Genomic DNA, 72,089 nt, shown 5'->3' on the forward strand with positions numbered 1-72,089 from the left:
TTCAGTAAGTTCTAAATCTTCCTCTTATCTGTATTTCTAATACAGCCTTTTACCTTATAGTAAAAAATTCTCTGAACTATGTAAATAGTATTGTGTAACTACATATAAGCAATTGTTCACTGTGCTCTACATCTCCAAAAGGCCTTTTTAGTTCTCATTTTAATAAGTTCAGTGTATGCTCAGGTGTTTGGTTGTAACTCATATTTTATTTAAATCTGAAGTGGGTAAATGGTCTGGAAGTTATCACAGGAGTCTGCCAGACCATGGAAACTCCCCAAGTTTGTAATTTGCAAAGCTCCATCCACCTTTTAATTGCTGAAAAAAAGTAGATTAGATATTCTACCACTGCAAACAGTACTTGGGAACAATGTGGGTTTTCCTTAGAGGGAATTCACTGCATTTTTGTTCTTGAGGATATTATAGGTCTCTAATGATCTCCAAAAAGTAATACAGGGCAACTAATTATCTCCTTGAAATAGGCTCGTTTCAGCTTTGTTCAAGTGCATGGAGTTCTTACTATTACCAGGAGAGGCCAGGGAAAAGATGTGTGAGATCTTATCCCTAGCAAATGCATATTTACTGGTGTTCATCAGTCAATGGCTTTGATTACGTGAGGACATTTTCCCTGCAGGTGAATAATGTATTATTACAGAGGAAGAAATGACTTTTTGTAGTATCCTGTAAATCAGGAGAGAGGTCTTTTGTCTGATTTTATGATGACCATTTCACTGTGTGTATTGGATTGATTGCTGGGTACTGAATACTTACCAAAACCCCAAACAAAAACGAGGTTGAAAATCTAAGAGAAAGGTGTACTCATGGAACTCATTCACTCTTTCCTGCCTCTAGCTCCTTACCTTACCTAACTCTGTGTGTTAAAAGCAGGAATCTGCCACTTCTCTGCTCCATTCTGAAATCCCACACAAATCAACCAAATTACTTTCAGAAGCCAAACCTTTCCTTGATCTTGTCCAACAGAAGCCCATCAAGTACCACGTAAAATACTTTTACCCAGGATGAGTTTTTTACTTTCCGGACTTTATCTCACACCTTCAGCATTAATATATTTCCTTTGCTTTATTGCCTCAGTTTGGACAAAAATCCCCAGCAGAGCTGCCCTGGACAGGTGTTTGACACACGAGAGCTGAATGAGTCGAAGGCAGTAAAGTGAAGGCTGTTGGGAGTTGGCTCTGGTGGCACCTTTCAGGATCTCGCCAAGCCACCAGCACACAGTGCACAGAAAATGAAGACAGATTTCCCTTCAGTTTCTCTGCCATTTTTCATTCCCTGTGTCTTTAGGAAAAGACAGGGAGAGAAAGCGAGAGGACAGTTCTCCTGACAAAGAAGAATTTAGGAGAGCACCACCAAGAAGCAATTTTTTGTTCTACTCTTTGAGTAAAGTTGGTTGCTTTATAAGTAAAACTTTGGGATTCTCTGGCTCTTTGCAGCTGTTGACTGCAGCATCAGGTAACAAATTTATTCTGAGGCTTTTTTTCTTTAAAACAAGAATCTGACATCTTTTTACTCGCAGTAGAGTCATAATGAACCAAAGCTTATTCTATACATGACGGTAACAGCTAATATTGCTGTTACATTAAAATTTACCCAGATTTAACACCTAATATCTGATACTACCTGATTATTATAGAACCAGAAGTATGTTACTTAACGTGAATAAATTAATGTTATTATTATTAGAATCTTTCTGGCATTATGCAAAGTAGCTGCATGAAGTCTTTAGTCACCACAGATAGGAGCAGAAACTATTCTAATAAATGTAATTGCCAAGAACACGATTTTTCTTTTATTCTTTTCCTTTTTCTCAAGCTGAATCTCATTATAATAAGCTGGAGTTTGATAACGCTCTTGGAGATGCCATCAGGAATACATCCCAATTTGTCCGGTAAAACTGGCTAATATACATTTGTATGTGAAATGCAGCGGCAGATCTTACAAGATGCACACATCCAAGCACAGGGTAGTTAGTGTTACATGCATTATTTATGGCCTCATTTGGCTTTTAATGTGTGTAGATTGTGTGAATTGTCTGGACCGATATCTCTGGAGCATCCACTTCGCTCCACATGCAGAAAACAGAAGCTGCAGAGCAGCTGTGTGCGTGTGGGGAGGGATGTTCTGAAGTGTTCCAGGATCAGGGGGAAAATAAGGAATGTAATGGAGCATTCGACCTCTGAGTAACAAGATGCAATTTGGGCCAAATCAAGTGGAAATTCCTCAGCAAGCAGAGAGTGTCTTTCTGCACAAAAATTAAGCTTTGTATATCAGAGACCTGATCCAGTCAGACTCCCCAGGGATTTATGGTGGGATTGGGATCTTAGACATGGTCCCTGGGGGTTTGTGTTTCTGTGGCATCTGGTGAGGTGTGGTCAGGCTCCAGAGCTGCTCTCAGCTGAGCTGTGCTGGGTTTTATCCCATCTGAGCTCTTACAGGTCATAAAGCCACAACCATTTCCTCACACCAAACATGTCTGTTCTTAGTCAAGTGTGTCCTCAGCAACCCAGTCTTGTAATTAAGCTATTTAACGACCCTAAAGACTATTTGAAAACTCAAAATAATAGGTATGCCCTTGATTTAACATAATTAAAAAATAAAAGTAAATTATTTTCCCTCAAAATCGCATGCCTTATTTTGAACCTGGCCTTAAATACTGTTTAGAGGTAAGGAAATGAAATGGAAAAGTCTGAAATCCTTTTTACTGTCTCTGGCAGCCTTCCAAACACAGAGCCCAAAGCCAAATACTCATTTTAACCATATTTTGTTTGGAAAAGATGCTTTAAGCAAATTAATTCAGTTTAAATCTGGAACACTTTAATAATGTGTGGCTGCTGATGTTGATTAGAATAAATACTGTGCATTTGAAACATAGTAGTCTTGTCTGTAGCAAGACTCTGTTACTACACACTTATAAAAGGATGGAGCAGACTGACTCCAGCACTAAGAAACTTTAATAACTGTTGGGATTACGGCATTAATGTGCAGCTCTCCATCTCTATCTGTGCCTGATTATTCTCCATTTTTTTTTTTTACTTCTGAGAAATTCGACAACAATTTATTGAGATTCTCCAAGGACCATGTCCAGAAGTTGAACTTAAGAAGCAAAACTACCCTGCCTTATCCCCTCTGCACAGATCTCTTTTATTTTTATTTTTTCTTGCAGAGCTGCCTCTGATACAGACATATATGGCACAAGCAATTAAGCACATCTAATGTCATCTGGTGGGAGAATCTCACACTGAGAGGACCCTTAATGTGATTTTGAGAAGAGTTTTAACACAAAAGGGGTTTCTGCAGTTGCAGGAAATCTTTGTTATCACTGGGCAACTCTATTCTGAAATCAAGCTGAAGCCTGGCTTTGCTGGTGGTGACCTTGGTGCCCCTCTCCCACTCGTACAGACAGAGGGGTGGATCAGCCAGACCTTCACCTAACTCAGGACCCACCTATAAAGTGAATTCCTCAGTTTTAAAGCTCAGTCTGTGACTCTCTCCTAAGCTTTTCTCCATCCATTTGGGTATGAAATCACCATTTGGATTTGCCTTAGACATCACTCTGTGTAAATTGTGCTGTAAAATATCAAATTACTCACTGAGGTCACCCTCTTTTGCCCCAGACAGGGTCAGACTCTTCCCTCCTCTGCAACTTAAACAGTAAAATGAAGACAGTAATGTGAATTCCACTTACCTCGAGCAGGTAATTTATACCCAGGTCCAAAAAACGTCTGAAAGGAAGGTTTCCTCTTTTTATTTTTTAGCTTCCATTAAATTTTCAGATATGAGTATCAGTAAGGTGTATTCCATTTCCAGCAGTAGATATCACAAACAAACCTGCAGCTGTAACTGGACAGCTGAAACCCTGGCAAATGCCCTTTCCTCTTCTCTGAAGAAGAGGGGGTGGTTATCTCATGTACCCAGGGCATCCTGGTGGATTTCCTGCCTGGTTAAGCTCTTTCTGAGGATCACTTAATGAACTCTTCCAATGCCCACACCATCAGATGACTTATAGGTACTTTTGTGGAAATTAATAATTGGTGTCTAAACAAAACGAGGACAACTTTCGTCCATTCCACAGGAACCTGTAACAGGAAAGGCAAACTAAAGAATCTGTTATGGTAGGTACAGAGCCCAGTTTTTCTTTGAATATTGTATCCAGACTTTATCTGTAAAGATTTCACTTTAAGATTTTTCCAGAAATTAGGTAATTTGTGATCTTTCCAAGCAGAAGATGCCAGAGTAATGTGAATAATTTGGAACAGACCGTTGTGTCAGGGCTTTAGTGCCTTCATGTAAATATGGTTATGAATAAAATCAGAGAGGTGAAAACCACTATTTGAACTTTTGAAGATGCCAACATACTGAAAATATTGGTTTTAAAAGGTTTTTCCACAGCTGACCAGCAGCTCTTTAAGGAAACAAAGTCAGTCAGCCGAGGATACCACAAACCCAGAAATGCTGTCAGGACAAAGTAGGGCTCTTATCTCCCAGGGATTGATTGATTGATAGTCATTTCATGGAAAAAGTTATTTTTAGAAATTCAAATTAGTTTCCATTAAAGCTACTGCTTTTAATTATTAAAAAAAAAAAAAATAGATTTACTGAAATTGAACTCTTAATGTGAGATTTAATAAGGTGAGTATTGAAACTCAGAGTTTGAAAACTTCCATTTGCTTCAAAACTTTTATGTTGTTCTGCTCTAAATAGACTCTTCCCATTGAAACTCAATATAATATTTTGACCAATAATAGTTTGTCTTTAAATTACCAAGATGGAAATATAATTTCAAAAATAATTCTAAAAGGTATTTACATGAATTTGTGGTTTGGAATTTTCTTAAATATTGTCTCTCTAAAATTCGGTCTTAGAAAAATGTGTGGAATGTTAAGATTATAAAATTCTTTCCTGAACCACTCAACACCCAATGCTAGAGCCTGAAAAAGGCAGAAATGAGTAATAAAATGGTTTGTATTGAGTAGTAAAACTGAGTAGTATAATGGTTTTTACTCCTGAAAACATTGAAGAACTAATTCATGCTGGTCTTGTGTATAAGTGTCTGAAACCCAGTTTATTCAAACAGTTCCCATCTATTTATATTTCTGTGTAAAATGAGAGCAAAATAAAGCACTTTGTTGCATTCTGGTCTTCCCACAGACGTTTGTGCAACAGCTTTTTAGCTTCTGCTGCCTTTCTACAAAAAGAAATGTCAAAGTTGTGTCTGTAGACAAATGAAGCACACAATTATACAAGATATCTAAAAGCTGATTCTATGCTTATCCAGAAATCACTTTTGGAATTGGTTAGCCAGTGCCAAGAAAGGCACACAGTGTGAAATTCGATACAATTTTATATTAAGGTTTCGGTTTTAAGATTTAGCGTATTAAATTTAAATTTTCATTCGTAACATAGATTTTCAAATCACCAAAAAAGCTTGTAAGAATATCCAGGGGACTTATACAACTGTGAGGTCTTTCAGACCTCAGCTAGGATTTTAGATGCTCAATATCACTAAAAAAACTTCTGGATTTTTGGGGAAGCTATAGATTCTGTTTGATTAAATTTTGGGTGGGGAAAATGAAAATCAGATTATAAAAAAGCTGTTCTAAATGTTTCTCTTCAGAGCATTGATTAAAAATCTGGGCCAAGCCCTAAATCTTTCAGAGCCCAGTTACATTTTATGTTGTCTTTGGCAGCAAAATTTAGTTTAGGAAGTTTTCACTTCCTTATACCTTTGCCTGCTTCAGTGGCTGCTCCCTGACCTATCATTATTTTATTAAACTTTTTTTTTTTCAAACAAGACTCCATCCAAGTGAGGGATATTACACATATCTATCTCATGTTCTAGAGACACTACCCCTTATAAAAATAGCTGAGTACTGCAAGAGAAAGGTAGAAGATAAGAATGATCCAATACAGCTGGCAACTACCTGTAAACCAATTGTGAATTCCTGTATTTGTATCAAACAAAATAAAATACAAAGACCAGTTGGATTTGATTTACATTTTTGCCCTAATATTGATAAATTGAGAAGCATGGGGGTTGGTTTGTTTTGTTCACAAGTACTTCCCAATTTCTAAGCTTGCAGCAAAGTAAAGTGTCATCTCTTCTGTTTCTTCAGGCATTAAACCTTCTGTCTCCCATCACCAAGCCCATAATCCAGGGGCATCTCAGCAAACTCCTGCAAGCATCTGAGTTCAGAATTTTATGGGTAAATATTCCCGTAAATGTGTGGGTAAATTTTATGGGTAAATATTACCATGAAAGCTGATTGTGGCTGATTTCTGGGAATTAACTCTGTGCTACTCCTGATTTACCAGGGGTAGGAGTGAGTGTAGACAGACTTTACTCCTGATTGCAGCGAGTGTTGACAGACTGGGAAGCAGCAGGTCAGAGCTTTTAGGCAGTGAAGATAATACAAACAGGGAAATTCTGTGTCCTAATGGCAGAAAATGCTGGAATCAAGGCCAATTAAATGGGAAATTACAAACTCCAAGGGTTGGTGATGCCCCGTGCTTGGTGAAACAGCAACCCCAAAGAGGAGGGGGGTGTGAGAAGCTGCAGCAGGCACTGGGTGAGTGCACACAGTGAGGAAAGGGCCTGGCTTCGGGCTGGGAGAGAACCACATCAAGCTGTGTGAAACTATTTCAGAGGAGAGGAAATTGTGTAGTAGGTGTAAAGAGCAGTTTATTTTAGCAACAGAGAAGGTGAGAAAATTCATTTAGTGAATCCCAAAAAGAATATTGTGCTGTCAAACAGGAAGAGCTGATAAACACTTCATACTTAGAGACTTTTTTAATTTATAAAAATGTCTGTATGCAGTGCCCCAGGCACGCTTACAATCCTCTTCTTTAGCACATATAAAAATATAAGTTGACCCAGTGTCACCATCTTCCAATCTGCTGGAAATGGGAGAAGAGATCAGCACTTCAGGCTTGGGGACTGCAGCATTTCTGTTTCCATGGGCTTTTCTGGTAGAAATCCATGGATAATGCCACTTTCTGGCACTCTGTACTGCCCTGATGTGTAGCCTCCCTTCCTGTAAAACTTCAGGTGAACCAGCAGCAGTTTTAAGAATGCCCTCAAATTGTCTTTTTTCATAGGATTGGAATTACTGAACACTGAAGAGAATTCCAGAAAAATAGTCATGGGAGAGTGTAAACTCCTCGTTTTTTATTCTCAACACAAGTTGTGGGCAAAAAACAACAATAACCATAGCTCAACTGGGGTGTCATAAATATTCTGGCAAAGCAGTTGGGAAGGATACACACTCCAGTTTAGGGAGATTTTAATGAAAAATGATATACCAAGAGCAATTCCTCTTCTGTAATGAGGGAACTCTCAATTTCCATTGATCTCAGCTATGGATGTATCACACAAAAATCTTGTAAGTAATGAGATTTAAAGCATTAAGCTTAAGTTGACATTTTGTCTCTTAAATTTAGCTGTAACCTGTCACCCTATTTATACACTTCTCAAAGCACTGGGCAACTTTGCATGGGGCTATTCCCAGTAGGAGATCACATAAAATTCCATCTTCCACACACTCTGTCTTACTCAAATCACAAAAAAATGCAGTGTTTAAAAATAATTTTGGCCATATTTTCTCCTCAAGCATCCTGCAGTTGCTTTTGGTTGCGGCTAAATTCACCCAAGCTGTGGCAGCTCTCTCTCATTTTGTGGAGTGATTCTTTTATGCCTGCCAGCTTTCTTCCAAGCCCTGCTTTCTACAAGATATATTAAAATATGTAATTAAATAAAAAACCCTTTTCCTAAGGTGCTGTGTGATGGCCATAAAAAAAAAAAATAGAAAGCAGAGAGCAAAAGGTTCTTGTCTCACTAGTAAATATTGCAAATATTTCTATCTTGATGCTTCTATTTAGTTTTTAATGGTTTATTGAAAGAGGTGATAGTGAAACTGCTCTCACTAATCAAGAGTTAGAAGGTGTGGAGTGACTAATCAGAGAAAAAGAACAGCTGGAAGCAAATCCCTTCCCACTGCTGGAAATATGGGAAAATGCTGGAAAAGACTCAAATACACTGTATACTAAAGAAACCTGGACAAACTGGAAAATGAGCTTTGCACCCATGATTGTGGCAATCACAAAGGATCTATTTGTATAATACCAAACTGATTTCCTAAAGATAGTGGGGGGAAGGAACCCCCTGAGAAAGAGTGAAAATGAGAAAGCTTAGGACAGAGTGAGAAAAGGAATTATCAAATGTATGCACATGAGAATAACAGAGAATGAAGCAGCAGCAAGGAGATTTGGTGCAGACTCTTAACTGGTGACTTGTGAGCATTCCTGAGGGAATTCTGTAGATAAAAAGTAATGTCAGAGATCTATGGAAACTGAAGGAAAAAAACCCAGTCAGATTTATTAAATTTGTAGTAAACACGGCCATTACACTAAAACTTTAAAGAATGCAAGAAAATATGGGGCATTTCTGTGTAAAATACATAATTTCTGGCACCTTGGACAAGAGTGATGAGGGGTTTATTTGGAGAGAGCAGCTCTGTTCTTGAACATCAGTGAAGATGGAGGAATTCAGTGCAGAATTAACAACCTCAGACTGAATAAGACAAATTGCAATTTTAGCATTTTATTTTGGAAATCCATTAACCTCAGGGATGTTAATGTACTGAAATCTAAACATAAGAACAAAGTTCAAAGGTGTTAGAAACACTGAACTCTGTCAGCAGGTCCTGTTGGTGTTGTAGTAAAATATGAATTTGCCTAAAACACTTCCAGACAGTTCACCCTTGTGACAGGGAAGCCAAAGAATGAAGTTCAGTGTTTTCAAACATATTCCTGCTGGTTCCATTGCTAACACTCTTTTAACCCACTGATGGCACTCATTTATACCCAACCTAACCAGGAGCCTCTGAAACAGAATATTGCAGAAATAGAGTATTACAGAACACATTATTTGCCATTTTTGTACATCAAGGATTCTGCCAACCACAGAGAAAAATAATGCAAAATAAGGATTAAAACATTAACAAGGATACAAATGAGCACAGTTTCAGAATTCCATTTTAAACCAGAAACTGATCACGTGTTGTCTTCTAATACTGGATAAATATTGGATTTTTTAGTGCCCTGTCTCTTGTGTGTTGTAGATTTCAGAGGCAGGATGAGAAGTTACTCCCTTTATTCCCTTCCTCCCTGTTCATACAGAGTAGGAATTTCAATTCTCATTAAATTGAAGCCAAAGAAAACTCTAATTTGCTTATGTGAGTGTAGGACCTGAGGTTTTATGTGTGTGCTCTTCCTCTGCCTCTGACCATGGAATAAAATGTGTGCTGAAGTCCAGAGATTTAATCTCTGTCATGTCAGATGCCAACCTTAGCTGGCTCTCTGATATGCACAGAGCCAGGATCTGCCTATAATAGCACCCAGGAGCTGGGGAATTAATCTAACCTGATGAAGTGTGTCTCCTCAGTGCATAAATCAGCTGGAATAATGGCACTGATATGGAAGGAGGATGTGGAGAAAAAGAAGTTTGAAATGAGCCACAGCTGAGAAACCTGCTAATGAATTGGGCTTTAATATTGGGTAACTGTGGGAGTCAGTTCTGACTATTTGATTTCCTCACGTTTCTGTAATATACATTTTTTATTTTAAAATAGTTACCATACACTGAAGTATAAGATTGTGTTCATCCTTGTTTTCCTTGTGTGTAATGTGCATATTTTTATACATCTTTCTGATATTTCAGTCTTTTGAATCCTACCCATCCTGACTTGCCACTTTGGTATAGTTTGACCTTGTCATAGAAGAACTGGAAGAATTCAAACTATGAGTAAGAAAAGAAAGGTTAAACTCTTGGGAAATCAAAGAAGTGCAAATTATGTAGCAAATCATTCTCAGTAATTTACACAAACCTGGTTAATCCAGAACCATAATATTCTTCCTATAGGATGGTTAGAAAATTTAGTCCATTTGTGTGGACTTTATGAAAAAGAGAGATTGCAGAAACCACCAGTCAGTTTTCTATTATGTTTTGATGCTTTAAATGGTTAATGCCTTCCAGCAAATTTACTGTACTACCAAGGCTGGATAATTTGGATAATTTTGTAATTCAGGCAATCATTAGGTGTTTATTAGTAAAAAGTCATTATTGCTAAGTATTACTTTAAGAATAAATGACTACATCAGATATGTGGTAATTTAATAAGTGTAAAAATTGAGACTACTCTATTCCCCACAGACAAAAATTGGTATTTTCTCTGTGGCTCACAACAAGTTTAATGGATACAGACAGAAGACAGTGTGCAATAAAGTATGAAGCAAGAAATTAACTGCAATTATTAAACAATAACATTTCTCCTCGGTTATTACAGTTTCAAGCTTTCAAATGGCATGGCATGCTGAATTTATATTATAACAGTTAAAGGTGCAAGGTTCTCCAAAACTCACCCTAAATCTGGGGTGTCAAACACATGTATTCACGATTTTCATAAGATTTAAATAGGAGATATTTGCTTCTTTATGTAGTGAGTGACAAAGCAGAATTAAGAGCCACGGTCCTGGGTTCTCTCTCAGCTTCAACAGGTAAAAGCTTCTCCTCATGGTCTGAGGATCTGCAAGCAATAAACAGCTGAAAATAAGAGTTCAATGGGATCTATCAAGTGAAAAATAAGGTTATGGTTTCGAAACAATGTGAATTTATCAAGATGGAGCAGTTTGCCAGGGCAGTAAAGAAAGGGAAGCTGTGGTAGGCTGGCCTTGGGCTGCTTCCAGTCTTCCTCCTCAACAGGATGGGGAGAAAAGGAAAAATCAGAAGATCGTGGGCTGAGGCAAAGACAGGGAGATTATTCACCAATTGCCAGCACAGGCAGAATAGACCCCATGGGCTGCAGGGAAATACCTGCTCCTCTGCGCTCTCTACACGGGCTGCAGGGGAAACTCTGCTCCAAAAACCAGGAAATAAGTTTAAAATTCTTCTATTACAATATCTCCTAGACCAGCATCTGTCATGCTGAAATGACTTGGAGAAGTTAAGTCTGTAAAGAGGCATAAAGTGTAAAACAGTTTCAAACCGACCAAAACTTTTCCGTAGTTAACAAAATCATTGTGCCTTTTCCATCCCAGCTCGGATGTTCCCCATCTGAAATAGTCAAGCTGCTGGCAGGCTTTCCTGTACAACATTAACAGAAACTAAGCTGACAATCAGGAGCAATAATTTACAGTGAGTGTAAGAGGAACAAGTGGGCAAATATGACACCATAATATCTGTTTGAAAGGCAAGATGAAAGGGGAAGTGTTGGATCCACTGGAACTTCCCCCATCTCTGCAGCCTTTGTAGTAGAGATTTCCCCAAGTATAAAGAGAAGCACAAGAAGTTGGAGGTTATCACGCTTCATCACTTCTTCTTTAATCTCCATATAAAGATGATTAATTTCAAGCTCTTTCAACTATAGAGCGTTCACCATGCAGGGGAGTAGAAAATCAAGACCATCTCGAGAAGCAGTTTCTCATATATTGCAGAACTTCGCTCTTTCTTTCCTTTCCCCCATAGGTTTGCAGCAAAATCAGCCAAATGACATTAGCTATGCTTTAAATTTCAATTTCCACACTTCTTTCGTTCTGTATCTCGCTCCTTTTTTCATCTCCCCACCTAACTTCCTCAGATTTCGAGTGTAACGAATCTCAAACTCTGTGCATAAAGGAAAATAGAAAAAAGAGGAAACTGTCAGGAACCTATGAATTTGTGCTTGGCAGGTTCAGAAAGTTTTCTGGGGTTTGATGATATCCAGCCATTTGTACAGTTATTAGTGCTTTTGGTACCCTGTACAATCTTTCTGGCTGTCCATCAGTAGTTACTGACCCTGGATGATTCAGCAGCAGCAAAGGAAAACCACAAACCCTGAAAAGTGATAACAAGTACAGGTTCTGCTTTCTCAAAAGGATTTGTAAAATTGTTGCTGCCACCAGGGTTCAAAGTGCTTTCACTCCACAGGGCTGGAATGAGATGATACCATTTGTATTTCTGTTTAATTTTAGCCCAAACTGTTGGCATAAATCTCATGGACCTTGTTTAGTGTCTTTAGGCTGAGACAGGCTTATTTTTGATTAATTGCTTGGAATGACCTTGAAACTTTAGTCTGTTCTAAGTGGCTGCCTGGGAAAGATGAGGTTTAGTGTCTCCGTGCCACACAAAAATACTGCTTATTTGTAAAAAAAGGATTGGAAAATTTTCTGGACACAAAGGATTTCCTCTTCCTGGACAACTTCTCCAAGATGTTATATTTGGAAGTCAGAAATTAAATTCTTTTATACCTATATTCATTTATTTTAACATGAAGTGCCTTTTTATCTTCATCTTAAAATAGAAAGACCCAACCTCCAAAAAATTTGGCTTCTCAATTTCACTAGAATGTTTTTCTATAGTGATTGAAAAAAGCATAGCCTGTAGTCTGGGTAATCAAATATTATATTTTTCTACCATGTGGGTTTTGTATGCATTCTTGAAGTCTATCAGTGAATATTAGCCAAAAATCTTCTTACAATTACATCATTTCAAATACTGGTTCAATTTAATGCCAGATCTTTTGTAGATTAACGTGGGGTTATTTGTGTTTTGCAACAATTGATATTAAATACTAATGAAAAAAGCATAAAATTATTTAAGATATTTAGAAAAGTTTAGTGGCAACGTTTATGGAGGATTGCACCTTTGTAAGGAATTAAAATAGCAGAAAGACTGTTTTTACTGTAAATAATCTGGTCTGATATGTAGTTTATATGGAATTGTGATGCCATTTGTGTACAGTAAGTTCCATTGGAAATGAGTTTACTTACACCAACCATTATCTGTGAGATATCAAATTATCTTTATAAGATTTAGGGAGAACAAGTGTTTTTTTTTTCTTCTTGGGTCACCTGAATGAACTGGTTTTACACATTGTATTTTGTTGTCCCAAAGATCTGTGTGGTTACTTTTGCAAATTTAGGGAGCACAATATAAATTTACAATCTTTCTTTGGACCAGAGGAACATCATAAAAATGATCTCCCTTTGTTTCATTACAACACCTGCTTGCAATAAGATGGGATCTTACCTATTTCTTTAATAAAATGCCATGGTAGAGCTGTGCTCTTAATTTTCCTGCTAAATAATGGGACACATTTAATGCCTTTCCACTCCATCTCCCAGCACTCATTAGTGTCATTTATAAGTTATTTGTCTGCCAGTTTTTGGTTTTTTACCAAAAAATAGTGTTAAATGCATATTCTGATGTAAAAAGAAATGCATAATTAATAGTCCCTCCTGTTTCAGAAATTAATAACAGAAGAAATGTCGAGTGTTTCCCTGAAAGCCAATCCACTGAGAAGTAACCAAAAACCAGTATTTCAGTGCTTCTTATTGTCGGGGAAAAAAGAGGTGCCTTGACACAGCAGTTTTAATAGATTAAACAATAACAATTAGAGAATGGTTTCATAAAGCTTCTTGTTCACCTGACAGGTTGAACAAATGAGGTATTTTTTAGTTATGATAGATTTGCATGTGCTCTGTCTGTCGGAGAGCAGATATGGACTGAATTCCTTATTGTGGAAATGTAGGAGAGGCGAATATTGGAGCTGTTAGTACGAATTCTTAAACCTGTAGTGGTTAGCGGGTAACAGGGGCAGTTCAAACCACGGAATATTTTCCTACTAAATACTTTTTATATTGAAGTAACTTATTTAACATCGGAAAAGTCTTTTGGAAGTGTTTTCAGTACTAAATATGAGTTGGGAGTGAGTGGTTAAAACTTTATGGGTAGAATGTTAATATCAAAAAAAAGTTTATAAACTGCCAGTAGAGAATAAATGATTAGAAGATCCTAATGTAAAAATATAAATCAATTTAGTTAGCACACTTGGACTGTCATGTTAAATGACGGGGGAAATTGTCAAATGGAATTCTGTTAAAGAAAATATTTAATTCCCTTTAGTATCTGCTTTCGGCATCAAGATTTGCTTAAGAATGAAAACTGCCTCTAGTGGCACTTTAACCAAGTGTTGTGATTGCCTGTTTGTGTGTATTTTATTAGAGCAGGAGGAAATTTGAAGTATTTATTCCTTCAGAAAGCATGAAGTGTAGAATTTCCCAAGAAATGGCTTTGACTTGCTCCCAGCTGCTGTCATGTCCAGAGGGGAAATGAACAGGAGCTTTGTCTGTTTGGGAGCCAGTGTTTGCTCAAAACACCAAAAATATTCCTCTGCCATCTCAGTGAAGGGCAGAAACTGTTCCCAGAGCAGGTGGAACCACTGGATCACAGCACAAATATGGGACACAAACCCCTTGGAAGCTGGTGAGAACCTGCCCATGGATAAAACCCACAAGTCCGAGAGCACCTGAGCTTGTGTTGGCTGTGAAGGGGCTAAAGAAAGTTCAAAGTAATCATTCAAAAATGGATTAAATGTGTTGTCACCACTTAATCCCAGTACATGTGACCCCGTTGTAGCCTTGCAAAAAGTGATAAAACCAACACTGTGAACACCCTTCTGAAACCACAAATTCTGTTCTGCTGTGGCCCTGTGACATTTCAGCTCTGCTTAGGATAAAAATGTTGAGTAATAAAAGCTTTCAACCCCATAATCTTTGCTGTGGAGGGAAGGAGGAAGAAAGTTAAGGGGGTTTCCCTGGTTTATCTAAATCAAGTGGATGGCAATCCTGGGATTAATTAATTAATTAATTAATTAATGACAGCAGTTAACAGGGAAGGAGAAAGGGAAGGAATAGCTATGTCCTTCTGGATTAGCATAAATGGGAATCTTTAGCTCATCAGTGACCTTATTAGTGTAATCAGAGAATCATTAAATTTGGAAAAGGCCTCTAAGACCATTGAGTCCAGCCTTTAACCCAGCACCTCTGTGGCTGTTGGGGGGCACAGAACAGACCTGGCTGGCAGGTCCTGGCTGCTGAACCCCCGTTTGTCCCACGTCAGTGAGGGACAGGCCCAGTCAGGACAGCAGCCCCTGTGTCCCCCTTGCCCAGCACATTCAGCCAGCAACGCTGCCCTTGCCGTGGGGAATGTGACTGACAGGACACCTGGGACACCCAACCAGGTGATGCCATTCCTGACGGAAAGGCTGGTGATGGATGTCTAAGGAGTGTCAAGTTTTAGGCTGTTCACTTCCTTGCTGTGGTTCAAACACGAGAGAAAAGCTGCAGCCTTTGCACCAACAGCACTGTTACAAAATTCAATTTCCTGTAAGGGCTCTGAGGGCTCTGTTACACAATATAATTTCTATGATTTATTCTGTGTAAAACATAGATTTGTATTTTACAGAAGCCAGAGATCTTTTGTATGAATATGTTGGGTTTTGTTTTGTTTTGTTTTTAACCCAAACAATGCACAGGAAAAGAGTTAAAAAAGCAAGAGAGGAAACCACACAAAAGAGCGAGCAGAGAGAAATAAGGAAGAGCAATAAATGATGGAATTGCCAGAGGGTGATTGGCCTTTAAGAATTAATGACTTTTTCTTCATCTCTGGTCATTCAGCCTTCTTCCAAAGGTGAGAAAAAATAATCCTTCGTGACATGCTAAATCAGTGCTGGTGGGAGGAAAATGGGAACCTTATCTCCTTTCTTTCTTTTTCCTTTTCTTCTTTTTTTTTTTAACAGGAAATTTGAATTTTGCAGACAGAAGACAAAGTGGTGTTTAAAAGAGTACAAAGCAAAAATGCAGCGTTGGAAGGCAGACTCCCAGAGTGAAATTTGACAAGTCGAGCCATAAATCTCAGACCCAGAGCAATGTGACCTGCCCATCATCTTCCTTTGCCTGCCTCTCCCCAAGAGGATGTGACAGAGGTCTTGAAAGATATCTGCACAAACCAAAACTGAAAGGAAAAGAGATTGGAACTTTGCAAACCAAGCAACTTTTCCAACAACCTCTATAGGTCTCAATGCACAAGGTTCCCTGAGACAAAGGAGAGGCTTTGGATCTATTTTTGACTTTTTGTTATCTTATACAAGGATATTCAGAAGGGGCCAAAGAGGTTTTAGCAGCACAGGGACAAATGTGGGGTGAGAAGGAAGAAATAAATATGCAAGTTCTCAATTTTCTGGAAAATACAAGTATTTGTATCATCCTTAGGGCTGGACTAGAATGAACTCGGTGGAACTTCATTTATGTGATCTAAGGGCTATTTCTGACATTTTCTGTGGCTCCCATGGAGTTTTTGCACCTGCATTTTTGGTTTGCAGCTTCCATCCACGGTGCTAAACCAACCCACCAGGCCAGGTTCAGCTGGCTGGAACCAACTGCCTGCTCTGTGCTGACCTGCACCAAGAGGAAGTCTCAAAAAAACCTCATGTGAACAATTGGGTGGATTAGCACAGGCCAGAGGTTGATCCCAAAGAGCAGTTTGAATATGATCATGCATAGAGGAGTGTTAGGGAGAAAGACTTTTCTGAACAGGCCATGCCACTTGACCTCAAGGCTGGGCAGCTTTTCCTGGCACTGGATAATTTACAGGAACAGACATCACAGAGGGGATCTTCTCCTGAACACACTGAAAGCTCATTAATTATACTCAGCATAACTAATATTGAACAACAAAGTGGGCAATGATGTTATTCCAAAACAGGAAAGATGATTTCACATCTCTTTAGTTCAAAGAAATATCTATAATTTTTTTTAAAATGTGGGAGTTGAGATAGTGATGTAGATTAAGCAATAAATTCCTGATCTTGGTCTCCTGAATTAATGCTGGGAACGTCAGTGATGCAACCTGGTGTAAAACTGACAAATGTTAGATTAGAATCAGGCTATGAATTCTTATAATTATCACTTGTCTACTTACTGAAAGTAAGATAACTGCAACTAATTAGGGGTATGAAAGAAAAGAAAGATAAATGTGTACAAACATCACAGCAGAGATTAAAATTCTATTTATATGCTGTTATTTTTAGGGTAGAATTTCTGTAGAAAACATTGATAAAGCTTTTTATTGTAACCAGCAGATCTGCCCTGATTATGTATCTAAAAAGATACAGTAAATAAAGGCAATCAGAAAACAAAATGCCACAGCCCTGGAGACACAAATTGATAGAGTAACAGAGTGCAGAAGCATTTGTGTGTTATTAGAATCTACCCCTCAGCTTTGTGCTCTCAGACTGTTAATTTAGTGAAGCACTAAGGTTTGAAAGAGGATATGATGTGGAGTTGCTTAAGAAATTGATTTAGATGCTTTAATATCTATCGTGATCTAGTAACACGTATGCCTAATGAAACAAATTGTTTATGTGACTTCATCCCATTAAGAAATACAGTTTTGAGGTGGCTTTGTTTTTTTTCTTTAATACCAAGTGATCTTTTTAATGGGAGAAATAAACTCACAAACACAACACAATCTTTTCACCTTAAAGCAATAAAAACAGAGATGCTGAAAACACTTGAGGAGTGATTTTTCTCTCATGCAAATGAGAAGCACATATCTGAAATCGGCCCTGGATGCATTAAATAATCCTTGCAATATTTATATATGCATTAATAATACAGAGTCTAATATTGATATGTGAGGAAGTAACACCATTGATGCCAATTAAATAAATCATACTAAAATTAGAGTAAGATGAATAAGAAATGAGCCCCCAACTTACTAATTATGCAATATACAAAAGCTACAAACAAATCTAGACCCATGGAAACATTAATTAGATGGCTCTATATAGCGCACAAAGGCTAAAATATGAGAATTATCCTGTATCTGACGCTTCAGAGTTTAGGGTCCACTCCAACACTGGAACTATGATGCCTTCTGAAAGAACAAAGAAATAATTAATAAATTATTCAATTTGACTAGTAAGGACTATAATCTGAAAGGCAGAAGTGATAACAGAACTGCAAAAATATAAAAATGTAGATTGGGATTAGACAAAGAACTGGTTAAAATCAGTGATCTAAGAACAGCATTGACTGCATTGCACCTGCAAACAAAGCCAGAAATAAGCAAACTAAATATTACAGTCACAATCTTGGAAGCCTCTAGATAATTTTCCCTCCACCTCTGTGGAAGAGAGGTCTCTCTGGAATTTGGCCCCTTCTTTAAACATTCTTATTCTACTGTAAGTGTCTTACCCTGGAAAATCATTGTGAAGCTTTCTTAGTTTTAAAACCTAAACAGGGCACTGAGCTGTAAAGTCTTAGGTAAATAAGTTACAAATTGCCACAGTGCAGGGTGATTTTCACTGCTGCTCCAAGAGCCCCAGTGACAGTGCAGGACTAAAAGGAACGAGTTTTTATCAGCACTTGGTTTTAGGCAGAAAATTCAGCTACAAGGGAAGTGATACCCTGCATTATGTAACACAGTCTGTCAGCTGTCTGTCCTCTCTGACCGTTCAATTCTTCACCAATGGTACCATTTCCCACAATATTTTTAATGCTCTGCACTGCATACCTGACTTAAGCACGAGGAATGAAGCTTTGGTTCCACTGGGGCTGAGTTCAGTGAGTGAGGACTTTGCCTCACTCATGTCAGTCATGTAAATAGTCCAGAAATTAGCCTGGAATAATTTATCCAAGTATCATATCAGAGTCAGCTATTTATTTTCTGCTGGCCCTGGATTATTTGATTTCCAGCCAAGTAGAAGTGCCCAGCTGTAACACATTTTCAGAATGAGGCACTTAATGAACACGTTTAGTGTTAATGTAATTATTTATGTGTTATCTCCCAGTGTTTTATTGCAGATGATAGGAAAATAGCACTGTATATTGTTGAAAGGGGGTAACTGGGACATGATTTTATGTTTCTAGAAAACAGTATTAAATTCAGCAAGTGGGAGTTACTGGTTCAGAAAAATGAACTCTATATGAAGTACAGAAAAACCAGAGGGAAAAAAGATGACAATTAAAGCTTCAAAGAGACATCAAGTACAGTTTGGTGTCAGATATACAGAATTATACACAGCAAAATAGCAACAAATAAAAGCAAAAAGCAATAAAAAGAAAACTCTGCAAGTCTGCTTGTTGATTTATTTCACATTTAGAATATATACATCAACTCGCCCAAGATACTGCAAAATAAAACATTAAGAACATCTGAATGTAAAATGAGAATAATCAACATCTTTAATTTCAAAGTGCTATTTTATGTGTAAACAAAAGCATATGAATATAACTATACAAAGAGGATAATTCAGTTCTAGATGAAAATGCCTCAATTTTGTAGGATGAGGATTTGTCCTGCTGCAGTACCATTCTGAGGGCCTAAGAAATGAGCAGCCAAATCCTCTTTGCTTTACTCAGGTGAGCAGACCTCTTTAAAAACCAAACATAATAAGTCCAAAATACCTTTTAGAAGCCACCAAAAGCATAAGCTATGTTTGAACACATAAGCAGCTGCCTGTTAGCTTTCCATTAGACTACAGTCAAAATAATTTCTGCACTGACACGCTTTGTTCCAGTTGTTAAAACAACTTCTAAAAATGAAATAAATCTACTCTTAGGGTCATTTTGCTGAGTGTTTTATCCAGCAGCTCAGCCTGGAGGTGTGAACAGTCCCTGCATGCTGTGGGTCTGACTGTGTCAGCCTGGGTTCAGCAGCTCTGGCCCAGGTTCTGTGGCCTGTTAGCCACATTTCCAGCTCAGGGTGGGCAGGAACATCCATCATTTACCTGCAGTGTGCTCTGATTGTATCCTGAATAATCCATTGCATTATTTATGGTGGGCACAACTCATCTGGCACCTTCTTTTGAACCTTACAAAAAAGCAAACTGAAGAAGGATGGGGTGTGGGAAATGGAAAAGATGAAAAGTGAGCTAGAAGGGCTGTGTATCACAGGGATAACAAAACTGAAAATAGATTTGGCTTTGGGGACATAGATCAGAGAATATCGAAAGCCACCAGAGGAAGTGATGGAGAGAGAATACTTGGGTTTCTAGAAGACTAATTTCAGTGCGATTTAGGGAGGGGATAATATTTGCTGACATCATGTGGTCGCTTTCATCTTGCAATTGTTTCAATTGAGATGTTACAGTGATGTTCTAAATTAAAAGATTTTTTTTTTTTTGTGAAGCAAGAGGAAATTCAATCAATATAGATTAATTTAGAGCAGCTGCTACTCACTAAGTAGAAACATTTTCATCTCTGAAGAATTTTAAATCCAGCTTTTATAACATAACCTGCAGTACATTTGAATATATTCCCCAGGTGTCTGCAGTGCTGTAATTCTGCTAAGCTCAATGAAATTTATCTCGTTCAAGACAATGTGCTGTAGATCTTCACTTGTTCATTTCTCAGAAGCTCCTTTTTTCCTATTGAAACATAGGCCATGTAAAACCATTAAGCCTTGGGGTGGGAGTAAGGGAGATGGAATGTGGAGAATGCTGCAGATGGATCAGGAGAGGGGCTCCTGTCCTTGGGAGTCACCAGGAGCACTCAGCATCCTTCACCTGCATCTGGCCCAGGTCACCCAAAGGCCCCCCCCCCAGTACACTTCCCAGAGATGTGAAATTTGAAATAATGCACCTTAGCTAAGGTGTGGGTATTGCTCACCAGCCAGTAAATTTTGCCAGACTGCTTTGATGTAGTTGGAAGCCCCCAACTTTGAAAGATGCCTCCAGCTGAGTTATACAAGGCATTTGGGCATCTTGTTTCCATTCAAAACATATTTTATACAGCTCCCCGAGTGCCTCTGTGCAAATGTGTCCAAGTGCACAGCTCCCATTTGATTCAGTGGCACCTGGGTGATTTCCAAAGCCAACCAAGCATCTTAGAATCCCTGAGACAGTATTTCAAACTCTGCTGCAGTCAAACCCAGAAAGAGGTAAACCTGAATGTAGTTTAATGTACGACAATGCTGGGCTTTCTCTGTAAATCCAAGGAGGATTTAAATAGCCCCGAGGCTAGAAATTATATCAGTGATGGTGGCTTAATTGCCACTGGAACAGACTAATTATGGAGATCTTAGGTCCATCCTGACAACAGTGGTTTGTCTCTCTGTCCCTCTGTATTTCATTTCCTGTCCATGATGGGTTTCTCCTGTGGCAGCACTTGTGCCAGGAGTGGCTTTTATCAGGATGGGTTTTTTTGGCTGTCAAGCAAAGTAATTTCTAAAAATATGGACTGTGATTAATTTCAATATAGGTATAAATGGGAAGCATAATGATAAAGAGTTGTAAATCAGGAGTAAGCTGGTTTTCATCTGAGAATTGATGCATCAGAAGAACTGTTCTGAGCAGCATCAGGATCCTACGATTTCACTGTGTACATGGAATTGTTGGTGCTGATGATCTCCAAGAGCCAAGGGGAGCAAAGGTGCGGCCTGATATTCCCTGTGTGCCCTCAGTCACACATCAAACAATGACAGTAGAAATGACAGCATCACTTTCAGAGGATGTTGAGAACTTACCACGTAACTTTTTTCTCCCTGTGTGGCTCTGTTCATGCTCCATTATTCTCTTTTGAACCTCATAACTCCAACTTCAGTTAAAGCAATAAATCTTTACTTTTCCTACTTGCTCATCTGCTCCAGACTTGTGCTTCTCCAGTACTGTCAGCTTTGGTACTGTTATGAAATGAGAGCACAATAAATTAAACCTTTATATTTTACCTATCCAGATGGGTATTCTGAAGATAGACAGAATTTGAATAACCTTTGAGACTTGAAAAATGAAGAACAAAAAGTCAAATTATTCAGACAAGGGTATTTGCTTGCCTTATACATACCCCAGTTGAGAATGTAAATTTTGGCTTACCTTTTAGGAGGTGCTGAGCTGACTGAATTCTTTAATAGAAGTACTTGATATAACCTGCAGATAAGGGTATTGCACTTATCTCAAACTGCAAATCTTAACTCAGAAGTTAATCTTGGTCACATGTAGTGTACCAAAATGATGGATCTCACTCTTGCAGCATCTTTCATTTTACAGCTGAAAATTTGCTTCTCCTGTAGGAAAAAAAAAATCAGATTTTAAGAATTAAAATTGCTATGCCAGGTTTTTGTGACACATGTAGAATTTCCTGCACAGAGAAGCCATGTGCTGGTGTTGAGGTGCTTATGTAAAGCTATCACAGATCATTGTCAGTGGTGGGTGCTGTAGGTAAAAAGCAATTTGTTTATTACACAGAATTTTCAAGATGTATGAAGGTGAACAATTTAATTATTTAGCAAATTAAGGATAATTGAGCTTAAAAGGAGGTCAGAGTTCCTGCACCCCACCCCTTATTACCTTGGATGTTTGTGGTTGCACAGGGGGACTCATTGCATTATGTTTGCTATGAGAAAGTTTAATGTAATACAGCCAAAGGCCATAAAATCTTTGTGTCCTTCAGAAATTTTATCCAATTATTTCTCTTTCAAGACATTTTTTAATGTCTTGTTTAATGTTAAGCTAAACTTCACAATTAAAAATGTAACAAAACTGGTATTGCAGCCTATTTACCCACTGCTATTTATGAAATAATCCAAAGACTCTTGCTATTAGAGCCATGTCTGACTTCCAAAGGCTGCACACAGAGCAGGAAGTTTTCAGTTGTCAAATAAGCACCTCCAGCTTGCCTTTAATCACTGGGCTATATTTATAAAAATTCTTTCTATATGCATGTTCTAAATATTTATTATTTTCATTAAAGTCTCATCGGCTGAGAAATACTTTCAGCCATCCAAGCTCCCTAGAAAATGCTGAGTATTCCACATTGACAGGGACAAGATGCCTGTGAAATCTGGTAGCTCAGCAGAAGTCCACTTGATATCTTACTAAACACCCACATTTTTTCTGTAGTGGCAATTTGAATATCAAAACAACCCTTCAAAGTAGATTAAGAAACAATTCAACTTCATAGTATTAATAGGCATGAAATTGGATAATTTGGATTTAATTACATTGCTAAGTTTTCTTTCACAGTTTATAATTCAAAAAACACCTGTTTAGATTAAAATTCAGTCCTTTTTTTAGTTCAAACTGTTACTCAGATCTTCTCTTTTTTCATTTTTTTAAATTGCAAAGGAAAACCACAGATGTAGTTGGTTGGGATGTTTAGGGAGAGTTTAAAGATATAGAAAATGGCTTGGACAAAACCAATTTATTGCAGCTGTGGAAATATAAGATCCACTTTACCACAAATGCAATCTGTGGGAGGATATTGGCTAGCAGTAGATTGGCATGAAATTCCCAGCTGAAGCAGATAGGGAAAAGTAATTTTATGTATCTTCCTTATATTTATGTGTAATGTTTTGACCATTTCAGACTTAGCTCTACACATGAGTTATTATAAAATAAAGAAGAAGCTGCACAAGTACGTGCTCACTCAGAAGAAAGTAATTTATGCCATGAAGATGGGGAAATGTCCCAGCTCCTTTTCTTGTGGTAATATATCTGCTAAAACCTGGTGATTTAACTGTATTTCAGTGTTATGAACCTACAGGCACTCAGGAATACACTAAATACAATCCCTAATTTCCTATTATGCTCAGACATTGGGATTATTCCAGTTCTAGTTCCAGCAGAACCTAAGGAGAGCTGAAGGGGAGTCAAAGCCCATCACGACCCCAGGAAAGAGAACTTGGTGGAATTATTCAAGCAGATGGACAAAATTTAGAGGGAAAAATAATGACAACATGAACTTTCAATAGAGCTGGATAGAAAATAAGAAGACAAGGGAAGTTTGTTAAAGCCTAAGTAGTGTCTGTACAAGGAACACCCTTGGCCAGTGTAACCACACTGAAAACTGGAGGGATCGGGGCGTGAACTGGGGGCGAGGAATGAGAGTTTCAGAAGATCTGAGCCCTGCCTTGCTCACTCTGGTCATGAGCAGGCTGGGCCGGCGCCCTGGGCCAGGAGAAGAGGCTGCAGCCATTCAGGAGGCAATCAGGCACCATCCTGGGGGAGCACGAGCATTATGAGCCAATTCTCTTTAGGCTCAATGGCCTTTTCTCATATTCAGGATGTTTTATTCACACTGTTGTTTTTTCCCCCAGAGCACATTCCATTGCTTTGCTCTGGCATACAAAAGGTATTAAACATGAGATAAAATTATACAGCCTTTTTTTGTTGTTTTAGAAAGGCTTTATTATATTAATTTTACTTTGTGTATGTTTTTTATTAACTTATCTGTTCGGATAAATGATTTGGAAATTGCAATTCTTGATAGAATTAAATTAAGGCAAGAAATATACAGAGAATAAATTTGTCAGCCCTTTGGGATGTGATACCGTGTTCTGGGTCTGTTTGTTCCTTGTCAGAAGGGATCCAGATTATTTCTCTCATAAGAAATTTTACCACGAGATCTGATGCTTGAAAACACAAACTCTAAAACTAAATATTTCAGTTTAGAGTGGGAAGCTCACTGCAGCTTCTGAGATATCTACTTACAGCAATTCAGAGATGGCTGGCAAGGCATTTTATTTTACTTTATTTATTTTATTTGTAGGATATTAATCTGTTTCATTTAGGTATATTGTCAGAGAAATGAAAAGCCTTCAACCATCTGAATTCATTCTTGGAGCTAGACAATTGTAGATTAAAAAAAAGAAAAAAAAAACAGAAAAGAGAAAGAAGACCTGTCTAAAGTGTTCTCTTTTCTTTTTTCTAATGATATTTCTCCACATCTGCTCCAACAATTAAGTTAACTAGGGAGGCTAGATGGCTTAGGGAAGTTTTTTGAGAAATCTCTTTTATTATTGACTTTATTCAAAGCAGCTCCATGCAGGTTTTCTTTTAATTTTGCTGGGTCACCTATTTGCCAGTGTAATATTATTTTTATGCTTTTAAATTTGGAATAATTATGTTAATTTCAAGAATTATTAGATTGCAGTTCCTGGGAGCTCCAGACTCTCACAATCTCTGTGATTGCACTTGTTTTACAACAGCACAACAACATTCCCCTCACCTGAGTGGCTCCAACCCAACCACAAACACCTGCTCAATCCCATAAAAAGCCCTCATGGAGGGGGGAACAGGGAGGAAGGTACATCCTACAGCTTTAGCACAAGTAAGTTTTAAGTGATCCTTTTTCAGGTTTTTTTTTTTTTTTTTTAATATATATATCTCTAGACAATGAGCTCTTATTGCCATTTAAAATTAATGAAAGTCTACCTTTCTGTAGAAACTCTGATTTATAAGAAGATGGGCATTTCCTCAGCTTTTAAGACTTTGATTTCATTAAACTGTGGTTTTTTTTCTAAGGACTTCGAGTCTGAGTGAGTGTTCTCTGCTAGAGCTGACTAAGCAGGACCAGAACCCTGCTGTGTTTATCCTATAATGTCACTGCTCAGGATAGACTAAATCCTACAGGAAAACAGAAAGTTAATATTTGGATTTGGTTTTTTGTCTTTTAAAGCTGACAATTTCCAGCTGGGTGCACTTGTAAGTTAGGGGGTAGGTTTTCCTTTGTGTGTTTTTCTGGATTAACAACTTTTAGGAAAAACTCACTAATTGGGACCATGAGGAATAAAGAAGTAGGTGAAGAAAGATAAATTAGAGGGGAAAAGGAATTGGGGTTCAAAATGGAATGAGCTTCTTTGTACTTATTGCTTTAGAAAATCTGTTTTAAAAGTTCTTGGCATTTGTTTGGAGAAAGATATTTTGAAGCTATGTGAGTTTTACACAAAGGATTTATACAGTAAATTTCAATTTTATTTTTGTTTCTAGAAGAATGAGTTAATATCTTACTTAGCTTCATGTTCTTAATGACATACTTCAGAAGTGGTCTGTGGCACTGATTTTGCTATATTTTATTTTACTGTAGACTATGACATTTTTGGTTTGTTAGACATGTATATTTATATATATATCAGCCCCTCTAGAGAGTCCTGCTGCTCCTATGAGATACACCAGCCCTTCTCATTGCTTAACTGGGAAGTAAAGCTCTGAGTATCAGTGTGAAGTGTCTGATGAAATTAGAAACATCTGCTCCTGCAGCTCATGGCTCCTCCCTGGAGGGGAGAAAGGGAGCGGGATCAGTGAAAGAACAAAGGAAATGAAGAGCAGCTTTTGGAGGGAACAGGGAGATCTCTGGAGCCTCCTGCTTTTGTTCCTTTTGTCCTCCAGCCAGAACTCTTCCCTTCCAGAGAAGAACAGGGAAGGGAAAAGGATGATAAATGGTCCCCCAGCACAGGCAGCCCTTGAAAAGGACTTTGCTCCTTATGGGGGAATCTGTGGGGCACAGCCCTAAACCCACGTAAAAAGGTGTGAACAACAAGGTCTGCCAGCCTGAAGATGTTGATGTTCACATCACATAAAATATTCTTTCATGAAGGTTTGCTTCTCATCTTTTCCTTTAGATTTTAGTTCCCACTTCCTTTAGCATGGAATTCTGACTGCACAGGAAATGTCCTGATGGATTGATGAGGATTCCTCTTACTAAATCAAATATTGTTTTGAAAACATTCACTCTTTAAAATGAGGCTTAACAATGTGGCCCTGTTCCCTCACACTGACTAACAAACACTGCTTAGTAAAAGGGGGTTAACAAATGAATTTGATTAATAAGAAGCTGCAATTCCATGAACACTATAATTCCTTTAAAAAGGTAGTTTATATTAAATGTAGAGTGCAGTTATTCATCCATTATCCTGGAGATGGGACAAAATCATCAAGCCCACTTTTGCAACTGTCTTCTAAAACAAAGTATTTGATTTTTTTCAGGATTTCTCATTACTGCAGTGTGACAAAATAGTTCAAATCAAACCCATCAAAAGACTACAGAAAGCAAATATTTGTACAAGGTGTTCCCCCCTATTTAGCTTAAGTTCAAATACTATTCATTAGCTAAATTCAGGTGCCATGTGGTTATTTGAAAACCAGGAAACAAGTAGTAAATGCCAATTTAGCTGGGAAAAGACAAAACTTCTTAAAGAAATTGAGAGGCTCTGGAGAAATGCAGGTTGATTCCAGTAAAGAAGGAATAAAAGATTCTGATGAGATTGATTTTTTTATTATCATTATTTTTTTTTTTTCCTTGTGGGATGAATGCTTCCAATCAAATCGTAGGGACAGTGGGGAGGGAGAAATGTGGAAGACATTTATGGATTTGTGTGGTTGGGAGGGTAAAAGAAACAATGTGCAATGGAGAGCTGTGATTAACAGAGGACGTGGGCAAATCAAATGAATACTGAGGAGAAGAGAGATGGGGAAAGGAAAGGCTTCATATCTGCCAGAATTGCTTGTGTATGATTATAGTCCCACGCTTGTGTTGATTCCATCACTGCCAGAAAGTCATTCCAGGGCAGATTTTTGGTGAACGAAGGATAGGAGAGGGTAAATCTTGTTTTTTGGGTTGGTTTCTTTTTAACCATATCTCTGTTGTTTTGAAAGCCTGAGTTTGCATTGCAAATCTCAGTGTATAATATCTAAAATTTTACAAGTAGAAAGTATTAGCATGAATTCATATTTTCAGTTCATCTGAGCCACACGTACTATTTGAAAAAATCTGGTTTTAAAGAAACTAATGATACATTATCAATCCTATATACCTCTATTTTCTTGGTATTCTGCTATTTCAGCTGTAGCTAAGAAAAGTTTGCAAAGATTATCTCTGTAAAAAAAAAAAAAAAATATATAGTTCTAGTCACTAATTTTGCTTCTTGAATAGTTCTATGAAAATTTGCCTCTTTAGATTTCCAGAATGTACTTGTTCTTCTGTCAGTCATATTTCTAGCAGCAGCTTGGGGAATATATTCTTTTATGTGTTGAATAGCTCTTCAACACAGGTAGAACTGTTTTCTTTGAAAATGCAAACATCTTTCAAATAGCAGGATATAAATGTGGAGAAAACTCTGAATACAAGCTATAAATATTTCAGGCTGTAGCAGCAGAGAACTTGAACTGAACCTAGTGCTCTGGTACCTAAGTGTTTATTAAACCTGAGTTAGCTTCTTCTGGCGAATTGAAGTGAATCTTTTGCATTTGAAAGAGCCTGAGAGATTCTCTTTCTGCAACATACACACACTTCTGCCCGCAAATCTGTTGCAGCATTGCTAGAGAAATGCATTCGTCAGACTGCGTAATCAGAACTGTTTGTGAAGAGATAACGAACGGGGCCTTGCTGTACACAAAAGATAAAGCGTCATTATGCACATATTTATACTGTGACTGTTGATATTCCATTATTCTGTGCTAGTGAAACAGAAATTTCTATGGGTCTTTGGGTGTTCTTCTGTGATTAGCAAGCTGTGTATGACCTGATGGGGGGGTTAGTTTATTTTTAGAGGCTGTTGGCGGCACTTTATTATAAATGTGAGTGTATCGTGGGGTATGTGATAATCCCACTGGCGCCGCTTTGGGGCAGCGGAGAGAAGCTCCAGTGCAAGAGCTTAAAGCCAATATTGGTGCGGAGTCCAGTCCTGAGCCCTTGCTCAAGACAGCGAGCTCAAAGAGAATTGTACTGAAGAGCGGACAGAACTCCACTACTAAAGAAGTAGTAAAGTAGGTATGTTTATTTCCAGCGCTGGGACGCACGGGGGATCGCTCCTCCAAAGCCATGCGGGCCGACAGCTGCATTCAGCTCGGTATTTATCGGGTTACAAGTTCCATACTCATTAAGTTTCGCAACACGCCTATACATATTCATCACCTAGCCCCGCCCAGCCTCGCTTCGTATTATAATGAACCCAAAAGTCATTTACATCCGCGTTGCGCTTGCGCAGTGTGGCTTGGTGGCTTTGGTAGGGGTCTCCGAGGGTCTTTTTGATGAAGTCAGGAGTCTTCCTCATCCTGAACTTTTCACCTTTCTCCCCTGCACATGCTCTTTTGTACCCCTGGCCTCTGAGACTGGTCTGAGCCAGTTCTCAGGATATCTGTTTGAGACTCCCCCTGGTTTTATCAGAGGTCTCTTATCTTTTCTTCCTGCCCTGGTATGCTGGCCAAGCTGGATGCATTGTTCCTGACAAACTAATTGTCCTGCTTCCCATCCCCCTGATTCAGTACCTCTCTAGAAATGCCGGGCTCAGCCCAAAGCTGTTAAATATGTACGAGAAACGTTGCCCTTGAGACACTGGGGACTCTCCCTGCTGCTCTCCTACAATCGAATAGAGCCTATGAAAAGCAAACTGCGGCTGATAATGCCCGAGGATCCCTCCTTCAGCAGCTGAACTAAGCTGCTCACACCTCTTCCTGCCTCCTGTTGACTTTCAGCTCAGGAGGAGACACACCGGGAATGCTGCTGCCCTTCTTCCCCAGCTTCCGAGCCCTGGAAGAGGCGGCAGCTCTGCGCTCCGTCCTTGGGGGAAGCGCGGCGCTCAGGATGCGCTTCGTGTGTGTTCACAGCAACCTTGCGCTTCTCACCTCTGCAAAACGCACCTCCCAGCTTTCAGAAGACAATTGAGTTTCTCAGCAGCTTTTCAAGCAATGATTTCCATTAATGAAAGCTGAGTGGTGGCGCTGGCAGACAGTGCAACATTCACTGGAGACATACAAATGCCATTTATTTAGCATTTGAAGTACCAAGCAACTTAGGGTTTAGCCCATTGTAATGGTCTCCAATTTCAGGAAGATGGACCAGCTTTCACTTGAACTGAATTAATCTGTAAGGAAGAAAAAAGCAAATTAAAACCTAAAAACAAAAAGCCCATTCTGTTTCCGTACCAAAAAAAAAAGTGAACAACTGATTACAACTACAAAAATTGGTAAAATGGTGACATTATCACTTCACTGTCTTCCCTGTGGTAAAGAAGATGGAGTGTAAGATTTTGTTAAACCTTTCCTGGACTATATTCATCCAATCAACCAAAGCTGACAGAGAGCCGAAGGTCAATATTCTGTGGTACTTTTGTTCCATGATTATTTCTTTTTTCTGTCCTCAAAGAAAATTACTCCCATCTGAGGAGATGTCTGGACCAGTAGCAGCTCAGCATCCCCCAGTCCTTGCCTGCTAAATTTGTCTGTTAGATGTGGATCCTGACACCTTTGAATCATCTAAATTTAGAGCACTTTTTTTTAATAACCATCACTCTTTCCCAAAGAGTGCTCGTATGACATTAGAAATATCTTAATCCTCCTTCAATAACAGGATGGAAGATAAAAATTGCCACAGCTATCATTATTGGAAGAAATAGCATTATATCCAAAGGGTAAAATGGACTTATTCTGTCTAACCTGAAAAACCACTTACAGGATGTCTTTTCTGACACAGGCTGTGACTGTTGGAGGAGCTTTCTCAAGGCAGTGTTTAAATCAAGACTAGTTCCCTTTTTGTCTCATTTGTTTTATTTTTACTTCATGTATTTCAAATGATTGATGTTCATAAATGAATGTGAAAAGGGAGAAAAAAACCCTGGAATTATACAATTAATGTTGTATGAATATTGTGACATTAATACTGAATGCAGTTTATTTTTAAAATGAAAGTGTGAGAAAAGGATTTGTTTAAAATAGCTTGACAAATTCTATTTGTTTCACATCTCACTTCATACAAATAATCTGAACTAGTATGAGATTGTTGTCTAAGTTCATTCTTAATATCTAATGTAAAACTGATGAAAATCTAGATGATAACTCATCCCAAAGGGTTCAAAATGAATAATCTAATGCAGAGAGAAAGCCTGGCTTCTAAAGAGGTTTGTTTCTCTTCAGCAACTAAAGAAAATACCTAAAAAAATCTATCTAATGGTTGATTGACTTGGATTGGGTCAGATGGATGTCTCGAAGGAGTAGAAAACCCAAACTGCACATCAAAGTGATACACAGCTGTGTCCATCCAGACATTGGTTGTCTTTCACTGGAGTCAGGAAAATTTGATTAATGATAATTAATTCAATAACAGATTGGGTCCTGCAGCTCATTAATAATTTCAGAACCTGCAGGAGAGCAGGATTGCTGTGCTCAGTGCTGCCTGTTCCCCATGCTATGGATTTAAAACCACTCCTGTTAAGGTTTATCATGGAAGAGCATAAACGGTTTTCCTTCCAGTGTGGGATTCTAATTCCTTTTAACTCTGCTCCTGGGCTGGCTGGTTTCTCACCTTATCTGAGCTCTTTAAGGCTAAAATCTTTGCAATACTTGTGGGTTATGCTTTAAATGAACAGGTTTTACATCTTCGAGGGTGTGAAGCAGCACTCATGGAGGAGGAACTTCGTGTATTATTCACCTTTTTTTGCATTCTATCAACCAGTTTTAAGTCAGATGCTAAATTTTGCATGAGTATTGATCATAACTTTATCATCCATTATAAATACCCTTTCTGTTAGTTCACACTCCTTGGACAGAATTATGGAGGGGGTAAGAAATGGACATTAAATTAAGTTGAGCAGTTTTTGTTGTCTCAAAGGGGTATAGGATGTGCTCAGTTCCCTACCATCTCTTTAGGTGCTGGAAAATGGTATCAGATCCTCACTCTGCAGACCTGATCCTAAAATGAAAAGATGATAGTCCATTCCACAAAGAAGTTAATTTGTATTTATAAAAGGAAAAGCAAGCACTCCATTGAAAGTTAGAAGCATTTAATTATTGATGGTTATTTGTCTGTTTTTTTTTTTTTTTGCTAAAGAACTGTGTGTTCTTCTGTCTTTGGTAACTGATGCATGTTCAAATATATTAAGGTCATGAGTTTATCTGTATTGGTTCAAATAATGTGACTGAAACGTGGCTTTAAAAAGATATCCAAACAGCCACTGCTATTCTGGGGAAAATGCATGGTTCTTGATTGTAAAGGAAAGACACTTATCAAGTGTCCTCAGTGATTATAAATGAATGTAAATAGTTTTGCAGGATATATATAGCAAACCCTTTTTGCAGAAAACTGAAGTCCTATCACAGCAGAGTAATTTTTGAAGTAGTGAAGAGGAAAAAAAGCAGTGAAACAATAAAGCTCAGTCAAAAAAGATTAAAATATTCTTTGTTTTTTGATAAACTTTGGAGAAAATTATAATCCTGAGTCTCATCCAGCTTTAGGAGTGAAGATGTTTTGTATCAGCAGCATTGCAGGGCTCAGGGTTAGATAACATTCTCTCTATTTATAAAACAAATCTGAGTGTGGTTTGTAAGATATCAAGCAATTCAAACAGTAACAACTCTAAAGAAAAAGGTTACATTTTTAAGAATAAAGTATTAGGAGAAAGTCCAATCAATTCTGAAATAACAAAAACCAAGAACCAAACAAAACCTACATTAGAATCAGCACACCTGCAACAGAGTGTTTTTTATTTTCCTCCACAGAGTTTTCAATTTCCTGTGCTCAGTTTTGACCTTATAAAAATGATAAGATTCAGCTTCTGAAAAATATACATGCATCTTATCTGTTGTTTTCTGAAGAAAAACACCAGAACTGAGATGTTAAAGAAGCCACGGTGAGGTTTTGTTCAGTTGGTAACTTGAGGCAACAGGAAAATGTTCTGATCTTGCTGAATTGTTTGAGAAGTGATTTTATTTTCTTTGGCTTCTGAAAAGCAGAGAAATGCAGTTTACCCAGTGACTTTTCTTAGTTAGACTAGCTAGGCTGTGGACTAGCTAACTTTTAATAAATTAATAGCTCCTTACAAGAGTTTTCTGTCAATTTACAAGGGCAAGACTTAACAGATTACAACAGGTAAGGGACTTCTCCATTTCACTTCCCATGGGTTTCGAATTTCTCTCTGCACACCAGATATCCCTGAAATATGTGCAGGATACCATGAATCTGTGCTAGAGTTTTTTCAATATTTCCAAAGTCGTGTGTGGAACTCAGCATCTTAGACTGTGTCATAGCAATCTATTCCTTTCCTGCTTCTCTTTTCAGTCTGAGATAAGCACACTCATCAGCTGAGATAAAAACACCTCCCCCGTTTCTCCAGATACTGCCCACATCGTTTGTGGGAGCAGCGTTTTCTTGCTGTTCTTTGGCTGCAGAAGTGATTTCCAGCTCAGCAGGAAGGTGTGTGTGAGAGCAGAAGCTGCCAGAGCCTTTCGTGCTTTCCCTTTTTATTGAGAGCTGCACGCTTGGCTCCTCCCAGGCTGCAGTGGGGATGGAGATTCAGCTCAAACTCGGCTGGAGGACAGATTTTAGCAAAGTCAGATGCAAAACCTGTGGCAGGAGTGCACTCACTGCCCCCTCACTGGGTCAGGAACAACCACGCCAAGGATTTGGCACAAACTGAGGAGCCAAGGGCGCTCCAGACTCAGATTTTTTTTTTTTAGGTATTTGCAGGAACAAAACTGGAATTTCCTAGGAAAGTGACTTCTGAACTTCAGATGTCTAGAGAGCTGCTGAGCAAGGTTTTAAGGATTACAATTAAAATACCTAAAAGCAGACTAAGTCACACTTTAAGTGCTTTAAGCTCTTTTATGGCTTTTTTTTCTTCCACGTGGGGAGTTGAGGATGAACAAGGATTTCAGCTTGGATTTTTTTGCAATCTACATTATCTACTCAGTCAAGCCCATAAAACAGAATAAGCCTAACATATTTTTGGTTGTGATTTTTTTTTTTTTTTTGAGGGATGAATTGTTCTAAAATTGTCATGATTTCTGTGAATATTTCACAACCAGTAAGAAATCCTTTATAAAAACTATTGCTCTGTTTCAACTCTGTGAAATCCCTGGCACTTGTAGATAAAGGTTTCAAATGTAGTTCTGTTGCCTTTGTCACATACTGTGGATTTTTCTATATTACAGCTGTTACGTGTATTATTCGGGGCTCACAGAGTGAATTGTCCATGATGAAGTGGGTGGGATTTAGGAGTTTGCAGGCACAAAGAATTATCCCAGCTGCTTCACCTTCCATTCTCTTCTTCAATTCAAGAAAAATTTACAAAATTTGCCCTTGCATATCTTGCATCAGAGGGAAAAAAATCTTTTGGCCATTCAGTTTTTTGCAATTTATCAGCACTTTACATTCAGTTTTTCCTCTTAACCTTTAGTTACATTCAGCCATATCCAGCAGATCCCAAGTACTGAATAATTTGGGACAGTTGCTCAGGACATCATTACCCAACAGAAATTGCCTGGTTTCTGGTAACATTTTTTTGTATGTGTTTTCCCTGGAATTTTGGGCCAACATGGGAAAGAAATCAAGGTACAGTTACACTGTTAATTGCCTGTACCTGTCTCCAAATAAAACAGGAAACTATTAAAAACCTTCCTGGGGATTAGATGGTATTAAACAGAAGATAATTACTGCAAAGATGAGAAGAGGTGATCCCATTTTCCCATTTGCCAAACTTGGTGCAGAATGGTGCTGAGTTTGAGATGTGTGACTCTCAAATACAATAAAATTCTATACTGAATTTCAGCCACAACTAATTAAGGAATTTGCAATTTTTGTTGCATTTTTAATAATGACGAAACACAAGCTGTCATATGCAGAGGTACCAAATATGACTAGACAGGAATATGCAGGCACAGAAATACAGCTTTGATATGAGTGGTTTTTCTGACAAGACAGAAAGAGTTTCCAAAATAATAGAAAATAGAAGAAAACATAGCAAGGGAAGAAAGAAACTGTCAGGGTAAACAGATACTTCTTTAGATTAAGCTTTGCTCTACTGAACATTTTCTTTCTACAGGCTGGTTCTGATTTCTTTTGTGCTTCTGGGGTTTAGTTTGGATTTGTTCTAACAGAAAATCTGGTAGGTTATAACTTGATTTTCAAGATGCTTTTAAAAATAATTTTGAAGTGATTGAGGGCACATTTGTGGGTTTATATTTTAGGTGAATTCATTTTCCAAAAGGATAAATCTGGGATATTTAAAATGCTGTGGTGTTGTGGACAAGAATTCAATCTGGTTTTAAAATCACTGTGTTCACCTTGGAGGTCTCTAAACCAGCACATCAATAAGAGCAGCAAAATCCCATTTTTTCCTCAGAGTTTAGTAGGTTTTAGGCAGGCTAAATGCAGTAATTAATATTTGGTCATGTTTTACATTGATTGACCAAAGCTATTTGAGGCCCTCCCTGGTGCTAATGGCTGCTGCAGGTTCTGATGTGCAACATTAAGCAGCTGATCAGCTGGAATGAGAGCGTGGGACCTTCTGTCAGGGAACGAAGGACAAAATTAATTGGGGACGCTCTCATCCTTCCAGCTCATACAGGGCTCAGCAGGAAAAAATCACTGGTTGTTTTTGTCAGTATGGCTAAGTGAGTTCCTGCCTTTGCTTTCCTGTGCTGCAGGGACACAGCTCTGGCTTCAGCATCCTGGAGTTCTGAAGATTGTTGGAATTTTAAATACCAATTTTATATTTTAGAAACGAATTCATGCAGCAAGCTTCTCTTAAATGAAATACTTCAGTGCCCAGGTGTTGCTTTCATGATTGTTTAATATTTTACCTGTATATTTGCATGTACAGCAATGTGCATATACAACATATATAGTTTTCTATTAACTCATAGCAAGACTTGCTAAACTTTGTTAAAAGAACTTTGTGGATTTGCTGAGCTTCCTTATGTTCAGGCATTGCTTTCCTGAGTCCCTCACTCTGCCAGAAGTTCCCAACACAATGAGAGAGAAGAAACTGTTGATAGGTCAGCTTTAAATTGTATGCTGTTTTGCAAATATCTGTGTAGGCAATTTTTTCTTTTGAGAAAAGAAATAAAAAATCCATACAGCAATATAGCTGAAGCTGGTAACTTCTGACTTTAAAAAAAAAGGTGCTGGCTGAGGATGAAGGTAGATCAAAGGAGCTCAGGCCAATAATCTGCACGTGGACTTCAATCTAGAAGGCACAATTTATTTTTTTCCAGAATATCCCATTTACCCAGTCTGAGTTTTTAAAGAAATAAATAATATAGAGTTTTGTATAATATATTTCTGTAACAAATTACCGTATTTTTATACTATCTACTTTTAAGTTCTGATTCCCATTTCTGTTCTTCTAAGCATCATTTATTTAACAAAAGGAGCTCACATAATGATCTTGGTTTCATCTTTGAAGCTGACATATCTTCTTACCATCTAATGAAACATAATATTCTCTTTATCACCTATTCTCTTTTTCCCCAGTGCAGCTCGCGGCAGTTTTGTTTTATCAGAAATCAGCTAGCAACATGACTTGCAATGAGCTCTGGAAAACTTTCAGTGATCATAACAAAAAGCAGGAGATCAATGGGCAGTCCCAGAGATTCCCTTCAAAGGAACAATGGGTGTGCAAACCGAGCCTGTAACAGCTGCTCTTCCTCCAACCACGGGGGTTTGGATGAAACAAAACAAATCACTTCCCCTAAAGTTCAGCACTGATTAGCAGAGATGTCTGTGTTAGGGGGGCACTGCCTGACTTCAGGAGCTGTTCTTCAGGAAGTGACAAATAGATCTGGCTGTTGCTTCTTAAGAGACATTCAGTGAAATGTCTCAGAATAAGAGCAGAAACAGTCCTCAGAAAGTCACGTTCAGAGAGAGAGTGTGATCAGAAATGATTCTGGTTGGGGTGAATCTGGGATCTGGATTTAGGTTTTCCTTAAGACATCAACAGTGATACAAAATTTAACAAGAGAAGTCACCTCTTTGGTATTCCTTTAAAAGAGCATTGTGACAGGTTTTCAGGAAACTTTGCTTATTACAGATCACTAATTTGTCCTTGGATGAAGAAAAAAGTAAAAATATTTGAATACAGAACTCAAAATAGAGTTGGCTGTGTCCTAGCTCTTGGTACAATATAGTTGCTTATGATATGAATTAATGCAAAAGAAAGAATAACTTAGGTGGGCAGTAAAGGCAGAAGAAAATGCTGAACTTTCTGAAAGTCTCTTTGTCTATTTGATATAACTCTTTTTATCTCAAAAGTCTCTTCCTGGGGTAAGCTTTTCAGTTCTTGTTATCTAAGTTTTGCCAGACTTTTATAATTCAAGTTGCAGTCTGTCTCACCACCATTATCTGAACTCACTTTGATAGAAATGCAGAAATAATGTTACAGCCTTCTTAAATCCAGTGAGTCTATTTATGTGTTTTAGAAGATTCAGAGGAGAAAAAGAGGAACTGTGCACAGAGAAACATTCTGGTTTGGGCCAAAGGTCCCGCATTCCTCCAGTTCTGTGTGCTGTGATTGGTGTATCTGTGCCTCAGTGGCCATAATTTCTGTGGTGATGAATGCAGGAACTACTGGAAGAGAACAGATGGTGCCCCTGTTCATCTGGATTTTCTTCCAAACAAGATCTTGTAAGTCTCTTGCACCAGATTCTGTTGCTTATCTTTCCATTTTGAATCTTATTCAACTCTAAAACTTGCATTACATTTGATTCAGGGAAACATCATCAGTATTTAAAAAAAAAAAAAAAAAGTCACGATTATTTCTGCAATCTGTTAAGTTTTTCTTACAGAGTTACATTAGTATTTTAATATTTTATTCATCTACAGACTTCTCACTTATATCTCTTGGTGAACAGCATGCAACTCCCAGCATCATTCATTCCTTTACTTAATTTTTCCTGCTGTTTCAGAACTTTATGTTCAACTGGGCTGTAAATGTAGCTGAAATAGAAATGCTGAAAACATTTTAGTTCAAAAGAACAGCTCTGCACTCTGATTATTTAAAAATCTCCCCATTCTCCTAAGTTTCAAGAACATATGGCAATTCATCCATGATTATTTTTGCTAAAAATGATTTTAATTTAATGAGTCAATGAAATTAAAGATTTCTTTTTCTGGCAGCTGGCTCTCTCACAATTCAAGGTCACTGCACAGCGTTGACATAATTGCACAGCCAGTCTGTCCATGTTCTACAGGTGTCAGTTGCGTTGAAAATAAACACTAATTACATATTTTAATGGGTAGCAGAAGTCATATTCAAAAGCAAAACCGGTGGAAACAATGACAAGCTTATTCAAAGTCACTTTTGGGATATCAAGTCCTCCTACATTGAAGAAAGCACATTTTCCTTATTATTACTGTGTGCATCTCTTTGAATCTTGTGCTGTATCTTTTTGTTCATTAATTGCTTGACATCATTAAGACTTAAGTGATTCCTAATGATTCATAGCTGAGCTTTCAGGTGGAATATTTCAACAACAAGATTCAGAACACAAATCCCAAACCCTCCAAACAGCATTTAATTTGATAAATCCAGGGGTTATAGTGTGAAAGGAAAACTCTAATAGCTCTAATACGATCAAAAGAAGGGAAAGAAACTAATACAAAAAATGAGAAAACCAAGAGATTCAAACTTTACTTAGTTTAGAGTCTAAAGGTCAGGAAAATGGTATGATTTCTGGAGCTGATGTGCTGCCAAGTGCCTGAGAGGAAAAAAAGTCACTAAGCAACACAAACCCTGAGATTAAAGAAAAATATATATATTTTTAAAAATCCAGCAGTCCTGAGGGATGGAACAGTGTTGCCCTGAGGTAGCTCTGCCACACTTGGAAGGAATTTATGGCATAAAAATGTCCTTGTAGTGCAAGCCAGCTTTGTTATGTGCCATATCCCTCTAATCACATCAACAGGACCAGCTCTTCCAGCAGCAGGAATGGAGGGCAAGAACAGCGTGTGAAATTAAAGCCAGTGGCAAAACTGGGGGGTGGTCTGGACTCTGCTCCTCTGCATCTTCGAGATAGCCATAATGAGAGAGAGGAATGTGTCCTGTTCTCCTCTGCACCACTCCCCAGGAAGGTTTTGATAGATTAAATACTCAGTAGAAGGTACCTACACAAAAATTCTGGCAGCCTCTAAAGCTGGGTTTGTTGCTGCACTGATTTCAGTAACACACAATCATCCCTCAGAGAAAAAACATGGGTCTATATTGGAGGGCACTTGACCTTTTTTATGTAGAGTGACATGTGAATCCTTGCAAACACACAAGCCTCAAAAGAACTCATCTGGAAATTAAAACAAAAATGAGCCAATAAAAAAAAGAAGACTCTAAACTTAAAGAGCTTTTCCTACAATATTTCTTTTAAAGTAAAAAAAAAAAAAAAAGGCAGTTGTTTGCTTTTTCCCTCAGATGGTGAGAGAATTTTGTTTTTAAATAAGATGTCATTTTCAACTAGGAAAACATAAATATTGAATTTAATTGTAACAGCTGTCATTTTCATCTGATATTCATCTTGTCAGCCATTCTGCTCTCTACTGCAGTTATCTCTGTTTAGCTAACACGTTTCTCTTTCATATATTCAAAATGTATAACATTAGAAAGGATTGATGAATATTTTTTTCACATCTGTTATTGGCAAAAAGTTTTTTGTTTTTTTACTTTGGGGACTGGGGAGTCTCACTTTGACTGCAGGGGGAGAGTTTATTCTTTGTTCTCATATTTGAAGTGCAGGATATTGACTGATCTTTTTCATCTTAGGGCTTCAGAGTTGGTGGGCCGAGATTAGAATTTGGTTCCACAATATTCTGTGCTGACAAATTAGTCCATTAAATACTGAAACATTATTTAATTAATTGGCCTTTGCTGCTCATTCCATAGTTAAAATTCTGAGCCTTTGTAGCAAACCGATAACTCACAGTAAGGGCTTGGTATTGAGTTTGGCTCCAGTTTCCAAAGCACTTCAGTGTTATTTTTTTTTTTAAGTTATATAATCTAATGTATATTTTATTAATATAGCCTTTATTTGAAAACTGGGCTTTTCAAAGGAATGATATGCTGTGTTGAGCTTCAGAGGTACTTAGAGGTCTCAGATAATTCACAATTTATCTCTGTAGTAACACATTGAGCCTTTTCCTTGCAGAGAGGCTTTGATCCCAGCCACTTTTTTTTTTTTTTTTAACACTATGTAACCCTCTGAACTTCCAGAGACCTACAGTCAAATAAGTACTAAATTCTCTGGTTGAAATTTTGTTGTGAAAGAGATTCCATTAAAAATCAGAGCCTTGTCATATTTGTACGAGCTATATTCCTTTAGCTCTGGGTATTGCACAATAGTTTATATTCTGATGGGGAGGTCTGGGATAACATTTGTATTGGCAAAATTTCCTGCTTTGAAATCTCTGTCAAAACTGGGGAGATTTCACAATGAAAACATTTTGGGTTTAGGCAGAAGGTATTATCCTTTTCCAGACCACTGCAATGGCAGTTTCTATTTTAGGTATATCCACAACTGGAGCTATCCCCAAAGCCTGGGTCCTCTGCTGTTGCTGGTGGCATTTTGTGAGGTGTTTGGGGGTTTTTTTTGGTATGACTCACCTTTCTGGGTCCAAGAATCCTCAATGTGTAGGGTGTTCCCAAAACATCCATTTGACTCCCACAAAAGTCTTTCCTCAGATTTCTCAATGTGATGTAAAATTCAGAATCCTGAACCTGGCAGAGGTTCACAAGTAGAAGATCCTGAGAGGGCAGCACTCTCAGGCACATGGTGGGGACTCTTGGGGCTGTCCTGTGCAGGGCCAGGAGATGGACTTTGATCCCAATGCACCCCTTCCAACTCAGGATATTCCGTGACAATATCTTGTGGTCTGGCTGCTGTGACATGAACGGCCTCATCTGGTTTTCTGCTGTGCTGCAAGGAGTAAGTGTGTGTTGTCGAGCCAAGTGGTGCAGGCGGGCTTGGCTCTGCCTGTGGTGGGTGACAGCAGATCCTGGAACTCTCGGTGGTTTGTGCCTGGTTGTCTCCAGAGCAGTTTGAGTATGGGCTACCACATTTGCAGGTTGATTGATCAGAGGATTAGGATCAGTAGTAAAGTGAATCAGCTTGGTGAAATATGCACAGATGACACCACAAGGCTGAGCTTCACCTTAATTTATGTGGAGCATCCACTGCACTCGAACAAAGTTTGCAAATGCCATCATTGGGATTATGACAGACCAGTTCCTCCTGGCTCATTCTTGTCCAGGCAGGGTCAAGCAGACCCTAATCCCTCATTAAACACCCCTCCTAGGAAAACATGGGAGAGTAATTAAATATACAGATTTCATAAATCTCTTTTCTTTAGAAAGTGCCAAGTTTACTTATTAGGAACGCAGCTCTCCGTTCCTTATGTGCACCCAGCAGGAGTCTGTACCACAAAGGGGCTAGAGTGTAATTTTGTGTTGCAAAGTATTTTAAGCAGGGACGCAGAATTTGGTAGTTTCACACTTACAAAGGCAGCTAACAGCCTTGCAAAAGAATCTCATTGGCAAAACAATTGATTTCTAACTTCTGGAGCAGAGAACCTTCCCTGCCTAGATCATGTACAATAAAACTGACATCTGAGGGTAGAGCAAAAATATGCTCAGCTTTCCTAATCCCTTGGAGGCTTGTAAAATTACTGTCTGAGAACTATAATGAGAATGGGATAATTTGTGACATTTCCCTCTGCTGTTAGAAGGTATTGATTTTATGACATTTTCATTTCTTATTATGTATTACGAGCGTAAGACATCCGAATGTTAATATCAGATGCACAGAATAAACAAGGATGCTGCCAGGTACCACTTTATTTATTTCAATTATTTTTCAGTTTTATGCTGTAGCTATTTTACCAAATCCCTGCAGGCTGTAAGCAGATAAACAATCACTCCTAAGCTCTGAGAATTCAGAATTAGAGGAGGCAGCCCATACATAAACTTATTTCTTCCATGAAGTCTACCAGCCAAGAGAGATAACTTAGCATCACCATGCTGAGTTTTGACCTCCCCTGTTTTATGTAAGATATTCAATTTTTCAGCCACGTTGTCTGTCTAATTTAGACTGTTAATGCCTTGGGGTTGTTGTCATCTTCCTGACATGAGAGAGAGCTGCTGCAAATGCTGATGCACTCACAATAGATCCAACAGTGCCACTTGTGTTCAGCCCTGCTGCATCTTACCTGTCAGGTCTTTCTGAAGGGTAAATTCCCTCTCCAAGTGGGACAACCACCAGGACAAGGTTATGGAGAAGCTATCTCCTCAAGACTATCTTGGAATTCTTCAAGTTTTGTTTGACCTCTTAGCCGTAGAACAGTGCAGTCCTATAAGCAGCTTTGCTCACAGCTGTGTCTGGGATCACTACAAATACATATTTTGGGTTGCTGGTGAGATCTGTGTATCTCTCCTCTGTCCATCATGTCACAATGATGAGTTGCACCCAAAGAGTGAGAGAGAGAAGGGTGTGCAGATCAAGGAGTTCTGGCAAAAACCTTGACAGGCTGAAATGTATATTGCTGAAAAGAGAGACAGGGAATGAATGAAAATCTGCCAGAGAGATGCACTGCCCAGGCTCGGCTGTGGAAGTGCAGTTATGCTCTCAGTAAATGGATGGCAGGAGAGTACTCACCACACCCAAGGCGCTACAGAATCCTGGTTTTGTGCCAGCACATAAGAGAGGCATTTATAATATCTGTGTTCAAGGCCAGCTTGGGTGGAACTCTGAGCACCCTGCTCTGGGCTCCCACTTGGCACATCCATCTCTGGATGCTGGGGACATGAGCAGTGTGAGCAGAAATATATTTTCTCCTTGGCCATCTGCATTTAAATTGATGCATTATGTGAAAGAGCACAAGGCAACCCAGGACACAAAAAAATTATCCTATAGTTGGTGTGGATAGAGCGGATTTCAAGGGCTTGTCTGTTTTTTCTGTTGGGTTTGGTTGGGATATTTTCATTTTGCTGTAGGGGAATACATAGTGAATGGATAATATTGTACAAAAATAAGAACTGAGGAGTAAAGAAAAAGAAATTGCTATTTTTATGCCTTGTGAAGTTGACTAAGTTATAGATATTGTATGTGAACTATATTTATATCAAATTTATGGAGAGCTTTCTCACAGAGCAGGGTAGTGAAGAGAAGGGAAAAACAATATCATAATAGGGTCAGAGCATGAGAGAATAACTGAATTGTCCAGAAAATAAAGACACACTGGGATCACAAAAACTGGGATATCAAAAACATTCAAAATACCATTCACAAAGTATCAGTCCCTTGTGGGGACTTTAAATGACCCAAGCTGACTTTGTCTGAAATACAGCTTTTATAAAGAAAATGCTAGAACCAGGGAAAAACTTTCCTTGGATCCTTTAACAATAAGGTCTGAAAATACAGTGTTATTGAAATTCTTTTTATGTGTACTTCAGAAACAAAATCATTTTGGGTTTCTTTAAAGAAAAGGATTGTGTAGATTTTATCTGACTTATACAGTGTAATCATATTTATATCATAATTTTCTGGTTTGTAACAATACCCTTGTAAATATTCAGTTCTCTTTCAATATAAATACTTCTATTTCTGGGGGTCACAATTTGATCTGAGTGCAATTTACTTTAAGCAGCAGGGGGCCAAGCCATAGATATGTATTCAGATTTGGACCCAGCTACTAAAGTGGAATATTTAAATGTTCAGAGAGAGTTTTCATGTTGTTATGGAGCTGGAGAACAAAAACCATCAAACACACACAAATTCCACATTGTGCTTTCAGAAGGAGACACAAAGAGAGAAAAAGAAGGCAAGAGAAAGAAAGGAAGAGAAGAAATAATGTTTATGTGCATTTCTTAGCTGGAATTTCTCTCTAACACCACAGTGCTCAGTTTGAGCTTGTCTTGAATACGCTCAGCAAGGAATATTTGATTCTTATAATTTTAGCCTAATGTTGTTATTCCCTTGCTACGTGGGGAATGTAAATATCCACTCTTTGGGCTGGCCCTTCCCCTTGTCTCTTCAAGGGGTTTGCCTGCACATCCCTCTGTGTTCTCTCCACAGACATTTGTAGCAATCTGAAAGACCTTTGCCAAAATCTCAAAGAATTGCTGAGAGTCCCATTAGGAAAAGTTACCAGGACTGGGGGGGTTGAGGGGAGAACAACAGATGAGTCAGTTATCATTCCAGTGGAGAAAAACCTAATGGGAATTCCTAGTCCTTCACCAGTGGAGAATCCACAGAGGAAACTTGCAGCTGCCTGGTGATGGGAAAAACATTGATTAATTAATGCCCTTTTGCCTTAATTGATATTGCAGCAATCCAGGCATCAACCATTTCTATCTCCCTTCTGTGATGTCTTTCTGTATCAGAGACATGTGCAGCTATATTCCCATGGATAGTGGGAAGCACAGGAACTTCTGCTGTGACTCTACTGGAAAACTCCCATATGCCCCCAAAATGTACTCAGAGGAATTTCCACTCTTTAAAGATGTTTAGTTCTGCGTGTCTGGCTCCTGGTAGGAATTACCAGAAGGAGTTTTCCAGAGAATCCCTCTTTAGTGGGAGGTTGATTGACCAGATCTCTTTTCAGTTGCTGTGAGACTCTGATGTGGAATTTAAAAGTTTCAAATACAGAGATATAAACCAAAACTCAAACAAGTGGAAAGCAGTGCCTAGTATAGGATAAAACCCAAATTCATAGGTATTATCAAATTAACTAATACTACTAAAGCATTATCACTATTCCTCTCATCAAGAAGGAATGGAAGTAAATCCTGCAAAAAGAGCAGCCTGGGCTCTCTGGGTGTGGAACTCAGAGGTGGTAAAGAGGAAGCAAAGACGAAGGTTTTTATGAAAATAACACCTATTGGAACATCAATATGTCAAAGCAGAACAAGAAAATTGTTTACTCCGATGGTAAAAGGAAAAAAGCTTTGCCTAAAAAAGTGTGAGAGGAAAGCAGGGGGTAGAAGAAAGTGGATTTGGAAGATATTTACCACCTTAGATGATTTCAGCAAGCCAGCCTTTTAGCTCTAGCTGTCTTGAGTATTTGAAACTAAATGTTTTGTGCAAGAAATGAAAATAGCTTGATTAAGCTTATTCTCGTCCTCCTGCCATGCATCCTGTGTGTCGCTGTGACACCCTGTGATGGAGAGCTGCTACAATGAACAGGTAATAGATGGGAAATTGTTTCAGGCCCTGGTGCTTCTGGTGTCTGATTATGATCTAGGTTAGCAATCACAGCAATTGCTGCTGAGAGTCATCTGCAGCTCACCCGTCCCCTCAGCTGCTCGCCGAAGTCGGGGGGGTCTGCGTGCTGCAGCAAGGCGTGAGCTATAAAGGAGCTATTTCTAATGAACTCCTGCAGATGAGGGTTATTTCTCGAACTCCTTCATGTGGATTATGGCTTGTGAAGACAGGGAAGAAGAGTTGTACTGGAGTGTTCTGTAAGTCGCTGTCTGCCCGTGACATGTGGCACAGTTTCTTGGTGGAAGCAGATGCCGTCGGAGCAGCACCCAGCGCCCACAAAGACACTGCCAGTTGTGTGCTGACGTTACAGGCAGGCCATAATTAGTCACTTTACATCTACTTTCACTTCATTTTGGCAATTAGGGGGTTGAACAAGAGAAGGCTGTGGAGGAACTTGACTGCTTCAGTTGGAAGGCAGAGTTGAGAATTGAGGAGTGTGTGTTCCTTGGCACCTCTTCGGAGTGCGGTTTAAACTCAACTGGCACTGAACAGGTTTGCTGGAGGATTTCATCACAGATATGCTGAAGTGTCTGCTGTAAATTGAAGTAGGTTAAATGTATTAGAATTTAAGTAGCTATTTCCTCGGGAATGTCTGTGTTCTTTCCACAAAGTTTCATTTCAATAATTTAGAAAATACAGTATTATCATTTGTGTGCAATATTTATGGTAGTGTGTCATGTGAATGAGGAAAGGAGAGGAAAAAATCCAAACCCTGAGAACATTGTGGAAATTATTCTTTGCAGATATTGTCATCTTTGTCTTCCATACCAAACTCTATTTGCATGACCTAATATTATTATAATAATCAGAGCAAACCCTCCCCAGAGATGAAATGCTGCATGGCTCAGTCTCTTACTGAGGAGATTGCTAACTGAGAAGCTTTCACTGCACATATTTCACGTGTTAACATCCCAAATCCCAGCATCCTTTTCATTGTGGGATTTTCTCACTGTGTCTATGTAGTATTAAATATCTTTCATTCCTATTTGTCTTCTAGCTGAAATGAGATGTTACCTAGAAACTTAGAGGCTGATTGTCTACCTCCCTACTGACAGATGCAGTGACTAAGTAAAGGGAATAAATCTTTTTTTCTAGCTCTTTAATTAAACATCTACAGCTATTTGAACCCTGGGAAGCAACTAAAATGTTTCTCCTGACTTTGATTTCTATTATTTTTTTTTTTTCTTAATTCAAGTTATTACAGCAGAAATTGTTAATATAAGCAACTTTAGATAATGGGGTTTTTAAGACACCTTCTGGGTGACTTCCTGAAATTAAATTAAGACTATGGAAGAGTATAATTTGGATTTCACAGAACACATTTTGCTACCACTCCAATTATTTACTTCAACTTGTTCAGGCCTGTTTATGTAAATAGAAATTCACAAATATTTGAAAGCAACATGTAATAAGGAGAAACAAGAAGTCAAAAATATCTTTATTCAGGTCCCTTTCAGGAAAGGTATAACAGCTTCTTATTGTCCATAATTTGAGTTTTAGACAGAAGGCTTGAAATAGCTGAAAAATGCTAATGGTCAATAACATTTAATGTTAACTTATATCTTAAGATATATTTTTTTCTGTAATTAAGTTCTAATCTCAATCAATTCTGACATATGTACATACACATGGGAGATTCCCCATTGTTTGAGTATTAATGCTTATTTAACACTTTTATAAAATGGATACATTTGTGTATCCACATCAATTTTTAATTCCTTCCTGAGATGATTTCATTCACGCTCTCATCAAAGGCACACACGAAACCAACGTAGTTTTTATTTCTCTGTCTATTGATATTTAAACAGTTTTCATTCAGACATGAGAAAATAGATATTTTATGGACAATATGCGCCTGTGATTCTGATGCCTACAGAACACTTGTGTTTTAATTAAGAGGCAGGATGATTTTCCTGAATTCTGCTTTCAGTGTCCCTCTCATTTGTAGTGAAGCTTTTCTTCTCTGATGCACTGACTCAGAGAAGCAGACCCCACCCCCTGAGTAGAAATTCTAATTAAATCTGATACTATTAAAAAAAAAACTAAAAAACAACCAAACCACTCCAAAAGCAGAGACAGTGAAAACTTGAAGTGCACACTTGACTGGGTCAGTCAGGCTACCTGTGGAGCTGGGCACGAATTCAGGTGTGAATTCACACCAGGGCAAAGAACCTCCTCAGGTTTAATGAACTCCACACAAACACCAGGGAAGTGCTCCGGGGAAGGAATACATTCCATTTCCATTACTTCCACACTCATGAAATAAGTGACTGCCTAATGTAGTTGGATAAAAGCCTTTGAGATGGAAAAAAAGGAGGTTTTTTCGGTGCACCTTAGAACTCTGGTGTGGCCAGGGGATGGCTGGGAGATCTGGGCAGGGATTTGTCTGCAGCCACAGAGCTTTAAATGAATCAGGGCAAACAGTCTGGACTGCTCCATCATAAATTCCAACACTTCTGGAGATAAGGAAGAACACCCTGGAGACTTCCAGTTCACTCTGAGGGTTTGGTTGGGGTTTTTTAAGCCAAAGTATTTTATGAAGAGAAAAAAAAACCTTATTTCCCCCCCATTTAGTGAATTTTTTTAGTTCCCAGTGTGTTGTACTGTTTCACACCCTCATACCTTCCCCAGCACTTGGTGGAGAGAAAAAGTCTTTGCAACCAGAGAGTGCAAACAGCAGAGCTGTCATTTGTTAAATTGGGTATTGTCTCATTAAACTTCTGTGTAGTGCTGGGAAAGATTAGGAGGAGAGTGACAGATTCAACTCCACAATCCCACAGAAAAGTTTAGCTGAGCTCTTGAGGGTAAATGGACACTAATTTCTGACAGCCATGGGGACTGGATGTCCCTGCAGCTCACGGAGTATCCCAGGCACAGAGCAAACATCCCGTGCCGTGTGCTGAAAGGAGGATGAAGAGAAAAGCCAGGGAGGATGAGAGAAACTATTTTCTTTTATGACTTAGTCTTTTTCTGTGCTGACGGATATCCTTATCAAACAAACCAGTCCAGCAATAGGAAATGTGCCTTGAACACTCTGTCAAAATCTGAGTCTAAACCAAAGGCTTCTCAGGTTCAGAATTTCCCTTTTTTCCACCTTGTAGGCTGTCATATCACAGGAAATGGAAACATGGCAGTGCTATTACCAAGGAAATCATCCTGGGCTCCAGAACCAGATTCTGCTGTGAAATATTCAGGTTGAATTCTAGGCCAGAGCAAGAATAGAAGTGAAGGAAAGATTTCTATGAAATCTGAGTCATACTTGGACTATGTAACATTTCTCTGCGAACATTTAAATTATCTAAACTTTGACTTCATTTAAATACCAAATTCCTTAACTTTCATTCTATTTTGCAGAATGAAACAAAAAAAACCCACAAAATAACCCCAGATATTTTAATATCTATTCCCTTTTCTTTAAACAGGTGGTAGAAAAAGAGAAAGCCATGCTTTCTCTTGGAAGATAACAATGAGCAGTGCAAATACTGTCAAATTTAGAGGTCAAGTGTTTAAAGTGTTGTCCCCTGTGGGAAAACATGCTTGGTGGTGTTGGTAGGTGGAAGTAATTTGTTAGAGCTGGAAAGTGGCCACAGTGGTATAAATCAAAGATAACCTGGTAGACCATAAACACCCTTTTGTAACTGTGGAATGTATTTTTAATTTGACACTGGTGTGCTGTGAACAGGCAGCTCAATTGTCCTTTTGGGTGTTCCCAAAGGTAAGCGGGGAAAATGTGGGACTAAATTTTTTTTATCTGTTTAGGAAAATAAACTTGTTTGTCCACAACAAAGCTGCCCTGGAAATTAGAGAAATGTGGAAATATAGGAACCACAGTACTTTTAGGTTTTCAGCTTGTCACTATATTCTTAAGTGTAGCTGCACTATCTCACAGCAGTTTGTAGTGTTTATTATTTATTTATTTAATACCCCAAATTAACTGGGGACTAGATAAGGGCAGCCTCTTTGCTTTGGTGTTAGAGGAGAAAAAAATTAGGCAAGGAATTAGTCACAACCACATTGTTTTGATTCTGCCTGGTTTTTGCTACACGAGGAGCAGTAATGGTCCACAAAGAGATTCTTTTTTGACTGAAGGCTGCTCTTAGTAGTTTTAACAAATTATAGTTAATAATTCAACTTAAACAAGGTTCACTGTCATAAAACCAGTCAGCTGAACAATTGTTTTCTGATGTATACAGTCTGTGTTGGTTTTCTATCTAAATGCTTAAACACTTTTTTAAGGAACTCCTGTAGACAAAATTTATTTTAACGAATTTTCCTTTGTGTTAATAGGTTTTAAAATAAATCTGTTCATGTGATTAGTGTGTGAAATGGCTTTTAAATAAGATCTGTTTTATCAATTTCATAAAATGAGTGTTTGGTTTTGGTTTCATGAGGCAAAATATTTTAGTCATCAGTAGAAGAATGATACTTGGCTGCTAAAGAACAGCCTCTCATTATGTTCATATGTTTCACAATAGTCATAAGTGAAATTTAACTCACCAAAGGCCAAATCCCCTGGAAAGGGCAACAAATAATTAATTACTCACAGATGTGAGCATTTTTGGAAGTCTGGGTTTCTGATAGTGCCAGAGACCTGAAAAGTAGGAAAAAGTGGAAGAACTATGATTCTTTGACAAGTTTGAATGATTCTTTGGCTAATTTATGATGGCTTATTTGGCAAGATGCTTCACGATTTTTAAAAAGCTTGAAATTCTCGTGAAGTTTCTGGAATGCAAAGAGATTCACAAAGGAAAAAACCCAAAGTTGCATTAGTGTGTGTGATGGAAGTTCTTGTTTCCAAAACAGTATGGAAAGCCTTGGGTTGTGCTTGGCCTGCTGAAATTCCAGGCTCCTCTAATAATCCCATCTTTTTTAAAATGCTGTGACATCACTGGAATACCTGAAATGCCAGATATTTTTAGCTGCTCAAAATTATGGCACCTTGGATCGAAGACTGTTGGATGGCCTTAATAGCCTGACTTTTTTAAATGCAGTTTTTTCCTTCTCCTCTAATCCTTAGGATTTGTCTTCAGAGGTGCTGCCAGGCAGCTGGGTGGGAGCCAGCTCTTGTTCAGGAACTTTGGGGCAAAATTCTGTGTCATAACCCGAGGGTGCTGTGTCCACATCCTGGCTCAGGTAAGGCAGAGGTGTCTCTGTTCATTTATCTGTTGCTCTATTCTGGCACACAAAGAGCTTGAATTGCCTTGGAAATATACTTGGAAGTATAAATGAAGTACTTGTGGAAATGAGGTTTGGTTGTTTTTCTGAAAGAAATATTTTCCTGGAATTCTCTCTATGCTGCTTTACTAAAAAAACCCAAACGAAAACAAAAAACATAAATATTTTATAACACTCCTTTACAAATCTTTCAAAGGTGTTGTGGAAAGTACAGCTTTTAGTGTAGTGCTGCTGTCAGAGAAACGTGTTTGCCCAGCAGGGTCAGTCCAAGGTGGATGGAGAGTTTGGATTTAGATTGTGTGGACCCTGTTCTGGTGGTCTAAAGACAGACTTTAGTTTTTCCAACTGTTTGGGGTAGCAGAGTTGTGTCTCTTCTGGCAATGATGAGTTTAATGAAGTCTGATGTTATATTATGGTGTGTTAAGTTAGAAATGTAAAGTACAAAGGAAACGTGAAAAAACTATCAGTGAATAATACAACCAGCTGAATTGAAAAGACCAATTGCTGGATTTATTCTTAATTTCTATTTATATTTCAATTTACATTCTTTAGAACACATTAGGATACTAAGTACTATTAAGTACTATATATTTAGAAAAGAAATTTACTTGGGTGTGATGTGGTGTGAGACTTTTGGGCATTTCACAGAATTCTTCCTTTTGGACCTTGAAAATTGTGTTTCCAGGTACTCTCTGAGAAACTAGAAATTATGGCTCTACAGGAATAAAGTGTGACTGTGAAAGTGAGAGAAGTGAAATAATATTGACATCTAGACAGAGATCTTTAGATTTGATTAAGAAGTTAGCAACAGTGGGAGGGGGAAATCACTTTATTAAAGACAAAAATTGGTCCAACAATGAAACTTATTCTGACTTCAAATAAATCAATATTTTGAGATATCTAATTTTTGGTAACAGAATTTTCCATCAAGTACTGATAACTTCTGAATCTGGATTGTGAATGGAACCAGCTTGTTAAGGGAAATAATATTGTTCAACAATGATAAAACAATATATTAATAAATTAGCTATTAAATAGTCTGTGCTTCTAGTGTAGGTCAAATAAGGAAGACTATTGGCACATGTTATTTAGATGAAGGACAGAAAAAGAACTTAAATCAGAATTAATTGCTCCTTCTGTCAGTGATTTGCCAATGCATCTGGAACAGTGTACTGTTAAAGATATAGATAACTTATAGAAATGAAAACAAAACACTTGATAAGTGAAGTCATCCTTAAGTAGAAGAACAATAAAGAGACACAGAGAGAAAATTAACTGGAAGAAAAGAATTTCCTACATCAAAGGCAATATCCTGTACTTTTCTATACTTTTGTTGTACCAAAATCAAATGCGTTCAAAAAATAAGCACAAAATGAAATATTCTAGTAGCTAGATGTTGATCTTCACTGATAATTAGTTTTTAATTTGAAATGATATCTCAAATTTTCATCATAATGGTTTGCCTAGTGCAAGCTTATGAAGGTGGTGGAAACTATCAGTGTGAGAAAGGAAGATATTTAGATACCTTTCTTCAATAAAAACTAATTTTAGTTGAGTTACTTGCAGGTCTTTAACTTCAGAGAGAATGGTGAATGATGATTTTCTTTGAAAAAGAGATCACTTTTAAGTCCTTAAATTTTTCTTCTGAAATCAGATCTGTGCAGGGAGAGTCATATCAACACCAACTTTCATTATGCAACTAGAGCAGAAAATCACAGAAAAGGATCATTATCATTAGTAGTAAGAATGGCTTTGCAAAAAATTTTACTCTGATAATCACAGAATTGGGTCATTGTGTCTTGTAGATTTGTTGATTTCCTTTACTCCTTCTGCTCCCAAAGAGAAAAAAGGAAAAAAATGCTCTTTGCTGGTTAATACAATCCACATTCAGTGTCAGTAAAGAAAGTCCATTCCATGTGAAAACAAATAGTTCTTAATCAAAAACAGAACATAAAATATATTCTCTTTTGAGAGATGTCTAAATAATGCTCTCCTGATTCAGTGAGATGATGAGCTTTTGACTTCTCTGTTTGCAAGTAATTAAGGCATTTGCCTCTCTTTGGAAGCGTGGGGATACACAATGGGGAAATCCAGGTAGAGTTATAGGAATATTTCCTGTTGGTTAAAACAAAGCAGTGTGAGACCCCAGGTTTTAGCAGGGCTGTGTCCCTTCAGATGAATATGGCTTCTGTTTTTCTAAGTCTCTGCATGATTAAATATGTCTATGTATAGCATGTACGAGTTTGTGTCTGTAAACACACACTTCTCTATAAATAGTACATTTTTCTGATTGCTTTCTTCTTGCTGATGTATTTATTGCTTCTCACCTTAAGATACTGCAGAAATTTGCATGTTCTTAGTAACAGTGGAACATAGATCAGTTGAGAACTCTGTTTCATATTCTGCAGAATTAATCTAATTCCTTCTGCAAGCCTCATGTCCTGGATCACTGCAGCAGTTTCTGGCTTCTCATGTGTACTATGAAAGTCCAAACTTTGTTTTCGATCTGCCCCTTGCTAATTTTCCTGCTTGCTCTGGCTTCACTTTTAAGATAGAATGACTAAAAACTCTCTGTTTACCTTCCTGCACATAACCCAAGCACTTCATCAGAATTCTTGCACTTGAAAATATGTTGTGTGTGCTGGTGAGTGAAAGTTGCTTCCTTAATAGGAACAGAAGAGAATTAACTCATTGGTGCTACCAAGAAGGAATTATCTTGGTTGCTTGGCTTTTCTTATCAGCAATAGTCTGTCACTTAGGGCTGTTCCAGAATTCATAGGATGTTTAAAGCTCTGCCTCTGGGGATGCCTTCAGCCACAGATGACAGAAGCACCAGACCTGGCTTTGTGGTTCTATTTCATATTTTCTTTATGGTTGTACTCTGCTCATGTGTATCCCCCAAACTCCTCATCTTGCTGACTGTTTCTCTGATGATGGATCACTGCAACCTGTCATCAGTGTGCTGTGAGAACCTATTATGGTGTTATATATCATTAGGGACCCTTCTCTCAAGACAGGTTACTATTATATATCATTAAAATGATGGCCAGCAGGAACAGGCATCCCAGAGAGGGAATCTTAGAATTTTATGTGGGGAAAAAAATCCTAGTTTATAGGTGAGTTGGGAAGCAAAAAAATAGAATAGGTGGGAGTTGTAATATAAATAATATTAAAAATAACTGCTATTTTTTATATAAATTGTGTCTAAAAGGAGTGTCTAGATCATAAAAACAAACTCCTGCACAGCAGAAAATGTTTATAACTGAGGTTTTTATTCATAAGACCTACTGTGCTGTAACTCACTGAACTGTGACAGGTATGGCCAGAAAGTGCAGAGCCAAGCCTGAGAATCGTTTTGAAATGAAAGGGCACAGTAGAATTTTTCCAAATCTGAGTAACCACAGGACTCCCATTATGAATCTGCCTATGATGTTCTATTATGGCTGCAGAACTTCCCCAGTGTCTCAGAAATACACTATTTTAGTGATGACAATCTTGAGAAACTGAGTACTGAGAGGAAGCTGTGGCTTCTGCTCATCAGAGTTCCCAGACATATGGAAGCTGTAAGGAACTGTGTGTGCATGTACAATTCCCATGGAAGTTGCCAGGAATTAGCTGAAGCTATCCAGGAATAGAGTTGGACATGGCGTGTGTGCTATAACCTTGTTACCACAACAGTCTCTCAGCTTTTCTTGCCAGTGAGCATTTTGTAATTACAGAACCACGACCACCTTTCTAATGCAGATACATCTCCTGCTGTGTACCAAAAAATGAGGTTGAACCTCAAAAATCATAAAAATGAGGACTATAGATGTATATGGCTGAGGATGTGAAATGGGATGAGTCTCTCCCCACACCATTGATGATGTGCTGCAGTGGATGAGGCTGCTGCAACTCCTGTCCTCTGCTGCTCCCCTTTTCCTCTGTAATTGCAACAGAAAGGTTTACCTACAAACCAAATGGTTTAAAACCAAGGCAGCGATGCTATTTCCATCCTTAGAGATTGTTGTTTTATATCTACTGAAACTATTAAGCCTCATTGCTTCCCTATTATCTTTATTAGAATTAGATATTGGTAGATCTCCTGCATACTTAGTGCTCTGTGATTCTAAAGTGCATCACGCAGGTTTTAGGGAACTGAGATTTCTGTTTGTTTGCTTCTGTACATGCTCTTGAGATGATGATGGTGATGATGATGACAGCCTTTTAAACCTAAAACCAAATAAACATTTGTGTCCTTACATAATGCTGGTGAAAGTGTTTCGAGTAGAAGAGTTTAGATTCTTTTCAGATTCACTTTAGATTTTTTCAGCTGTTTGGTGCTCTTGTTTTTCCTTAATTCATTTTACACATTGCTCAAATATTCCCATTTTTGCTTAAAATAACACAAACCACGCAACTAAATCTCCGGGGGTTTTTTTAAGTACCACTTTTACTTGTGTGATTTACTGCTGTAGGGCAGCTGTTCTTGATTCATAGAACTTGTGCTAAGATTAGGAGGGGGAAAAACTTGCCAAGGTAAAGGAACAACAAGAAAAGTTGTGATATTTTCAATTAGACTTATCAAAATATTTAAAACATCTTTAATAAAAAAATGTCTGTATCCCTCTCTGAAGAGTGTAACATATGGATACAAAAATACTGGGGTTTTTTCTGGGTATGAATGCTGAGTTTTAAACAGTTTATGGACTTTGGAGGAATGCATACGAGAGAAGGGGATGGCCGAAAATCCTGCTCAGGGGTGGCAGCTGCTGTGGCTTTGTGAGCATGTTCTCATAATATGGTGTGTCAACACCGTCTGTTGAGCAGGGACTGAGTGAGTCTGGCCTGTGCTGCCTCCACATAAAACCCAAACTGTTTCCAGCAGCATGGGAAGGACGAGAGCAGAGCCAGGAAGCTCTGCTCAGTGCATTCCCAGGGGAGTGGAAGGGGCCCTGGGTCCTCACATTCCCCTGCACACCTGCTGGAAGGGCTTCTTGGGGGAATTGACTGGCTGCAATTGTTTCTGATGATGATCTTCCTAGAAATTAAAGCCTAATGTATCACACCTTCATATGTTAACAGCCAGGCTAGGTCAATCCCAGATTTTGTTTAAGTATTGCAGCCTTTAGGAAGATTCTATTTATTCTGTACACGTGTTCTGTGTCTACAGTTCACAAATAATGTACATATTGCTTGCTAGTTTTTTTGGGCCATTTACAAATATGCCATTTCTAGCTTAGTGACACATTTGTTCTTTTTGGGTTTCAGGCTACCTGGTGCTTGTGCAGTAATATTCATATTAGCATTGATCTGAATTATTCTTGAAAGGATTATTTCGTTGTGAATAAGATGATAATATTTACTGAAATATAATATTGCCTGTGCCACTTTAACTTTGTCCAAAGATTGCTTCGCTTGATGAAATTAAATAATTACTTTTATCTATCAAAGCCTTTCCCCTGGGGACGTATTTATTCCAAATGGAATAAAAGACAAGGTGAAGAGTTAAACAATAAAATAATACTGATTGCAGATAAGATGTTTCTTACATGTGCTTCACACCAGGATGACATGAAAGCTTCAAAGTCAAAGCTTCATGAGAGTCTCTAAACTAAAAACTGGTCCTTAGAAAGCACCATTCCTTCCAAATGCATCTCATATATATAAATATATATACTATAGTTTCGTAACCACTGAAGATACAACAGTGTTTCAAAATGTGGAAAGATGACCTTGAGTTCCCACAAAAAAAACCAAAAAACCAGACCAGTTTTGTTAGAATTTGCTGTCAACTGTAAAATCTTACACAAATACTTAAGATACTGTGAAGGCTTGGACACTATGTAAATAAAGGGGGTTTTCTGCTACTTTGTGCACGTCTTGACAATTATAAATAATGATGGGATAAGAGAGAGTCCTTTCATTACTGTTATCGAATTTAACATACACAGAGCTGCATCTTTTTTTGCTGGATCTGATACTATGGTGCTTTGCTGTGGGAAGTCACTGATAGTGGCAAAGACAAATATTTTTTGAATAGCAGTTGGCAGTTTGAAAGATGGGTGTCTTTACTGCTATTTATGATGAATATTCTTGCATTCCACTGGAGTATCTCATGCGTGAGTCTGTGTCACTTCTCTGCCTCGGACCTGAGCATTTCCCAGGAGGGTTTCACAAACCCTTTATTGTTGCTTATTTCAGGATGAATGGGGCTTCTTGCTGATAGCTTCCCCTGTTAGAGCTGCTCTGTTCCTCATAAATGATTAAACACTTTTTTAGCCCTGAATTAGGAATAGAAGACTGCTTAGACAACTTAGGAAGTTCAGCCTTGTGCATTGCTACCGTGCACAGGTCTGGCTCATGGCCCACGTGGAATTTGCAACAGGAGAACATAATGAATGAAGTCAGCAATGGCACTTGTCATTTCACTGCTGTTGGACTTTTAGTGCCTGTGTTCTATGCATTTGTGGCTGTATTTTCTTTTAAATTATGACACATTAAACATCTTCATAGAAATTTGCAGCACCTACCTGACAATAAAAAGCCACGTGGTCCACGCTCTTCATAGGCAGGAATGTTTCAAAGGAGTATAAAACTGCAATAGCTGAACAGCTGGAACTCATCTAAGGGTGCCTGTACCCTGAGCATCAGTTTAGATTTATTTTTATCATTTTCTGTGTTGTTTGCCATCTGGATTAAAATTGATATTAAATATTTGGATGTAGTCTCAAATCCTCTTACATTTTCTAAACACCATATTACACGTGCTATTAATGCCACCACTGAACACAGTCACACTTGTATTCAGACAATCTCATTGGCTTTATTTGCCTGCTGCATGTGCACCAGTTTGGCCTTTTGTCTGCTGACTTTATAAACCTGTGTCAATTTAGAATTTAGACACCAGTCAGTATTGAAGAGAAGGAGACAAGTTTCTGAATTTATATCTTTTCTTGCCACTCAAACAGACACAGTGTCCTAAAAAAGTGAAATATTTTGTAGATGCTAATGTGCTGGCTAGAGTGGCTTGTCACCTCTGTCAGGAAAACAATAATTTCTGTGGGGTTTAGAGTTAAATACAACAGGATTCCTGCCTTTCTTTTCTCTTAGCTTGTCTATCTCTCAACATTGTGATCATGACCATAAAGAGCCAAAGAGCAGTAGAAGAATAGAAGCTAAAGGGAAGAAAGCTGTGAATGTATTATTTGCACAACAGCGTTGAGTATGCTTGAGGCTTGAAAGGCTTTAGGTTTGGTTGGTGTGACTCAGAAGCATGCTAAGAGTGATGAAATTGTTATGAGGAGGGGAAAAGAGTAAGAAACAGCACCCCTGGGAGGGTTTTTGAGCAGCCTGGTCTAGCAGAAACTGTCCCTGCCCATGGCAGGGAGTTGAAACAAGATGGTCTTTAAGGCCCCTTCTAGTCCAAACCGCTCTGTGATTGTATGCAACTTCCCTTTAAGAAGTAAAATATCAGGCAGTTATTAACATAAGAAGCATAATTGCCTTAAAACTATTCTAACAGTATTATATTGATCTTTTCCATGTAATAGCAATGCAGTGGGAGTTTGAGGTAAGCAAAAATTAGGATGTTAATGCTGTAATCTTGATGGAACCTGTGATAGTGAAGCCAGGTCCCTTTAGAACTCAGTTCAGTGTCTGACAGAGTGGGATATGCTGGAATTGTCAATACCGTACAGTTTGATCCTGGTTTGAAGTACTTTCAGAGATGCACCAGGGTTTATTAATAAAGATTCACTTGTTCTTTTATTGATCAGTGGTACAGATCACACCACCACCATGAATTTACTTGTTAAGCACTAAGCCACCTACATCTAAGCACTGCTTAATGAAAGGACTCTCCTGAGTCACAGATCTGGAGGAAAAAAAAAAAAAGATTAAAGGGGCGAGGGACCAAGGATACAGAGAAAACTGGCTGCACTTCCTACAACTAAGAGTACTTGGCTACTGAAATCTGAGATTCGGTGTGCTTGAGAGGAGGGAAAAATCAGGGGGTGGGGGCCCATTAGGGGAAAAAGGTTTCACTGACTTCTGTGCTGTGCCTTGGACATAATGTTAGTACAGTGATGTAAAACTGAGATGCACAAATTCCAACACAGTGTGTCTCTGAACTCCTTCCTTCACCCCACGTACATACCTCTGACCTTAAAATAATCTCTGTGAGCTTGGCACTTGTGCAGGAATTGAATAATCTGAGAGAATATCTGTGGTGGGGGAGTGATAAAAATTGATTTACACAGATTCATCCCTGTGTTTAGCACTCGGAGGGGAAGTCAAACTCCTCAGTCTGTGCCCCTTTGCCAGCAGCCCTTCAGGGTGTGAGGCTCCCAAGGAGTGTAAAGCAGCAAGGCAGAAGTTCCTTTTCTGCCCTGTACAGCTGCAAATTTTTGCTATGGTTCTCTTTACTTGCAGAGTAAATGATTTTTTTTCTCTTGGAGGAGATGAATGTCAGAATTGAGCTGTTTAAGTCCTGAGAGCTGTTGATTGTGGGCTCCAGGTCCCAGCTTGCCCACTGGCCGTGGCTGCTGCTGGTGCCTCAGGACAGCTCTGGTGTTTTGGAGCTTGTACAGCACTCCTGAGCAACTGCAGTTATAACTGAAAGATGTGCTGGGCTTGAACACAAAAGATAAACCAGGAGGATGCTGCCTCACTTCTTTTTGCGTATTGTGGATAAAATTTTTACTTGCTGGCCAATATTGAGGAGAGTGTGCTGCTAAACCTCTCTTGTATTTAGCACAGCAAGAGGGATTATTACTGAAAATACAGCCAGTGTAAGGGGAGTATCTAGAATCACAGCTTGTGTTGTGTCACATAAGTTTAAAAAAACAATGAAACTTTGCCAATAATTTTACATCTCATACTACATCCTAAGGATATGACTGGGGCAGTGGAGGGGGAAGCTGCTACTAGTGACTTTAATTTCTCTTTTTCATTTAAATGTTGTATCCCAATTCTTTCTGATCTTGTAAAAGTAAGTAGGTTTGGAACAGAATTGAAATTTAAATTTTAAGTTGGGAATTTGCAAAGACTGTTACCGGTATTTTTGCCATTAACATTGAACCATCTTGGCTGAAACACAAGGTAGGAATTAGTGATTAGGGTCTCTTGAAGGGCAGGCAGCATTTCCACCTGTTGACCCTGTCTGCTTTAAAGCCATATCTGCTAACAGAAACTTTTAATAACCTGGGATTTCTAGAAGAATGTGTTGCCCATCTTTAGGCATTAGCTGAGTGGAGCACTGGAAAATTTGCCTCACAATTCATTCTGCTATAATTCCAATTTTTGACCATTACAGACTAGAAGGTGGGAAGAATATTAACTCTGGAATGTGAACAGAGCTACAGAAGCAGGCTGAAGAATTCTTGTGACTCTGTGTTGTTTTACAGACACCAGATTTACCACCTTTGCAAATTTAGATTACAGCAGCAGCTGCTTTCATAGTCAGTGATTCCACGGCAATGTCCAGAGAAAATCTAATCAAGGTGCAAGCAAGGATTCAACACTGCTTGTGGGACTTGGCAAAGCATCCATCTAGAGATTTTTGGATCCAATAAGTGCACTGAGGCATAGTAAAGAAATTGATTTTTTTTTTTTAAATGTAGCCTCTGATCAAAGAACCCCTGTGATAGAACAGATCCAGCAATTTTTCATCCCCCGTGTCAATGCTTTGATCTCCAATGAGTAAATGCAAAAGAGAATCTGATGACACATCAAAAGTGCATCTGCTTGGTAGCTTGGGCTGCAGGCCTGTGTGGCAGAGATCTGCCAGCCCCTGCTCTGAGGCGCTGCCTGGCACTGCCCTGATGCTTCCTTGCAATAACCCCTGTTGGGCATCCTCCCTCCTGGGAGCTGTGCAGCCCCTGCCAGCTGCGCACAAGCAGCCCCAGACAGTGCCTGGCCTTCCACCACCCTTGGCACCAATGATTCTGGGTAGTTCTGCTTTGCTGTTCTACTTCCTCCCATAAGGACAATGTGTATTTGAATTTATGCCTGACTATCTCCTTAGGGTCCCCTCCCAGCTTGAGGGCATGTGGATGTTGTACTCTGTAAGTAAATATTTGAGAACTGGTGCAGTCAAAGAACGTCAGCTTTAAACATCCATGTGCTTTCACTGAGCTTTCAGTTTCTGTGGTGAAAATAAGGGCAGAATTTCCTCAGGATGTAGTTCTCCAAGGCCTAACGGACTAAAATCAGACAATCTCACATCTTTATGAAGCAAAGTAGAACATAAATGGTTGGATATTCAGACCATGGTCTCTAGATAAATCACTGATGTGTAATTCATTTAGATTTCCTCTCCAGTCAGTATAGAGAGAAGGACAATTTAGCAATCCTACATTATTCATATAATCTAACTTAGACATTTAAACTCGCTGAAAAGTTAAAAAGTGCAATAGAATTTCTAAGAAATGTTAATATGCAGGAGCCAAGGGTTCTACACTGCTGTGGTTTGAAAATAACTGTAGTTGCTCTGTTGTAATTGGTACTTTCTAGGGGAGAAACTTTTATTGACACTGGCTTCTAGTTAGCTGGAGAATAAAAAATAACCTAGAAGGCCCATGTCTTCTTTTATCTCTTTTTTTTTTTTTTTTTCTTTTCCCCTCAAGGAAATTTTGCCTAAGAGTTCTCTTTTTTTCAGTATTTACATTAAAGACAGTAAAAACTAACTACAGATCAGGCCTCTGAATGCATCTTGGACACTTATTACACTCTGTTTCTGGGTGTAAAAATACATCAGTTCACAAAACTGTAGCGGTGGTTAGACAGGATTGTGACTTCAAACTGTTGTCACTGGAAGTTTGACTTTCCCTGCCTGTCGTCACCTCATGCTTCCAGAGGTCACCAGTTTTACTTTGCTTTAGAGTTGAATTTTTGGGGCAGAGAAATCAGATTATTTACTTTCCTCATGGGCCTGTTTACAGGTAAATTTTACAGTGGTTTTGAGTCTATTGTCTGCTCACTTCTGAAGGCAGAAAGATTGGTGCAGGAATGGATGGAGGATGTCAAAATCCTCTTAAAGACAAAGAAAATTCAGGGTTTTTTTTGTTTACTTTAATAGTAATTCCCTGATCACCTTGCATATTGGAAAATATTTAAACCACAGACGTGACAGGCTGCAAATTCCTACAAAGTACAGGGAAATAATGATGTTCAAGAAAGCACTCTTTGATAATTGCATTTTAAAATTCAAGCCACAGACTGTGTTTCTGATATTTTTGGTCATTAGTGGAGCAGATTAAAAACAAAACAAAAACATGCATCTGGGAAAGGTAATGAAATATTCTGTTTGATCTAACAATTTCCTGTTTAACACCTCCACTCTGTGGTATTGATTTCTGTACATCACTGCCTGGATAACAATGTTATTGAATAAAACAATCCTAACAAAGTATCAAACCAGTATTTGATGTTTCTATGAATGTTAAAATGACAACACCTCTCAAACTAAAGAGGAAAAAAAAATCATGGCATTGATAAGAAAGGATAAAATCTGGTTTGATGTGTACTCCAAGCTTTCCAGCACATTCTGTATTCCATATTGAAAATGAGTAGAACTCAGGAAAAAAGCTGATTTTTGTAGAGTTTTGTATTTCACCAAAAATGCTGAGCCAAAAAAACCCTCTAAACTCACAACCCCAAATCCTACTTTTACAACACATAACCCTGCCTACATAAAGACGCCCCACAATTAAAACAAAGCACTGGAAGTTCCCTGGTAGCTGAAAATGTAGCTGATTTTGGTAGCTGAAAATGAAATTTCTGGAATTTCACACCTTTCTTACTTTACTTTCGTGCTAATGGCAGGGGCAAATATCTGCTTTCAATTAGACAGACTTTTAATGTCTTCAGAGAATAAAAAAGATACAGTGTGAATGAGGCACTCGCTCCTCGATCCTCCTCATTCAGTCTCTCTTCCAGTGGGGAAGTCTGTTGAGGTTACATTTATCCTCTCAGCCAGGTGCTGTTTCTTGGTTTTCCCTATTAAGATTTATTTTCATCGTAAAGAAAGGACCAGTTTGTCTTCTGTGTCTGATGCCTTTTCTTGGTCTTAAAATCAAGAGTCATACACGGTTAGAAGGGGAAAAGGGATTTTACCTTGGTATTTATTTTAAGGATCCTTAGGTGCACACGTCCAGGTCATATGCATCGAGATGCACCCCGCCGAGTCTCCCCCAAAGATCTGGTCTAACATTATAGGTGTTACTAATTAGCAGATCTATTCAAGATTCCCCAATGAGAGCCTCGAATGAGCCCCGCTCCCCTCCTCAAGGAACCTTCCCCTGGATGGTTCTATCTTGGTTTACAGAATGTGTTCTGGAGAGGACCTTTGGGTCTGAGGCACACCGATCCCTAACTACAAAGCTTCTAAAATGTTGAGCCTCTCAGCTTGACAAACAAGTCCAAGAATGTAGGGAAAAAGCACTAGGAACACAGAAGTTGTAAAAAGGTATAACAGGGGTACAAAAGAAAAGGCAAAAAAATCTTCATGGCATCATGTCCGTTTCCTAACGCCTGCTTTGCTTCTCTAGATTTCCTCCTAGAATTCATTGCCATCCAAAGATGAGAGCTGTGAAAGCTTCCACAGAAATGTGTTCCCTCACTCAGCCCTGCACTGTGCCTGTCTCTGCCAGGCCATGTGGTGACATACGATTGCCTTCACAGTTGCAAATCTGGTAACAGACCTGCAGTTTTGAGAGATCAAAGCTGACTTTATCACTCTGAGTTTGGTAATGAAGATCAACTTTAATTCCTTCTTTATTTTTTTTTCTTGCTTGCTTGAGGTCACTCAAAGATGACAGGATTTACTGGAAACCCTCCTCTACCAGCTGTGAATGTTTTCTGTATTGAGCTGCAGTGTAAAGTGAAATATCCACCTTTGAGGCATCTCTGTACCCTAAGATGAACCCTTTTTAACCAAATGGCAATCAGGGTCATCATTTCTCTACCCACACGTAACAGAATTGTTTACCAAATCCTAAAGGGCTGAATTTATTAACTATTAATCCAAATGATGCAGTAGGAATCTGAAAGCAGCACTTTTGTACCAGACCCTGGCCTTGTCTTAGACCACAAATTTTCTTAATACTTGAGGTCTGATTTGTCAGCCAGGGACAGGTGCTGGCCCACAGGTTGTGTGCACGCATGGAAACCTTCCCTGCTACTGGGACAAAGCTCCAAAATGCAACTAAAATGTTCTATGTATGTATAAGATACATTTAGTAAGAATTAATATGTTGCTGAAGTGAATCGTTATTAAACATCATCATTTCAATGGTGGAGTTTAAAACAAAAATATATTTGAGGAATATCATATATTCTGGTATTGTGGCCTTTCAACCACTTCTTGAAAGGAGGCACAAGGACATGGGGATTTTACTCTCCAGTCTTCTTTCTTGAACCAGAATTCCCTTGTTCTCTTGCCAGAACACCTGCTGTGGCTGTGAGGTCTGGTTTGCTCAAAAGAGCAATCAGCTTTTGGGAAGACTCATCTTTTGTTTAGTCTTGCTCTGCTATAAATTCAGCTGTAGCCAAATTTGCTGCTGACCCGAGGACTGTGAGATGCTAAAATATCTTGTTGATAATCAGAAAGGCTTTTTTTTTTTTTGCATTTTAAGTCTTAGAAGAAAACAAACGTGTAGAGATGTTACCTGTGCTAGAGAACAGTATTTGCTTATTTTGGGACTGCTCTAGTCTGTCAAGAACAAAAAAAAATGCAACTTTTTTTGTCTGCCTAGACCACAGACTCTTCTTAAAGTTATTTTACTTAGTTCATGGAGTTCAATATTTAAAATTAGCACTCTGTAACCTCACGCTGAGGAAATGAGGATGCTTCAGAGAAGCAGACCTCCCCCTGCGATGGTGTAAATGCAAGGAGGAGACAGACCTGAAAAGAGCATTTGTTTCTGTCTCTCACATACACACACTCTTTCTGCTTGAAACTGGGTTATGAGCTAAAGATAGCAGGTTTTATTACTGAAATTAAACTTAGGCTTTGGGGTTGAGCCAAGTGCAGCTTTCTAGCACCTGAAGGGAGTTACAGGAAAGATGGAGAGAGACTGTGAGAGCCTGGAGGGACAGGACGAGGGGGGAATGTCTTCAACCTGACAGAGAGCAGGGTTAGATTGGCTGTTAGGGAAAATTCTTCCCTGTGAGGGTGGGGAGGCCCTGGCACAGGGTGCCCAGAGAAGCTGTGGCTGCCCCTGGATCCCTGGAAGTGTCCAAGGCCAGGTTGGACAGGGCTTGGAGCAACCTGGGATAGTGGAAGGTGTCCCTGCCTATGGCAGGGGTGGCATTGGATGGGCTTTAAGGTCCCTTCCAACCCAAACCATTCTATGTTCCATACTTCACAAATTAAGTAGAAAAGAGACAGATAAGAGGATGGTTGTCGTGCTTAGTGTGGCAGTATCTTTATTCCAAAGAATAAGTAGAAAGGCTTAGGATAGATCTGTTTTTCTTGAGTTGGAGGCAGAGTTCTGGCTGACAGGGAAAGGGGTTAACACTGACATCCACAAACCTGAGGGCCTGGGGTTTGATGGAGCTGAGCCTTGTTTGGCCCACGCACCTGGAAAGCACTGGCTGCCAGGTGAAGGTCTGTGGGATTCCTCAGAGCGATCCTTGGAACACTCTGAAGGGCTTCTGTGTGAAAATAAGTGGTGTTTAACTTGACTCTGACAGGGCATTCATTTCTGAGATTAAAAATTCTTTTTAAGGAAAGAAAAAGATTTTAAAGAAATCTTTGAGGGGCACATGCAGACACAAAAAGTGAAATCAGGTTTGTCTTAGGTTTAGGAGCAGTCTCTGGTCCCCTTGGGGTTCATAGATGGTAGCACTGGATCTGACACAGAGGTCTTTTTCTTTTACCATGAATTAAAAAATAATCAGTGGATTTAAATCAGATTCCCAGACATCTACAAGTATTTTAATTGAAATAACATGGCTTTAGCAGCACAGTTTAGGGTGAGAGAAAAGAGGAGCCAGACTTGGTGATAGTTTTGCTGTTCAGTCTTTTCCTTAGCACATCAGTCAGCTTATATTAAATACTTATCAACAAACTGTTGAGCTGGGTTAGCTGGAACACACGGCTTTGTGGAGATTATCCTTTCTGTTGCTTGTGTGATATCAGAAGTGGGGTTAGAAGAAAAAAAGCAAATGTAGTGTTTCTGCCAGCTGGTTTGCTTCAGGTAGTTTGGCTGGTGGAAGGGGTTTATAGACGTAAGACAAGGACAGAATGCAAAATAAGGCTTGAAAAAAATCATTGCAAAGAAAAATAAAAAATTCCTGAAAATCATTCACCAAAAAAAATGTTTTCATAATTTTTATAAAAAGCTGACTTGTTCACCTCTTATTGAAAAGGTTTAGAAATTGGATAAATTGCAGTACTCATTGTCCTTTACTGTTGGGGACCAGGAAATTTCCCCTGTTCTTTATAATTCTCTTACATAATGGGCTGTTTATTCCTCCTCTTCCAGCTGCTCAGTATCATGGGCATTTCTGAATACTGGAAATTTTAACAAAATTCAGGCATGGAAATAAGTCTGCCAAACCTTTGGCCAAGAGACAGGCAGAGATACTGATTACTCAAATGAAAAGCTCCAGAAAAATCTCAAATATTTAGTGTTTAAGATATTCCCATCTTCCACAGGTTTTTATTGCTGATTGCTAAGAAGGAATGGGGCAGTGAAGTAGGGAAATGAGGTGAATGGGAGGTAACTTTTGTTATGCATGGCAGATTCCCAGATACTCCTCGTCTCCCAGAGGTAAAGGCACAAAGAATAGTCAAAGCTGATTTTCATACTGGGTTTCTTTCTACAGTCAATCAGAATTTAAGGGTAATAGGATTAGAGTTCTACATTTTGAAATATTGTAGAAGATGCTTACTGGATGACTGTATTTTGAACTCCTATGTTAAATGGAACAGTTTGTAATAGTGCTACAAAATTTACAATAGAATTATAATAGAATCTAGCTCATTAAGATGTTTGTCTTGATATAATTTCTTATTATTCACTGTGTCCTTTTCCCATTAGACTGCAATAGAACAGCTCTGCAGCATTTCATCAGTAAGATGTAATTCTTTGCAATAGCTTAAGTGTTTCTAGATTTATCACTGAAATAAAAAAATACCACACTTCCCAAATGAAGACATTATAGAAGGAAATGAATGGAGGTCCTTTCTCCTGCATATTTCCTTTTACAAATCCACATTGTTATTAATGCTGTGCATTAATTCCACCTGACTACGTCTTTTCTTCAATGAGGGTGAGATGTTAAAAAGTATTGTGCAGTGGCTCTATAACTAGCATTTCCAATTTCCTCTGGTCTCTGTCCTCACTAAATAAATTCAATTTCAAAGAAACAATGCAGTGGTGCTTTAGTCTGTCTCTGTGCTATCAATGTAGTGTTAGACACAGCAGATCTAAAGTCAAAGTGCTCTAACACAGATAATGCATAGAACAACTAAGAAAAATATTTTTGAGCTTTTAGCATCAAACTGGGTCACATCTTTGGAAAGTTTGCAACTGCTCATGACCACCATTACAAACCAGTATAATGTGCAGGGAAAAACTGCATTTTAGGTTTGTTCTCTGCCTGTTGGGGCAATAATCCCGCTGTGTGGGTTTTTTAAAGTTGGAGTTGGTGCTCAGTTCTTAAGCAGACTAACTCAGAAACCTCTGTGATGTCTGGGCAACAGGAGGCACACAGTTTGTGCTACTGATATGCCTCGAGGCAATTCATTTTGACCTTTTGTGTATTCTGCACAGAATAAAAATGAGACTAAACCTTCACAAAGTGTTGCTCACTGCTACACTTCATCAGTAGCAGCACCCTTTTACCAACTCTACTGTCTTTGTGTTTCTTTTAAATTCATCTCAATAGGTGCAGAAAGCCTTAAACACCTTAATGAAAAAGCTGGGGGAAAAAAAATATAGGAATAGTGCAATCTGTGTGTTCTGTGGTTACTTTAGAAACACAACCTCCCCTCCTCTCCAAACACCGTAGTGCACTGGTACCTGCCCAGGAACCTTCTGCTTGGCTCTTCAGCTGTCAAAGAGCTTACAACAGAAATAATTTGGAAGATTATATCTCAGATAGAAAGAACAAATATCATTTGCCACTATTTTTCCAGTTTTGCTGGTCTATGGGCAAAAAGCACAGGTTTACAAGTTCCCTTATGTGTATTGTGTTGGGCTTTGCTTTTTCTTTAAATTTTAATTCCTTTCCTTTGTTTTGTTGGATATGTTTTAAGATCTATTTAGAGTTCCAGTCAGAACCCAAAATACACTGATTCTGCTTTAAACGTTGCAATGGGGTGACATTCTGCTGAGGAAAGCCAGCTCTCATTACCCAAGGTACATAATTCCTCTGCTTTTGCAATATTTTATCATGGGAAAAAGAGGCTTATAATATGATCAAATATCAGAGCTAATGCTAAAATAATAGAATAAGGCATGATTCTAAAAAGAAAAAAGGCAAATATGGCAGCTCTATATTTGATAATGAATGTGAAGGGAAAAAAGGGTGGATTTGCCTCAAAATTACATTGTACCAGACCCATGGAAAATGAACTTTTTTTTTGTATTGATACATTTGAGTTAGAGGAATGTGTGATGCTTGACCCATGATTTCTCTGCATTTGGCCTCAGACAATGGGGTAAGGACTTCACTGTGCATTTGCTCTACAAGGTGGCTTAAACTTCCTTGGTTTTTTTTCAAACCATGTCTGTCTTGTGATGGGCTTACACTAAACAATGTAATTTTTAATTAAGACCTCAGTACAATCAATGCACTCTCCACAATCAACTTAATGTTTAAATTAAAGAAAGGTTTATTTCTTTGTTCATTTCACACATATCTGAAGTTAAAGACTAGGAAAATGAGGAATTCAATATTTGTCAGCTGAGATAAGTATACAAGCAAGTACTTCCAGCTTTAATTATTCCAGTTCCTGAGACAGAACTCCTAACTATATGTTGAGTGCAGGAGCTGCATATTTTGGTCTCTTGATGTATAGATTGTGTGGAGCACATGACAAGAGGGTCTTGAGAGGAAGAACTGCAGGTACCCCAAATCCTACAGCGGTTTGTGGGGTGGGTGGAACTTGGCCACGGGAATTAGGACAAGGATTCAGATGGGCAGGAAGCAGTTACTGATTTCCACATCTGTGCAACACTTTTTATTTCTGGACTATAATCATATTTTAAAGAAAAAACCCCAAGTGCGACCCAAACCAAAGCGTGCCTAATGACCTGACCCAGGCGCTGGCTGTGTGGAGTGTCCCCCAGCCGCCTTGTTACCAGTGCTGGGGCAGTGATTCAGGACAGAGGCAGTGGGGACAGAGGAGCTACTTCATCTCCATTACTGCTGCCCATAAAACCCCGGATCCTCAGAGGGCACCTGTCCTGCTGCTTGCCTGCAGAGCACAGCTGAATTTATGGGGCCTGACAGCCGGGCTAGGACTGCCAGGGCTGTTTGCAAATATTGGCTCTTTGGTCCCATCCCTTTACTGGGTTTCTCTGTAGTCTGGATATGATTTCTTCCCATGGCCTTAGGCTGAAAACTTTCTGAAACACACAGCTCTGTAATCAAAGAATTAGCTCTGGTCTCTTGCTAAAAACTCTTTTTGTGCTCTTTAGTGGCAGCAGTAAATATTATAAAATACCCACAAGCAATTTTATGTGGCTTTAGGAAAGTCTGCAGAAGCAGAGCAAAGAATGAACAACCTGGAATTCTTCAAACTATTGTTATATATTGTATATTATATCATATTATGGCCTAAGTTCTCATTTGACCTGAGGAAGAAAGGTTTTTTTTCCTCTTGTGACAACACTAACCTTTGAAAATCCAACCCAAATAAAATTCAGATGTGCTATGTAGTCCCTTGAATTAGGTCAGTAATTTCAAAGTGTCAGGAACTATCCAATAAGAAAGTTTCTTCTGCGAGTCTTTCACTTAAAACACAACATCTTTCAAATTAAGAGTGTGGGACAATTGCTTTTCTCTGATCTAATTGCTATGAAAGATGGACATTATAAGCTTTTAACATTTCAAATTAGAAAGTAGCTTTATTAAGCTTACTAGTGTAAAACAGAATTTTATTGAAATAACAAACTTTCCTCTCTTCACTGCATATTCCAACAACTAGTTTGAGAAAAATATGAAAAAGGTGATGTAGAAATATTCTGTGTGTATTTAACTTTCCTTGGATATCAGTTTAAAAAAAAGGTGTTGATTTGCTGTAATTTGTATGAATTTAGGAACAGGCGTGAGAAACCTAACGGAGTGAAGAAGGAGGAGTTGTAGATGTGTGATCCACTTCAGGTTGCCTTTGGTTTAATGAGTCTCAGTATTGAGTTAGTGGAGTTCAAATGTTTGGGAGCCAGGTGAAGACAGAGCTCAAAATCTCCTAGAGTTTTGAGTAAAATTCTGGACATCAGAATTCCTTTTGTTAGTGTAAGGTGCTCAGTTTCTAAGGCTTTGACTCTATTGACAGTAAGATATTGCTGTTAAGCAATTAGTGGTATTTTTGGCCATGACATTAATTTTACATCCTCTTCACCCTTACTTTTAAGAACTTTAGTCAGATCTCAAGCATTACTAATTTACTAAACTGGGGATTGGGAAGTAAGTTCTCCTCATAATATTCAAACAGCCACAGAGGTGTTTGTATCAGATTTTTTACACATGTAAATAAAATAGAATCAGTTATGGATAGAGGAGGGAGAAAACTTAAAAATGCAGTATTTTGAAAGAAAAAATGTGAAATAATGGGGAAGTTTTCTTGAAAGTAATTTTTTAAAACTGAACCTTCAAGATGTAAATACTTTTTTCAGGCTTGATTCTCAGTGATGCCCTTTTCTGGGTGTGGAAGGTGGAAAAGCGAATAATTAAAGCCAGGAATGACTGTATCTGTGAGTGCACAACTACATCCAGAGTAAGCAATCTCCCAGAGCAGTGTCAGGTCGTGCCTGAGGATGACTCCCCTGCCTCCAAACAAAGCATTTCTCTCTTGGCAAGAAAGGCTTTTTTTCACCAACACTTGTGTCTGAAAGAGCACGACATCGTCCTTCTGTAGCCTGAAAATTGCTGCTTTGAAAGCCCCAGCAATTTACTGCAACAAATGTTCACCTCTATCACAGAAACTAGCATTTTCTGCTCTCTTTTGTTCATGTTTTCTGTTGAAATTATATATTGTGGAGGTTTATTTTTGTTGTTTTACATGGTTGGCCTAGTCCCCATCTCTAGGCTGGCTTTATCATCAAGGAAAGGCCTTGCTGGGCAGTATTCAGTGTCAGGACTTTTATGACAAGATTGAAATCAAAAGCAAAGCAAATACATAATTCTTATCTCTATTAACGTTCTAAGCCATTTTAGTCCGGCCTATTTGCAGTTCCTAGGACCTGTTGCATCTCCTGGAAGAGGGAGTTCAAACAACACTTTGCTTCTCAGTGCTGTCCTAAATTGCAACTTGGTTTTCTGAATCTGGGGCTAATTCATTTGGGGCAGAGTGCTCTGTTTTCATTTTCCTTTCTTTGTACCTATGCTCGTTTTACTGGATTTTTCTTTTGGGTTATAAGTAGCAAATGTGTTTGATGGCTCCCAGTGGGGCTAAGTACTAAAAGGTCCTAATTAATGCCGATTTCATGGTGCTGAGTGACTTGTGTTTCCCTTTGAATCTAGTCAGTATTCAACTTTTAGCTGTTCTTCTTTCCAGAGGAAGGTTTCTTTATAGCATTGCTAATACATTTATTGCAAAAAAGGAACCTTGTACAAATATATTTGGTCCTTTGGTCTGGCACAGAGTGATTTTTCTGGAGAGACAAAGTTTCAGGTAACAGGATTTCTTATTTTGCCTTTCTGGCTTTATGGGACCAAACTCTTCTCCCTCAGTTTTTGTTACACGCCAGTGTCACATGGAATATAAATAATGGATAGGAAATCAATTTTTTAATAAGATGTTGCACAAAACCTTACAGATATATTATATTTCATGTTGCAACACTTTAGATTTCATTGTCTCTAGTTTCAACTGATTATTACCTCAGGAGTCTTTGTTTTAGATATACATTTGCTGCTCAGCCAGTTTCTCCATCTTCTAGAGCTCCACAGATGCAGTTGGTGATCAAAAAATACAATTTGGGGGCATTATGTCGGTGTTTGGAAATAAACAGCTGGCAAACATTCCAGGTGTGTGCTGTGGGTTTCTGAAATGAAATGTGGAACCCCAGTGAATATTCTGAGACCAAATATTTTTGTCTCTATGCCTAAAAAAAGGCTTTTGAAATAAAAGCTACTGATCTTAATTTATAAAATGTGCTGACTAGAAAAAGTTATTTCTGGGCTATTACAGATGTATAGTCACTGAGGAATTGCCTGGATAAATGTAGGTTTATGTCTTTTATCTGTTCAATCAAAGATCAAAATGCAAGATTTAAAGCTCAAGGACATTCTGTAGATTTGTGACATTTCCTAAAGGAATAATAGATAATAAACCTGTGACTGGATTAGTACAATGAGACCTATTGTAAATGCAGAATTTTCATGTGTGGCACAGATAAAACCTTGCCCTCAGTATCTTTAATGATACTTAAACACCTTTGTTCAGTCTCCTTGTTTGAAAGCTCAGAAGGAATAAAGCACGTTTTTAGCCATAATTCTTTGTAAAGGGTGTTCAGAGCTTGTCATGATATTGTTTAAAAAATATCACAACTATCCGCATGCACATATAAATATGTGTAGTGGTGCACATACAATTCTCTTCTGTCTCAAGGTGTTTTATGTAGTAACACCTATTTATTGCTTGCCATAAAAACTATCTGTAAACACTTGTTGCAGTTATTAACTTGGAAGTTCGTGAGAATGTACCTTTTTTCTCATTGGAAAAGCTGTTTTGGGGAGGAAAAGCCTATAAAACACATGGAAGAATATCTGTTAAACAGGTAAAAACTCATTAAAATACAGGTGGATATTGCAGTGACTTAATGACTTGGAGAAAAAAAAAATATATTTGCATATTCTGCAAGTGAATTAGGAGTAAACTTTGAAAATGTCACAAAGCAGACTGTTATCAATATATATCAACATCCTCGAGCTACTTGCTGGCAATAAATGTCAGTAGAAATTTTTATGGCTTTTACAGCTTATCTGCAATTTGTAATAAGCTTTGTGCACAGCCCATTATTTTATGAGGGAGAACAACTGTCAGCTGGATGGATTTGTAATGTCAGGAATTCCATTAGCACAGGACCAGGGGCTGAACCCCACCAGCTCCTGGCTCTGGACCATCCTGGTACAAAAAGG

The 72,089-nt window shown here is 38.5% G+C and overlaps 1 long non-coding RNA gene across 1 annotated transcript; it reads left to right on the forward strand.

The window, feature by feature from the left end:
- Positions 1-28,581: 28,581 nt before the first annotated feature.
- Positions 28,582-47,455, forward strand: LOC116451238. Its single transcript, XR_004243146.1, has 3 exons — positions 28,582-28,867; positions 34,005-34,007; positions 47,445-47,455. It is a non-coding gene; the product is annotated as an uncharacterized LOC116451238 (long non-coding RNA).
- The last annotated feature ends 24,634 nt before the right edge of the window (positions 47,456-72,089 follow it).

This window comes from Corvus moneduloides, chromosome 14 (genome assembly GCF_009650955.1).
Source record: "Corvus moneduloides isolate bCorMon1 chromosome 14, bCorMon1.pri, whole genome shotgun sequence".
Lineage (NCBI taxonomy): Eukaryota > Metazoa > Chordata > Aves > Passeriformes > Corvidae > Corvus > Corvus moneduloides.